Raw genomic sequence first — 72,089 nt, 5'->3', positions numbered from 1 at the left:
ACAAGTGACAGAGACAAAAAAAAAAAGCAGGAATAGTGAACAGAGAGCAGAGACAAAACAATAAAAAGCTCACATCCAACCCATCAGCCATTCACTCTTGCTTAACGATAAGTAGTATGCAAAGAGGCACCTAAAACTCACAAGCATGTACATTTTAAAGTTTTTTTCTTTGTGTGTATATATATATGTGTGTGTATGGTGTATGTGCACATTTGTTTGCCTGTGCATGTGGGTGTATGTGCATGTGTGTGCCTGAATATGGATGCTATGGGTGGGCACCAGGTATCTTCCAACATTGCTCTTGATGCAGGGTCTCTCACTGAACCCAGAACTGACCAGTTGGGTTTGGTAGCTATCTTTCTGCTTCCCAAAGTTACAGATCATAGTATTACTTTGGCATCAGGCCTTGCTTTAGTCTTGTTCCTAACTAATTCTTTTGTTGTTGTTGTTTTTGTGTTTTTTGAGACAGGGTTTCTCTGAAACATTGGAGCCTGTCCTGGAACTTGCTCTGTAGACCAGGCTGGCCTCGAACTCACAGAGATCCACTTCTCTGCCTCCCAAGTTCTGTGATTAAAGGAGTGTGTCACCCTGGCCTGGCATTAATTCTTGTAGCTTAAATTAAGCCATTTTTTTTATTAGTTTATTTTTTACACTCCAATCCTAGTTTCCCCTCCCTCTTTCCCTCCCACTCCCTCTACTCCCTTCTCCTCCAATCTGCTCCATGGAGAGGGTAAGGCCTCCCCTAGGAAGGCTACCAAGTCTGTCCCATCATCTGGCTGAGGCAGGACCAAGGCTCCTCTCCACCCCCACACCCCTGTGTCTAGGCTGGGCAAGGTATCTCTCCATATAGAATGGGCTCTATTAAGACAGTTTGTGTATTAGTGTTAGGTCTTGGTCCCACTGCCAGTGGCCGCATATATTGTCCCAGTCAAATCGTTGTCACCTATATTAAGGAAGTCTAGTCTGGTCTTAGGCAGATTTCCCACTTGTCAGACCTGAGTCAGTGATCTTTCACTAGCTTGGGTCAGCTGATTCTGTGGGTTTCCCCATCATGGTCTTGTCTCCTTTGTTCATATTATTGCTCCTCCCTCACTTCGATTGTACTCCAGGAGCTTGGCCCACTGGTTAGTTGTGGACTTCTCGCATCTGCTTCCATCTGTTTCTGGAAGAGGGTTCAAACTTCTCTGGGGTTATGGATTGTAGGCTGAGTATCTTTTGCTTTTTGTCTGATATCCACTTATGAGTGAGTACATACTATATTTGTCTTTCTGGTTTTGGGTTACCTAACTTAGGATGTTTTTTTCTAGTTCTGTCCATTTGCCTGCAAATTTTAGGATGTCATTGTTTCTTAGGAGTGAGTATAAATAAACCACATTTTCTTTATCCAGTCTTCAGTTAAGGGACATTTAGGTTGTTTCCAAGATCTGGATGTAACAAATAATGTTTCTATAAACACAGTTGAGCAAATGTCCTTGTGGTGTGAATGTGCCTCCTTTGGGTATATGCTCAACAGTGTTATTGTAGGGTCTTGAGGTAGGTTGATCCCTAATTTTCTGAGAACTCACCATACTGCTTTCCATAGCAGCTGTACAAGTTTACACTCCCAACAGCAATGGAGGAATGTTCTTTTTTCTCCACATCCTCTCCAGCATAAGCTATCATTGTTGTTTTTGATTTTAGCCATTTTGATTGAAATTAACTCATATTTTAAAATCTATGCTTGTCTACAAGGCTCATCATCTCATCTCCATAATGCTCATCCTCCTGTCTGGCTAGTAACTCCTTTCTTCTTCCCAGAGTTCTCACTCAGCCTGGAAGTCCTGTCTAGCTACTGGCCATTCAGCTCTTCATCAAACCAATCATAAGTCACCTTAGGCAGAGACATATCTGTACAGTGTACACAAATATTCCACAATAGCAACAACAGATCCATGCTGTCATGACCAGCTGTATGTGCTGTTCTTGTGTCCTTTAGGTCACTGTGATAAAACACTGACTATAAACAGTTTAGAGGAGAAAAGGACATCTGGCTTATACTTACAGGCCATAGTCCATCACTAAATGAAGTAAAGTGCTGGGGCTTGAAGCAAAATCTACCAGGGGCACTGATTGCTGGCTTGCTCTCTGGGTCATGCACTGTTTACTTTATTAAGCATCCCAGGGCATCTGATGGGCATGATACTACCAGTAGTGGTGCTTAATCAATTAGCAATCAAAACAATTCCCCCACAACACATGGCCACAGGTCAATCTCTCAATCTAGGATTTCCTCTTAGATGACTCTCGGCTATGCCAAGTTGACAATCAGAATTAACTATGACACAAACATTCTGGTACTCAATGCTTGCATAGTAGCCCCATTACAAACTGAGCATCTTTCTAGCAAATGGCTGTAAAAGCTAGGCAAAAATAAATGTAGTAAATTATCTTCCAAAAGAACAGAAAGACTGGGGCTGAGGAGATGACTCACGGGCAAAAGCATTTGTTGCATGAGAGTGAGGATCAGAGTTCAAATCCCCAATAAAAATCTGGTCATGTTCATGTGTACCTACAACTCTACTTTGAGACAGAAGTATCACTGTAGCTTGCCTTCTGCCAGACTACCTGGTTCCAGGTTCAGTGAGAGATCCTGTCTCAAGGGAATAAGGTGGATGATGATAGAGCAGGACACTCAATGTCTCCACATGCACGTGTTTGGACACCCATGTATACACACACACACACACACACACACACACGAATTTTTTAAAAATCTGTTTTCTGCAGTTTTAAAAACAAGATTAGCATTAATAATTTCTTGATAGCATTTGCCTAATTTGTTTAATTTTTTTCATGTTATAAAGGCTATATTAGCTTAAATTCTGAGAGAGATAAGTTGACCAGTACCAAAGGGCCTCATATTCAGGGCTGCTCATAGAAGCAATCATTGCACTTTATCAAGTAAATTACTGTTACAGGTGCTTAAGAACTGGACAGTGACTCAGCGTGCCAACTGAAGAAGTTAAGTGTGTGCCATCTTGATACAGGCCAAGATGATGTCTTGATTGATTGGGAAGTTACTGGAGGAAATGTCACTTCAGAAAGAGCTACTGAGCTATAAAGAGCTGCATTATTTCTCCTTGGATGCATTGTCTTAGTTCCTTTTCTGTTGCTGTGACAAAATTCTCTGACAAAACCAAAAACAAAACCAAACTTAAAGAGAAATGGTTTATTGAGACTCACAGTTCCAGGGTACAGTCCATCTTGTTGGGGAAGTTAAGGTGGAGGGAGTGTGGTGCTGCTGCTCACATTACATCCACAATCAGAAGCACGATGTGATGGATGGATGGGTACTATCACTTTTCTAAACATGTCCAAATTCTAGTCACAAACAAGTTTCAATGGCCTGAGAACCACATAGACAGGTGTATTGTAGTACTGGCTCTACTTCTAGTGCCTTTCATACAGAAAATTCCGGTGATGTTTGACGTTGATGTAGGTGAGAAACCCCACCCTCTGTGCTTGGCACCATTCCATGGCTGGAGTCTTGGAATGAGTAAGTAGAGAACTGGAGCCGAGGGGCCTTTTGTACTTCCTGATTGGGGAGGAAATTTGACCAGTGTCTTCAAGCTTGTGCCACTCTGATTTCCCTACCATTATGGTCCCTGGAACTATGAGTGGGAATAAACTCTTTCTCCCTTATCTAAAGCTGCTTTTTAAAGGTATTTTATGGCAGCAACAGAAAAAATAACTAAGACATACGTCTACTGAATGTCAGTAATTTTGTTTTGTTTTTGAGACAGGGTAGCACTATGAGGTCCAGGATGGCCACAGATTCTTGGTGCCCTGTCTCAGCGTGTCTGGTCCTGGAACTACAAGCATGCAAGTTGTCACATACGGCCTACTCACATCTTCACCGAAGAAACTATTATTTATCTTAGGAATTACAATGAATCTTTTGAAGTAACCAAATCTCTGCTGACAATAGTGCTCATAATTCTTTGTGTAATACAAGAGCATACAGACATACACTCCCTTCTGTCCATGTGTTCATGCAGTTGGTGACTTTCTTAATTTGCATCTGGCTTCACTTGGCAAACTGTTAGTGTTATTGTTCTAAGAAACAAACAAACAAAAGCATTAGCTATTCGGTCTTACTTTCATTTATTATTTATTCAATGATTTTCCTTCCCTTTTGTTATTCAGATTTCTGGTGTCCCATGCTTATTCTTCCCGAAGGACTCATTTTAACATCCTACATAGGGTACCTCTGCTGGCTATGGATTTCCTCAGGCTTTGTTTTATCTTTCTTTATTCCTTGTTTATACCTTGAGGACAATTTCTCTGAATATAGAATTCTAGACTGGCTTTTTTTTTTTTCTTTCAAAATGTTGATTATCTCACTTCCCATTTTTGGTTTTGTTTTGTTTTTTGTTTGTTTGTTTGTTTTGGTTTTCACTAGCTTCTGGTGCAAAGTCTGCTGATGGCCAGCTGTGTTCCTGGCTAGGGCAGCCGCCTTCCTTTTTTTTTCCTGTTTGTTTTTCTTCATTGTTTGGGATTAATGATTGAATGCAGTTGGTTAAGAAAGGAGAGACATAGCGAAGAGTGCAGTTCCTGTCTGTGGTGTTGTCTGGGCTGATAGGTCTTTGCACAGACTTTATCATTGATTTTAGAAAGTTCCCAGTCATCAGTGCTTCAGTGCTTACTTACCATTCTCCCTTTCGCTTCTTCCTGACACTTTCACCATATAGAATGCATCAGAAAACTTCGCAATATGTAATATTTCACTCTGTTAGTCTCATTCTTTTATCTCTGTGGATTTAAATTTAGTGATTTTTCTATTGAAAATGAGGAATGATTTTCTCTTCTGTGTGGTTGCTGGATGAGGCTGTATCAAAGGCATTTAAAAATCATTGTGTGTATATATGTGTGTGTGCGCTTTATTGTAACATTTTTATTCTTACTTAGAGTCCCAGCTCTCTGTTTTCATTGCTCATCTGTTATTATGTGCTGATCACTCTTCTAATATAGCCCAGAAGATACTTCACCTTGGTCTTGTGAATGCCCAGTCTGAGGTTATAGGCACCAGGAGCTTCCCTTTCTTCATGTGTCCTTAATTTTGTCTTTCTTCTTTACCTTGGTCTGTCCTAAACACTATTCCTTAGAGAGAGTATGGCTTTACTGTGATTTTAGCTATAGTTCACTGTGGTTACCCTGCAACCTATAAAGATAACTAGTAAGTACTTCTGTCATAAACTGATTATGACAATTACACAATCATAAAAGTCCCATTGTTTCAATGGGCCCTATGTCTCATTGCTACCATGGTGTAGACTTTAAACCCTCTCCAACCCCCTTTCATGCTTTCTCTTTTCCCAGGCATCAATGTTCTCAACATTACTCTATCATGCTCTCTCTGCCCTCAACACTACATAAGACGATGTAAATTACAGTTCGCTGTATGTTAAGATAATTGTATGAAATACCAGATTCCACTTACCTTTTCCTTAGCTATCTTCTGATAACAGCGTGTGATGACTGCATTGTAGAATCACTACTTGTGTGTTTACACTGATGGTCAAGACACTATCCATTCCCATCACTAGGACACCTCACCTTGTGTTTCTGACCTCACCATCTCAATCGCTGGTGATTGTTGACCTCCTCTGTTTTCATAAACCTGGTATTTAAAAAAAGCTTAGAAATAAAATTCTAGAGGCTATCAGTTGTATTCAGGTGGTAGAGATCACTTTCTTCACATGAGCAAAGTCATAGTTGATTCCTCAGCATTAATTTTTTTAAAGAAGTAATTCTATAGTATTTGAAAATATTAATAATTGGAGTTCTTGCGGGCAATATTCTAGACCCCTAAATCCGGGCCTCTGCTAAAGAAAGAGGCCTCAGCTAGAGAGTTCCAGTTTCCAGTGAGATCCGACTATCCTGAAAAACCTTCCCAAGTTTCAGCTCGGCCTTTGTCCTCTTCCGCCAGCTATTGGCCAGAGGTGAGTTTGGGCCAAATCAGGACTGCCTGTCCCCTACAACCTCTCCCACCCCCCCAGAACTCCCTGGGTTGGCCCCTGATCCTGCTGCTCCTGTCTCTGGTCCCCATAGAGAGCACCCTTGGAGCTCTGATACACCCCCACCCATCCCCACTGAAAGCCTGCCCCCCCCTACCCTGTGCCCTACCCTACCCATGATCCTGCCACTCTGGTTGAGCACTGGGACAGAGGATGGAGCCAACAGTCACCCTACTTCTGAGACTTATCAGAGCAACTCTGAACAAAGGAGACCTGCCTATCCACGAGGGACCACCTGTAATTTCCACCTGCTTGGTCTCTGACCACACCTCCAGTCCTCTGCTGAAGTCCCGGGCCCCTCCCAGACATCCGCCTATCTCTGCTGGACCACTGTGAGTACCTGCTGGCATCTTCTACTGGATCCTCATCCTTGACCCCATCTCTGGGTCCCTGTCTGTGGAGAGACCTCCTGGAGAGCTTGGACCACACAGAGCTACAGATATTGAATCACAGACCCACATAAGCTCATCAGGGAAGTACCATAGAGAGAGGGGGAGACCCCACCAACACCTACTGGAAGAAGCTATGGGAAGAAGGCAATACAAGAGAACACCTAACAACAGAAAGACAAGCATGACACCACCAGAATCTAGGAAATCTACACCAACTAGAATGGAACACAACAACAAAGCAGAGGAAGCAGAAGGGAACAACTTAAAAATTACCACCATAAAAATGATAGAGGCTCTCAAAGAAGATGTGAGAAAATCCCTTAAAGAAATGGAGGAAAAAACAAACAAAAAGTGGAAGAAATGGACAAATTCCTTAAGGAAAGTACAGAAAGCCAAGAAAAAACAATTAAGCAGGTGAAGGAAACAGTTCAAGACTTGAAAACTGAAATAGAGAAAATAAAGGCAACACAAACTGAAGGAATGCTGGAAATTGAAAAGCTGGGCAAAAAAACGGCAACTACAGACACAAGCATAACCAATAGAATTCAAGAGATGGAAGAGAGAATCTCAGGCACAGAAGAAAAAACTAGAAGAAATAGATTCATCGACCAAAGAAAATCATAAATCCAACAGATCCTTAACACAAAACATCCAGGAAATGTGGGACACCATGGAAAGGCCAAACCAAAGAATAAAAGGCATAGAGGAAGGTAAGGAAGCCCAGCTCAAAGGTGCCGAAAACATATTCAACAAAATCATCGAGGAAAACTTTCCAAATCTGAAGAAGGACATGCCCATGAAAGTACAAGAAGCATACCGAACCCCAAATAGGCTGGACCAAAGAAAAAAGACCCCTCGACATATAAATAATCAAAACACCTAGCATACAGAATAAATAAACAATATTAAGAGCAGCGAAGGAAAAAGGACAGGTAACATATAAAGGCAGACCTATCAAAATTACACCTGACTTCTCCATGGAAACCCTCAAGGCCAGAAGGTCCTGGATAGATGTTCTAAAAGGATTAAGAGAACACGGATGCCAGCCTAGGCTACTATATCCAGCAAAACTCTCAATCACTATAGATGGAGAAAACAAGATATTTAATGACAAAACCAGATTTTTCCAATATGTATCTACAAATCCAGCCCTACAGAAAGTATTGGAAGGAAAACTCCAACCCAGGGAAGGTAACTACACCCACAAAAAATGTAGGCAACAGATAATCCAACTACACCAGAAACCAAGGGTAAAACAGAACTAATATATTCACAATACCACTGCCAACAACAAACCTAAATCAAACAAGCATCAACAATCAATGGTCCTTACTCACCCTCAACATTAATGGTCTTAACTCACCTATAAAAAGACAAAGGTAACAGAATGGATATGAAGACAGAATCCATCCTTCTGCTGCATACAAGAAACATATCTAAGCTTCAAAGATAGACATTACCTCAGGGTAAAGGGTTGGGAAAAGATTTTCCAATCAAATGGAACTAAGAAGCAAGCAGGCATAGCTATCCTAATGTCTAACAAGTTAGACTTCAAACCAAAATTAATCAAAAGAGATGAAGATGGTCATTTCATATTCATCGCAGGAGAAATCCATCAACAAAAAGTCTCAGTTCTGAACATCTATGCCCCTAATACAAAGTCACCCACATTCGTAAAAGAAACACTACTAAAACTCAAAGCTCATATAAAACCTCACACACTTATAGTGGGAGACTTCAATACACCACTCTCAACACTAGACAGGACCACAAATCAGAAACTCAACAAAGAAACAAAAGAATTAACAGAGTTTATGTCTCAACTGGGGTTAACAGACATCTATAGAACATTCCATCCAAAGACAAAAGAATATACCTTCTTCTCTGTTCCACATGGAACCTTCTCTAAAATTGACCACATACTAGGTAACATAACAAACCTCAACAGATACAAGAGAATAGGAATAGTCCCCTGTATCATAGCGGACCACCATGCTTTAAAATTGGAATTCAACAACAACACAAAAAGCAGAAAACCTGCAAACTCATGGAAACTGAACAATGTGCAATTGCACCACTCCTGGGTCAAAGAAGAAATAAAGAAAGAAATTAAGGACTTTCTAATATCTACAATATTTTCTAACATTCAACGAGAATGAGGATACAACATACCCGAACTTATGGGACACCTTGAAAGCAGTGCTACGAGGGAAGTTCATTGCACTAAGTGCCCATATGAAGAAAACAGAGGATAGTCACATAAGAAAATTAACAGCCCAACTGAAAGCCTTAGAACAGAGAGAAGCAAACTCACCCCGCAGGAGTAGATGCCAGGAAATAATCAACTTGAGGGCTGAAATCAACAAAATAGAAACCAGGAAAACAATACAAAAAATCAATGCAACAAAGAGTTGGTTTTTTGAGAAAATCAACAAGATAGACAAACCTTTATCCAAATTAACGAAAAAGCAGAGACAGAACATGCAAATTAACAAAATCAGAAACGAAACTGGGAACATAACAACAGACACAGAGGAAATCCAGACAATTTTCAGGTCATACTTTGAAAATCTGTATTCCACAAAAATTGAAAATTCAAAGGAAATGGACAAGTTTCTGGATAACTATCACTTACCAAAATTAAATCAAGAACAGACAAACAACTTAAATAGACCTATAACCCACAATGAAATAGAAGCAGTCATCGAAAGCCTTCCAACCAAAAAAAGTCCAGGGCCAGATGGATTCAGTGCAGAATTCTACCAGACATTCAAGGAAGAACTAATACCACCACTCCTCAAACTGTTCCACAAGATAGAAACAGAAGGTTCATTGCCAAACTCTTTTTATGAGGCCACAATAACTTTGGTACCCAAACCTCACAAAGACACAACTAAGAAAGAAAACTACAGACCAATATCCCTGATGAACATCGATGCAAAAATACTCAATAAAATACTGGCAAACCGAATTCAAGAATACATCAGAGAAATCATCCACCATGACCAAGTAGGCTTTGTCCCTGGAATGCAGGGATGGTTTAACATACGAAAATCTATCAACGTGATCCACCATATAAACAAACAGAAAAAGAAAAACCAACCATATGATTATCTCCCTAGATTCAGAAAAAGCCTTTGACAAAATTAAACACTCTTTCATGATAAAGGTCTTGGAGAGGTCAGGGATAACAGGAACATACCTAAACATAATAAGAGCAATATACAGCAAACCAACTGCCAACATCAAACTGAATGGAGAGAAACTTAAGCCAATTCCTCTAAAATCAGGAACAAGGCAAGGCTGCCCTCTCTCTCCATATCTCTTCAATATCATACTAGAAGTTCTAGCTAATGCTATAAGACAACAAAATGATATCAAGGGGATCCAAATTGGAAAGGAAGAAGTCAAACTGTCTCTATTTGCAGGTGATATGATAGTTTGCATAAGTGACCCAATAAACTCTACCAGCGAACTCTGGTTGCTGATAAACACCTTCAGCAAACAAGCAGGATACAAGATAAACTCAAAAAAATCAGTAGCCCTACTTTTTTCAGACAACAAAGAGACAGAGAAAGAAATCAGAGAAATGTCACCCTTTACAATAGCCACAAGCAACATAAAGTATCTTGGTGTAACGCTTACCAAACAAGTAAAAGACCTATATAATAAAGGCTCTAAAGAAAGGAATTAAAGAAGATACCAGAAAATGGAAAGATCTCCCATGCTCTTGGTTAGGTAGGATTAACATAGTAAAAATGGCAATCTTACCAAAAGGAATCTACAGATTCAATGCAATCCCCATTAAATTCTCACCACAATTCTTCACCAACCTTGAAAGGACAATAATCAACTTCATATGGAAAAACAAAAGACTCAGGATAGCCAAAACAACCCTATACAATAAAAGAACTTCAGAAGGCATCACCATTCCTGACTTTAAGCTCTATTACAGAGCTATAGTTCTGAAAACAGCCTGGTATTGGCATAAAAATAGACAGGTAGACCAATGGAATAGAATTGAAAATCCTGATATTAACCCACATACCTATGAACACCTGATTTTCAACAAAACAGCTAAATGGGGCGAAGACAGCATCTTTAACAAATGGTGCTGGCACAATTGGATGACGGTGTGTAGAAAACTGCAGATAGACCCATGTCTGTCGCCATGCACAAAACTCAAGTCCAAATGGATCGAAGACCTCAACATCAATCCCGCCACATTGAACCTCTTAGAAGAGAAAGTAGGAGGTACCCTTGAACAAATTGGTATAGGAGACCGCTTCCTGAACATAACTCCAGGGGCACAGACACTGAAAGAAACAATTAATAAATGGGACCTCTTCAAACTTAGAAGCTTCTGTAAGGCAAAGGACACAGTGGACAAGACCAAATGGCAGTCCACAGATTGGAAAAGATTTTCACCAATCCTATATCTGACAAAGGGCCGATGTCCAAAATATACAAAGAACTCAAGAAACTACCAAATAACCCTATTAAAAAATGGGGTACAGAACTGTAGAAAGAATTCTCAGAGGAAATCAAAAAGGCTGAAAAGACACTTAAGAAAATGCTCCACATCCCTAGCTATCAGGGAAATGCAAATCAAAACATCTTTGAGATACTGTCTTACTCCTGCCAGAATGGCTAAAATTAGAAACACCTATGATGACTCATGTTGGAGAGGATGTGGAGAAAGGGGAACACTCTTCCACTGCTGGTGGGAGTGCAAACTCATACAGCCATTTTGGAGATCAGTATGGCGGTTCCTCAGGAAAATGGCAATTAGTTTACCACAGGACCCGGCAATCCCCCTCTTAGGCATATACCCAAAGGATTCACATCCATGCAACAAAGACATCTGTTCAACTATGTTCATAGCAGCACTATTTGTAATAGCAAGAACCTGGAAGCAACCTAGATGCCCCTCAATTGAAGAATGGTTGATGAAGATGTGGCACATCTACACAATGGAATACTACTCTGCAGAAAAAAAATAATGGTATCTTGAAATTCGCAGGCAAGTGGATGGCACTTGAAGAAACCATCCTGAATGAGGTAACCCAGTCACAAAAAGAGGAACACAGTATGTACTCATATATGGATTTTAAACCTAGATCAAAGGATCACCAGCCTATAATTCACACCACCAGAGGAACTAGGATACAAGATGTATTCTAAGAGATTCATATGAAGTCCCCTTACAGAATTGGACAAGTCCCCCAGAGCTCAGAGGAAGTGGGGGAAGACAGCGAATGGAGAGAGAAGTAGGAGAAAACGAGGGGGAGGAAAGGAAAACATGTGCGACCAGGAAGATTGAGCCTGGGTAGGAATAGAAGACAGGAAAGAGAGAGAGAGAGAGAGAGAGAGAGAGAGAGAGAGAGAGAGAGAGAGAGAGAGAGAGAGAGAACATAAAAGAGGGAGCCAATACTGGTTTGAAGATAAAATTGAACACAAAGAAAGGTCTAGAGAACTACAAGACTGCTGCCAACTAACAATTTGAGCTTCAGTGGAAAGGCTACCATAAATGCTCTTCACGGATAGTGAGATCAACAATTAGCTTATCCATGGAGCCCTCAACTAATGCCTGTTGGAAACAGGAGCAAACACCCATACATAAACACTGAGTTGAAGTAGAACTCAGATGCAGAGGGAGAAGACAAGACCAGGTGTCAGAAACATAGAGACAGCTTACCTGAACAAGGAGGAGCTAACGGGCCACCAGACTGATAGCTGGGAAGCCAACATGGGACTGACTCAGGCCCCCCTGAATATGGGTCTCAGCCAGAAGGACTGAGCAGTCTAAGGGACCTCAGACAGTGGAGCCAGGATGTATCCCTGGTGCACAAAAGGACTTTGCATCCCCCCATGGAGGGATAACTGCCTTAATCTAGAGACAGGAAAGAAGCCCTAGTCCCTACTTCACATGACCTGTCAGACCTACATGACCCCTCCTGGATGACATTCCCCTACATATTGAATTGGGGTGGGGGGATGGGAGGGTGGTTAGTTGCATGTGAGAGGGCAGAGAGGGTAAAAGGGAGAGAAGGAAGGAGGGAGGAAGGGAGGGAGTTTGGGAGAGAGGGAGGGAGGGAGAGGGAACTGGGATCGACATGTAAAATAATAAATTAAATTAAAAAAAATGCTTTGACTCCAAAATTTAAGTTCAAGGACAAGTTACTGTTTTGTTACTGTTTGTACTGTTTTGTTTCCACAGAAAATGAAAAGATGTGGATTCTTTCCAGACTAATGTGGATTGATCAAGCCAGACCACCTGAAACAGAGTACTAGGTGATCCTACATTCAAAACAGCTGGACAAAGCAGCCTTACAGACTACAGCCGGGATTTCTGAATCTTCTTCAAATCCACCATGACAGTGCCCCTTACCAGCAAGAAGTAGTTTGGAAAGAACAACGCCCAAATTCCCAAATATTTTCTATAAATGTTTGTTTTAATTTAAATGGACTTGGTTATATAAAATAAATAAATAAATAAGCAATAGGGTGTATATGAAAAATGCTAATAAGAAAAATACCACCACAGCTTGATAATAAAAGAAATATTCTGCATTCAAAAAAAAGAAAATATTAATAATTTGAGAATGCTTTTTTTTTGTCTTGTAAGAACTATTTTCCACCTGCTTTTACATGGGATTTAGCATTCTTCTGATTATTGGGTCAGTTTTTTTTGGAATTGAGGTACAGATCAATGCAAAGGCTAAGAAGGTCATCAGAATCTGATTTCCCAATTTACTGTAACCTGCTTCTAATGTTCTCACCAATGTATGTGGGCTCATTTTTTGTTTGTTTGTTTGTTTTGTTTTTTCTTTTTTCTTTTTTCCATTTTTCTTAGACAGGGTTTCTGCTATCCTGGAACTCATTCTGTAGGTCAGGCTTGCCTTCAACTCAAGAGGTCTGTCTGCCTCTGACTTCCAAGTGCTGGAATTAAAGGCATGCACCACCACCACCTGGCTCCCCACCAATGTGTTTTAAAAGGGCCTTTTTTTTTTTTTTTTTTAAAGCTTCTTTTGTTCTGCTACCATGCAATCTCCATGTCCCGATAAAACACTGACCAAACCACCTTGCGGAGAAAGGGTCCGTTATTTGACTGACACATCCACACTGCAGTTCATTACTGAGGGAAGTCAGATCCACACTGCAGTTCATTACTGAGGGAAGTCAGGGCAGCAACTCAAGGCAGAAACCTGGAGGCAGGCACTGAAACAGAATGCTATTTACAGGTTTACTGCTCAAAGTGGGCAGGACCTTCCCATGTCATTCACTAATCAAGAAAATGCTCTACACATGTGCCCAGAGGCCAACTGGATAGAGGCAGACCCTCCACTGAGGTTTCTCTTTTTAGGAGAATCTACCTTGTGTCATGTTGACAAAAGCTACACACTACATGAAACTGTCGCTTCATTGGAACCTGGTATATGGGGAGACCTAAATCATTCCTGAGATACAGACACTCATGTTTGACTCCAGAATAAGTTGGCTCTTGTTTTCTTTGAGGTAAGAGCTGTGCTTTTGTATCAGCACTGTTCATGTCTCTTTCCTAATGGGAGTATAGCAATCCCTCCACCTCTATTCCCCTCCAGCTCCTGCTCTCTCTGGTTTTGGGAAGCTTTCTGTTATACAGCTTGTCTGCTGGTACCTCAGGTTTTGTTCACTTCGTTTTAAAATTTTTAATGTATTATTTTCCCGAGAATTTCATGAAATGGATTCTAATCACATTCCCACTCCTCTAGTCTTTAAAACACTTTTTAGATCCATCTTTTTTAAATGCTCCAACTTACATTGGGCGTTCACTTGGAGTGTAGTTGACCTGCCACAGTCCCTATCGTTGAAGTGGCTGTTCTTCCTCAGGGTCCATTTCTTGTCAATAGATCCCTGGTTAGGGGTGGAGCCTACGATCCCCTCCTACCCTCTGCTGGAAAGTTGACCTGTTCTTTTGCAGGTTTTGTGCTGACAAGTACAGCTATGAGTTCATGAGTACAGAGGTCTTATCATGTCCAAAGGACACTGTTTTGCTGTGGTCCCACCATCCTCTGACTCTTATAGTCTCTCTGATCCGTTTTCAGGAATGGTCTCTAAGCCTGTGTGGAGAAGTACTGATATGGATGTTCGGCTAGTGGCTGAGCACTCCACAGACACTTATTCTCTGTGCTCAGACCTGTGGGGAGTTTCTGTAGCTTGGGTTATACCTTTATTCATTTTTTAAAAAGTCTCTACCTGACTTTTGTTTTCATGTTAGATATCTTAGAAAACCTTTCTTCTGGGTCTCCCTAGTTAATCCCCCCCATTCATCTACTGACTGGTCTTCCTGTGGCTGTCCACTGAACTCTCAGGTTAATCATGCCTCCTAGTTCTAGGATTTCTATTGGTATCTTTGTTTTATTTCCATAATGAAGTTTTCTACTTGTTTTTTTTTCTCTAATGTTGGAAATAGCCTACTACATTCTGAGGTTCTTGGATTATTGAGGTTTTGGTGTATTTCAGATTCCTAGTTCAAAAGAACTCTTTTCTGCCAGTGAAACCAGTTGTATCTGTCTTTCAGTGGGTATTTCTGGTGGGCGGGGGGCAGGATGATATGCGCTCAGACTTTTGACTGTCTTGTCTCATGGGCTTTCTAGAAGTCTCCTATTGCTTCTTCAACCCAGATCCCCAAGGTTGCCTCTCTCCTCCACCTTACAGAGGCAACAATAGCTGCATGCTTGCCTTCCAACACAGCCACCAAAAATGCAGACAACAAAGAAAAATGGAGATAAACAAAAGTGACAGCTCCATTGTACCCCGAAGGCAGAGATTTCTGAATAACTGTGATGTAAAAATAGATAAAGCCCAGGGGCCCACCAGACACATCCAGCATCTCCCTGTGGAACATTGGATGGGGAGGATGAAGAAGGGCTAGCTAGTTAGGGGCCATCAGAAGTCTAAGACCTCCCCTCAAACGATGAGACAACACAAATCAGTTGTGGGAGGCTAGCACAGTCCAGGGCAGGTATGCTCTCTGACGTTCACAGACTGCTTCTCATCTTTGGCAGGAAGTCTTCCCACATCTACAGTCTTGGTATAGGTGTGTCTTCACTGTCTCTGTTCATCTAGCCTTGTATCCATCCTTCCACATGGGTATGTTGAGCACCACACTACTTAAGTTTGGATATAATGCCTTGTGCTCAGAGGCCCTATGTCTCAGTCAAATCTCCATTAGCTAGCCTTTTCTGACCTCAGTCAGTGGTAGGAAGGAGGGGGCATCTCTTTATTACCCCACACTGTGATACTGGTAATGGGCTGGGTAAGAGTGAACGTGCATTCCCAGCATGGCCTCTAGGTAGAAGAAGCAGACATGTTAATCTGCAGGCCTCCTTTGTTGCCAATGCTTCTCAAGACTGAGAAGTGTTTTCTGCCACAGGGTGGGGTGAAGGCACAAGGTCTCTCTCCACACACAACACCAGAGGAAACCATCCCAAGCCCTAACATGGTCTTATTCAATACTGCCTGGTGAGGATGATGGTGTCTTCACTGTGGCCTCCTGGAGGAGGAAGGCTTGGCTGCCCACCAGGCTTCAGTTATGTGTTTAGAAGTTCTGGGTCTGGCAACACTGTCCTGCCCATTTTCTGGTCTCGTTTGTTGGAGAGTGACTTCAGGGCTTTCCTCATCATTTTCTGTTTGCACTCCCACACTACTCAGTTCTGTTACCTGTCAGTACTAGAGGAAGCAGAAGTTCAGCCCAAGAACTTACCATGCAGTGCTTCTTCATCTTCCAAGTCCCTCGGTGGAGCCACCCTCTTCTACCTCTCATAGTCAGTCTTGTGTGTTTTGTAGAAGTTGCTTATGTCTATGTGAAATAGTTCCTGTCAGTCTCACACAGTCTGAAACCAGGGACAATAAGGGGTGAAAGTTCAAGCCTGACTTCCAATATAACTACTCTCTTCAGCTCTTCCAGGAGAAATCCCTTCTCATTCATCAGGGACCTCTGCTGTATAGGCCCCTCAGGCATGCTGGGATTCTGGAACAGAGCTTTTCTTTAGCATTCCTTAAGGCTGCCTCCACCAAAGGGCAGATGCCACTCCAGCCTCTGTATACTCCCGTGTCCCTGGCCAATCAAACTGAGTCTCTTTCTCTCTTTGCCTTTACTTCCACTAGTGTATAACCTGCTGCTGTTTGTGTGTTTGTATTATAATGTCATTATTATTAAGAAAATCTGAGAGAAAGAAAGAACATGAGGTTGGATGGGTAGGGAGGTAGGGCGGATCTGGGCCAGGAGGAGAACATGATCAAAATATAATGTATAAACATCTTGATGGAAGAAGATGCTTTCCACCATCTAGTTTGGCAGTTTTAGACACAGTGTCCAGGTGCAGCTGGAGGAAATGGAAACCGTGCCTCCACTTTTCAGAAGTCCTGGCCTTTGTTTCTGTTTCTCTCTTGCCTGAGTCTTCTCTCCCTCCAAAGGCCTTCGCAAAAGTTTTTATTTCTCCCTCTCCTCCTGGTGACAGAGGTTATCAGACTTTCCTTCTGGAGCCTCATCTGCCAGAAGTGATATTGGGGTTCCCTTCCTTCATTTGCGTACTCATTACTATAGAGATAGCATGCACTTTTCTCATATGTATTTTGGATTTCCTTCCCTATGAGTCTGCCTGTTTATGCTGGACATCCATTCAGGTAACAGATTGTTTCCATTTTTTTTTTCCAGGAGTGTCCCACCTATCTACAACCTCGGTCCCTTTTGAGTACTTAGAGGGTTGATGGTTGTGGTCATTCCCTTGTTTTCAAAGGTCACCTGCACTCTGGTTTCTAGGTAGTCAGTATCTACCATACTCATGGAGCTAGCCACGCCCTCCTCTTTGTCAGTGTCTTTGCTTCTGGTTGTAATTTTTCATTTTCTGTGTGTATCTGTTTAACAAGATGTGTTCAGCTATTAATCATCAGTCCCAAGAACATTCTTGAACATCTGTGGAATACTTAATTAACACACCGAAGTGGATGGCTGAGATTGAGACACACACCTGGGTTTTCCATCAACTGTCAGGAACCTGCACACAAACCCCCGAGGTTCCATGTAGCTTTGATATTCTGTGAATTCTCAGAGCACGTGGCTTGACCCTTCCCCTAAGTGTTTTAATCGGATGCTGTAATCAGTATGCTTTTTTTAATGAACTTTGATCCTGACACCTGGTAATGCTGATTCTAGCATGCCCGGGTACTGACAAACGCTGTTCTGTTAATTATGAAGTGCATATGATATGTATGAAAATAAAATATGAAAGATCCTCACATTTGCTTTCCCTGGAGAAATATAGAATTCAAGGCCAGTTATCTATCCACAGGCAAATGGTTATTATTGAATCTACGAAGCCTCACCCTGCCCCAAAACATAGCCCTTAGGTTTTCCTCCTTTCTGTTTTCCTTCTTCGTCCTGTTGTTACTCCTCTCGTTCTTTGCTATCCTGAAAGTAAACTATATTGAAAAGAATATTACTTTACCAAACATAAACATTTTAAAGGACTAACCTATGCGAGGATGTCAAAATGTTAGGGAAAAAAAAACTTAAACTATTTTCCACACTCCACTAACCAAAGGGCTTTGATGCATTAATACTGGATATTTAAAGTACTTATAATAGTAAAGGAACTAAAAGTTCCAAGTTTGTATTTTTTAACTATGAGTTATCAAAAGGTATCTTTGTTCTTAAAAATGAACTGTTGAACTGTCATGGGGCTGGAGGGATGGCGCATTGTTAGGATCACTAGCTTACCTCCCTCTTGCAGAGGACTGGGGTTTGATCTCCAGTACCCACATGGTGGCTCATAATTAGCTATAAATCCAATCCCAATGGATCCCATGACCTTTTCTGGCCTTCACACATGCAGTCTAAACACTCATACAAATTTTTTTTCATTAAAAATGAAAAAAAGTCATAAGTAAATCTGTTTTGTTTTTCATTTTTTTTAAAAAAAAGATTTATTTATTATGTGTACAACATTCTGCCTTCATGTATTCCTGCATGCCAGAATAGGGCACTAAATGATGGTTGTGAGCCACTATGTGGTTGCTGGGAATTGAACTCAGGACCTCTGGAAGAACAGTCAATGCTCTTAACCTATGAGCCATCTCTCCATCCCGTGTTATTATTATTTTTAAATTAAATGTTTACCATGATGAAAACATAAAGCTCAGTACTGTCTCTAGGCTGTAACTTGGTTTGCTTTTTCAATGATTTTTAAAAATTTTCTACTTTTAGCCAAAACATTAATAGTATGGCCTAAAAAATGGAATTAGATAGGATATGATCCTTACCCTCTGGCTTCTTGTTTTTACAACCAACTCAAGACACATGGGGCGGGGGTGGAGGGTTGTTGAGGGAAAAATCTTCTTTTATACATTTAAAATCATCATGCGTTGAGGATTAAAACTGATTATTTGGATGAACTCCATTGTTTTTTATTCTTTTTTGGGGGGAATTACTGTGATAATAGCACATTTATTACCTTTGAATCATAATAAATAAGTAGATAGATAACTAAATCATGAACACATGCTATAGGGGAGCTTCAGGTATCTAGAGACTGGGAAGACTTGCCTTTCTACTACAATCATTTAAAAGTGGTACTAGCAGTAGGGGAATGAAAGCTCAATACACTTAACACATTTTTCTTTTTAAGAACAAGGGGATGGAGGAGGCTGAAGAGCTGCAGAGGCCAGCCCTGGAAGCCAGGGCAGGCAGACTTTCTTGGCAGCCTGCTGTCTGTGCAGCTGGATGTGGTCTTTCTTACCTAGCAAGCCATGTGGAAATCATCCTCTGCCTCCAAAACCCAGCAGCTCAAGCAGGCCCTGGCTTTTGAAGTATGGGGCTATGAGAAGACAAAAAGGTAGCCTCAGTTGCTTAAGGGACAGACACTTTAGAAATACTTGATACACTGAAGAAAACAGATGACTTATTCCAGACTAAAGGGAGACACAAGAGATGGTTTGCCATGTCTAACTGGGTAGAGGGAACAGAGTCTGGACTTTCCTTGTGAAAACGTGCATTTCCCCTCACTGTTTTCCACTCTCCAGGAGCTTATCCAGCTCCCACTGAAGAGTTTCTACATCCATGTAAAAGAATGGAGGAATTCAGCTCCCTCACTGTTCACAGATCAGTGGGCCATTAATGTTTAAAGTTATTACTGAAATGTGAGTTAATTTCCGTCATTGTGTTTTTGCCTTTTGGGTGTGTTGTGTTCTCAGTGTTAGGTGCTTTGTTTTAGTAATTATGGCATATTTTTTCCACAGTCTCTTGGCTGTGCTCATTCCTCTTTTCAGCCTAGAACATTACCTTTCATATTTTCTTTAGGTTTGAATTACTGAGTATATATTTTTAGGTGGTTTATATGTAGAAGGTTTTTCTTTTTCCTGCAATTATGGCTGATAGCATTGCTGGGTGTATTAGTCTAGGTTGGCTGCAGCAGTCTTTTAGGACTTAGAATGCATTGCTCTGGTATAGTTGGAAGTTTCTCTCCTGGTCTCCAGTTCCCAAATAATCACTATTAATTATAATAGCCTGGCCAATGGCTCAGGCATATTACTGATTAGCTCTCACAATTAAATTAAGCCATATTTACTAATCTGTATATTACCACATAGCTTTGGCTTACCAGTAATGTTCTGGCATCTTACCTCTTTGGTAACTACATGGTGTCTCCCCAACTTCACCTTCTTTCTCTCCATAACTCTGTTTGGATTTCCAGCTTAGCTATATTCTGCCTGGCTATTGGCCCAAACAGTTTTATTCATCAATCAATAAAAGCAACACTTATTTGCAGCATTCAGAAGGACATTCCATATTATTCTGGGTTCTTCTGGCTTTCATAGTTTACACTGAGAAATTACCTGTTATTCTGCTGAGTTCCCTTTATATGAGACTTGTATTTTTTTCTCTTGCAACTTTCTTTTTTTGGGTGGTGGTGGTGGTGGTGGTGGTTGGAGTCAGGTTTTTTCTGTGTAGCTCTGTAGACCAGGCTGGCCTTGAACTCACAGAGATCAGCCTGCCTCTGCCTCCTAAGTGCTAGGATTAAAGGCATGTGCCACCACTGCCGGCCTCTTGTAGCTTTCACTGTGCACTTTTTGTTCTGTATACTTAGTGTTTGAATTATGATATGGCCAGTTTCTTTTTTGGTCTTGTCTATTTGGTGTTCTGTGTGCTTTTCGTATCAATCTGGGTGTATCTTTCCTTAGCTGGGAGAAGTTTTCTTCTGTAATTTTTGAAGATCTGAGATTCTTCTCTTTCATCTGTGTCTGTAGCTTGGAGGTTTGGTCTTTTCATGTTGTCCCACATTTCCTGTGTTTTCCTTTCCTATGTTTAAAAAATAATTCCATATTCTGTTCTTATTTCATCTACATCCTACTTTATCTTCCAGTCCTGATATCCTATCTTCTGCTTGATTCATTTTACTTGTATTGCTTTCCTCCGTTTTCTAGTTGGGTTAATGGGTTCTATCTTCATTTTAGCTTGAGTCCTTTTCAATGTTTTAATTTAATGATTTTTTTCTTCAAATCCTGGATATTTTTTTTTTTTTTTTTGCCATTTCTATCAGTCTTATGGGCATGTTTTCTTGGGCATCACTAAGGAATTTATTCTGATAAAAGTATTTTTAATTTCATCGAGCTGCTTCTTTGTATCTTTTTTAAGCTCCTTGAATTCTTTGGTATTTGCTGTTTTAAATTATGTATCTAGGAGTTCGTCTAGGTAATTCGCCTTGACAAACATTTCAAAGGATTAGTGGATTGGGGTGAGGGATCATGGTCTTGATCTTTCATATTATTTTATTTTTGGTTGATGTGTAGGCATGTGAACTTTTAAAATTTTTATTTATTTAATTTAGAAACAGTCTTATATTACATATCAATCCCACTTCCCTCTCCCTCCCATCCTTCCATGCTCCCCACCAACCCCCTCCATTTCACCCCCATCCATTCCCCAGGGAGGGTGAGGCCTTCCATGGGGAATCATCAAAGTCTGTCACATCATTTGGGGGAGGGTCTAGACCATCCTCTGTGTATCTGGGCGGAGTGAGTATTTCTCCATGGGGAATGAACTCCTGAAGTCCATTTGTGCACTAGGGATAAATACTGGTTCCACTGTCAGAGGTCCCATAGACTGCTCAGGCCTCCTAACTGCCACCCACATTCAGAGGGCTTGGTTGGGTCCAATGCTGGTTCTCCAGTTTTATAGCTGGGGTCCATGTGCTCTCACTTGGTCAGGTCAGCTGTCTCTGTGGGTTTCTCCAGCATAGATATGACCTCTTTGCTCATCATCCTTCCTCCCTGCAACTGGATTCTAGGAGTTTGGGTCAGTGTTTAGCTATGGGTGTCTGCTTCTGCTTCCATGAGTTACCTAGATGAAGGCTCTAGTATAGCATATAAGGTAGTCATCAATCTCATTATTGGGGAAGAACATTTAAGGTAGCCTCTCCACTATTGCTTAGATTCTTAGTTGGGGTCATCCTTGCGGATCTCTGGACATTTCCCTAGTGCCAGTTTTCTCTTTAAAGCTATAACGGCTCCGTCTATTATGATATCTCTTTTCTTGCTCTCTTCTATTCTTCCCCTGACTCAATCTTCCTGCTCCCTCATGTTCTCCTCCCCTCTCCTTTTTTCCCCTTCTCCTTTTCCTCCTCCCTCTGCCCTCACCTCTTGCTCCCAATTTGCTCAGGAGCTCTTGACCCTTTCACCTTCTCCAGGGGAACATGTATGTCTCTCTTAGGGTCCTCCTTGTTTCCTAACTTCTCTGGAGGTGTAGGCTGGTAATCCTTTGCTCTGTGTCTAATATCCATATATGAGTGAGTACATACCATGCTTGTCTTTCTGTGACTGGGTTACCTCACTCAGGATGGTTTCTTCCAGTTCCTTCTATTTGCCTGCAAATTTCAAGATTTCAATTTTTTTTTGGTTTGTTTGTTTTCCACTGAGTAATACTCTATTGTGTAAATGTACCACATTTTCTATTCTTTGGTTGAGGGGCATCTAGATTGCTTCCAGGTCCTGGCTATTACAAAAAATGCTGCTATGAACATAGTTAACAGATGTCCTTGTTGTAAGAATGTGCATCCTTTGGGGTATATGCGAGAGAGTAGAATTGCTGGATCTTAAGGTAGACTGATTCCCATTTTCTTGAGAAACCACCATACAAATTTCTGAAGTGGTTGCATAAGTTTCCACTCCCACCAGCAATGGAGGAGTGTTCCCCTTTCTCTGCATCTTCTCCAGTATAAACTCATTGGTGTTTTTAATTTTAGCCATTCTGGCAGGTGTAAGATGGTATCTCAGAATAGTTTTGAATTGCATATTCCTGATGGCTAAGGATGTTGAACACTTTCTTAAGTGTCTTTCAGCCATTTTAGATTCGTCTATTGAGAGTTCTCTATTTAGTTCTGTACCCCACTTTTTAATTGGATTATTGAGTGTTTTGGTGACTAGCTTTTTGAATTTTTTTTTTGTATATTTTGGAAATCAGCCCTCTGTCAGATGTGGGGTTGGTGAAGATCTTTTCCCAGTCTGTGGGCTGCCATTTTGTTTTGTTGACTGTGTCCTTTGCCTTACAGAAGCTTCTCAGTTTCAGGAGGTCCCACTTATTAATCGTGCTACTGGTTCAGGAAACAGTCTCCTGCACCCATTCTTTCAAGGGTACCTCTTACTTTCTCTTCTAAGAGGTTCGGTGTGGCTGGATTTATGTTGAGGTTTTTGATCCATTTGGACTTAAGTTTTGTGCATGGTGATAGATAAGGATCTATCTACAGTCTTCTACACACATGTATCCAGTTATGCCAGCACCATTTGTTGAAGATGCTTTCTTTTTTCCATTGTATAAGTTTAGTTTCTTTGTCAAAAATCAGGTGTTCATAGGTGTGTGGGTTAATATCGGGGTTTTCAATTCCATTCCATTGGTCTACCTGTCTATTTGTGCGCCAATACCAAGCCGTTTTCAGGAGTATAGCTCAATAATAGAGCTTGAAGACAGGGATGGTGATGCCCCTGGAAGTTCCTTTGTTGTACAAGATTGTTTTGGTTATCCTGGTTTTTTGTTTTTCCATACAAAGTTGATTATTGTTCTTTCAAGGTCTGTGAAGAATTGTGCTGGGATTTTGATGAGCATTGCATTGAATTTGTAGATCGCTTTTGGCAAGATTGCCATTTTTACTATGTTGATGCTACCTATTCAAGATCATGGAAGATCTTTCTATATTAGTTTTGTGTCTGATAGAAACAGGAAAATTTGGTGCAGAAGCAATGACACGTGGATCATGTTGGGCCTATAGGTTGGAAATGGTAGAAAGAAGTCAGATGTACACAGGGGCCTGGGATGATGTAGAGGATGCACATCTTGGTCCAAACCTGCAGTGTGGGAGTAGTTCTATAGGTTGGGGAGAGCACATGAAGGGGAGGCCAGGCCTCACCTGGTTAAACCCTGGAGAAGCATGTGCAGGGTCTGGCTTGGTGGAGAAGCTGGATGTGGTATGGGAGGGGACTGTGAGTCCTTATGAATATTTTTAAGCATTGCAATTTTTTTCTATTCTCAAAGTGTATATGATGCTTTCACAGCATATAAAATGACAATAAAAGAATTACTTTTGTTATTTTTCTGGGTTATAGCATAGAAATTTGCCAATAACATCAAGAGGTAGATTTGTAGAAGTACAACATATACTTGAATGTATATTCTTAAGTGTAGTTTTTTTTTTTTTACTTGATGATGATAATATAAAGGAAACAAGGTTCATCTATGATCTATTTCTTAAGAGTTCTGGGAGTTGTAAATGATGGGAAAGCTATTTTTATTTTAATTTTTTTCAATCCTCTTTGCTAAAAATCAAATTTAAAAACAAATATTTCAGAAGCCACTGTTTCTGAATTCAGCATTTGTCATTGTTTTCTGGGTCTGAGACTAAAAGGGAGCATATTAAGAACATTCAAAACCTCCCATTTTTTTAACCAAATAGAAAAAAATTGTTTTCCTTTAAATGAAAGATGTCCTGTTAAACCATGTAAATCAATAGTCCATAAATTCATAGTATCACATGATTGTAATTTTTATTTATCACTGTCTTCTAGGATGAAGTATTTACATGCTGTATGCTCTATAAATGTGGACTTCAATGTAAGAATGTCATTCTATTTACTGTTTGTATTTGAAATACTGTGGAGACTCAAAACTCTATCACCTAAGAAATAATGTCAATGACATCATTGTTCAAAGGCAGGGCAATCAGGAGCTGCCTGCTCTGCTTGAATACAGAAATGGCATTTGTCCCATTGTTCCAACTGCAGAACCCCCCAGGCAAATACTTGTGCTTGCAACTCTGGCAAGGTACTGAACAAACCAGAGGCAAGGGGATTATAATGACAGGACCTACTGGGGCTGGGGAAAAGCTACCAACCATTCTCCCATACTTTGGGGGAAACCCCAGCAGAAGTTATCTTCTGTTCTGCTCCATTTCATAGGGAAAGGGAAGGATGCCTTCCCAGCTATTAGAAGAGATGGCAAAGGAATTGTCCCACTATTGTCCAGAAGGTTAAAATGGATAATACAGAGGTATTCACTAATAGCCCTTCTCTGTTCTACAGTTGTCTTGTTTAAAACACCAGCCACTTGGTGGGAAGTTTAGATTACCACTGCTTTTTAAAATTGTTTACTCTTTGAAATCACCCAACTATGACTTGGTGAATTTCAATAGAAAACCATTTTTCTGAAATCTGCAAGCAAACCTGCTAAAACGGGGGAACTTGCTTAACCCCATTAAGATAGCTGAGGGTTAAGGACAGGGGCTGGGTCATTCATCACTATGACAGCAAACTGCGACCTCCCAGTAGAACATAAACCTCCAAGCCCACTGATTGCATTCCTGGCTTCAGGTTAGAATTTATGTTCCCTCTCTCTAAACTGTTTGACTTGGATGATAGATGACAGGTACGGTGGCAGAGCGGCACAGTGTAAGCTATGTGTTAAGCCTCAGTTCTCTGAAGCTAGGTACATATGTCCCCTCATATACCATAAATGAAAACCTCCGGTGTTCCCTTGTTCTTTTAACTTAGGAATGATTTTTCAAGTCATCTAGTGAAAATATTGTTTAGTTTCTAACTTTGATATTCCTTTCAGTTTGACAAGATGACAGGTTTTATTTATGCATACCTAATTTTTACTATTACATATTATAACTAATTGATTTTATTTAAATTCAAATTTAGCTACTACTCTTGCAAAATGTCAGAAGAGATTACATTCTTAGAATGCTTTTAATTCTTGCAGTCTCCTTTTGTTCGGGTCATCACACAGTGTTTCCAATTTAGCTGATTCTCCCAAAATTTTCTAAATGACTTGTCATTTCAAAAGAACATTTTTATCTTGAAATAACATGTTTTCACATTCATTTTAATCAAACTGACAAATATTTTAAGTGTATGCTCACACATCATAACATAGGTTATTGAAAAATGGGAAAACAAGGCAAGATCCATAAAATTCAAAAGACATGAAAACACACAAATATTCATAAAATGTTCTCAGGAACAAGCTCGGTTGCCTTCCTGTTCCACATCTGCTCTGCCTTCGTGAAGAAAGTTGAATCCATGCTGCCCCTTCATGGGGTCTCCTCAATGTAGACTAAACCAATTTCTTATGTTTATGAATACCCAGTCTTAGGCATTTCATTACAGCCATAGAAAGAGAATAGAGGCTCATCCGTGATGGCAGCAGCATTCCCAGGAGTAAAGACTGTATGTGCCTGATGGAGATCAGAAGAGAAAGACATCGTGGACAGAGCGTCAAAGGCTTAGTGAAAGGGACAGGGTTTAGACCTCATGGAAGATGCCTTGTGCCTGGAAAGATGAGGGAAGAGTCTAGCAGCTTCTGTGAATATCCTTACAATTACCTTTTGGAGGTTAGTACTTCTAGGAGGACCAAGGAGAGAGGCTGGGAATTCTGAGCTCACATCTTGGCTTTCTTGGTCAGAGTAGCTCCTTAGTGCTAAGGCTTAATCACTCTCTGACATTAGGGCTAAGTCCTGCCTCTTCGTGGTGAGAATTCTTCAGAATCCTATAGAATAAAATAGGACTGCCCAACCTTTGACACCACCACATGACCATGGCAATACACACCAACACACACTCACACAGTTGTAAGAACAGTCTTTGTTGCCCTTTGTGATGGTTAATTTTTGTTGTTGTTGTCTTTTTTTTTTGTCAGCTTGACAAAGCTAGGGATATCTTGGAAAAGGGAACCTCAGTTGAGAAAATTGACCCATAGGAAAGCCTGTGTGACACTTTCTTGATTTATGTCTGGCCCATTCCACTGTGGGTAGTGTTGCCCCTAAGAAAGTGGTTCTGGGTGGCATAAGAAAGCAAACTGAGCAAGCCACGAGAAGCAAGCTAGTAAGAAATGTTCCTCCATGGTCTTTGCTTCAGTTCCTGACTCTAGGTTCCTGCTCTGCTTTAGTTCTTGCCTTGAGTTCCTGCCCTGACTTCCCTGTATTAGGAACTATAATTACGGGCCAAAATAAACCCTTTCATCTTAAGTTGTTTTTCGTCATGAAGTTTATCACAGCAAATCAAAACTAACTAAGACACCTGTTTATGCTGTAGGAAAAGTTCACCTTCCAGGTCAGCACAAATACTACAGTGCCATCATCTTTCAGGCTGAAACAGAGCAATGGGTCCTCTAGCTGGGACCATGAAAAGCTGTCACAAACACTTAGAGGACACACTCACAAACACACATGCGGACTGTGCTGGGCACTCAGCCCCAGTAGCACTAGTGAACAGGAAGGGTCTAATTAGCCCTCATTAGACCTTGTTAGGAACAGAGCAGGTTTGGCTGCAGCCAGCCTCCCTGATCTGGTTTTAATTCCTCAGAAACCACATATTGGGCAATCACAGATGCTCCACATCAGGGAGTAGGAAGGAGGTTCCTGTAGGCTGTAATTAAAAGGCTATTTGTTCCCCACAAGCAATTGTATGCTCTATTGCAAGCTCTGAGAGCCATTCAGGCTTGAGGCAGGATCTAAATCAGTTGCAGGTGTGAATGACTTTGCTAAGCCTGCTGTTGCCCCCAGAGGCGGAGAACAGTGAAGTTCATCATCCCATTAACCCCACAATTAACCCTCACCAGATGTCCAGTTCATCACAAGTACACTCCCCCTCGCCCTTACACTCTGATTGTTTGTGGCTAATCCCATTACTCAAGCACACACTACAGAGGCTGAAGGGGATGTGATGATCACCCACCCTTTTAGTTGAGACAAAGACTTTGCTCACTAGTGTCATCTAAACCATCTGATGACAGCCATGGATCTTGTGATGGATGTGATGAACCGGGTTTCTTGATACTACAAGTTCCTGACTTTCATGCTATAACTGTTTAAGGATCCTACCTATGGAGTACCAAACGAGGCTCCTACCCTCAAATGAGGATGTTGGAGGTAGGAAGAACACAGGGTGGTCTGGGTATCAGGTTTTATGCAACCTTTCACCTCTTTCAAATCCTATGACCTTGCCTCATATTGGTCCTTCCAAGCATACCTTGAGTATTTCCATGGGGAATATCCTGTTTGTTCTATAGGCTGCACTTGTGGTGTTATTACTATTTTATGTGTATGGGTGTTTTACTTTTTTTTTTTTAACTTGCATACATACCTATGTGCATGCATTCCTGGTGCCCCCAAAGGCCAGAAGATGGGGTTGGAACCCCTGTTATTAGAGTTACAGACTGTTTTTAAGCCATCATGTGGGGGCTGGGAATTGAAATCCAATCTTCTGAAAGAAGAGCTAGTGCTCTTAACCACTGAGCCATCACTCCTGTCTCCTGGGTGCCTTCTTGGTGGTGGAATTATAAGAGCTCAGTGTGTCTCAAGTTTTTGTTCTTTTTGCTTATTTTTAAGAAAGTAGACTTGTTTGACCCAATTATTATGACAACAATCCGAACCCTGAAATGAGTGTATTCACAGCTTAGTATCTCATAACCATTTCTCTTTCCTTCAGAGAGGATGTTCCTCTTGGCAGGAAGACAAAGAACATCCTTAGCTGCCACATCTATGGCCATCACCCAAGCAGGCCAGTATAGGCTGATTGGATGCCACATTGTATCTGTACTTACAGTGTAGGCTTCTAGTGTGTGACACAGGGTCTTTGACTTATTGAGTGAGCAGGAGTTGAGGCAGAGGCCCCACAGGGGAAGGGGAATGAGGTTGGTGGCTATGAGTCAAACTCTGGTACACCACACTCTGCTCCCTTCCACCCACTGCTAGAGCAGGGCATGAGTCAGCCCCTGGGCTCCTTCGTTATTTATTGAAGACTCACTGCTGGTTAATGAGAAACAGCCAGCCCTGCTTACTGGCTTCCACAGAGGTGGAATTCTGTATCTGTCATCATAGATACAGATACTGCATATCAGGGGTTCAAGTCATTGGTCAGAGTTTATGACTGCAGAGTCATCCTCTATGAGCAAGGAAATCTTAAATTACTGCATTTGCCCATGTGGCAAATATGCAATGCAAAGTGTAGTATACTGGGTCCTGGGGATGTGTGTCCATGAGGAAGGAGACGAGTTTGGATAAAGGTCATACAGGTATGGGTGCTCTGCATGGTAGAAGTCTGTCTTATCTAGCATGCAGGAAGCCCTGGGGGCTGTCCCCAGCAGTGCATAAGAGTGTTTGTAATCCCAGCACTTAGAAGGTGAAGGCAGCAGGATGAGAAATTTGAGATCATCTTCACTGCATAGAGGATTTGAAGTCAGCCTGTGTTACATGAGATCCCTTCCCCAGAAAGGAAGGTAAGAAGGAACGAAGGAAGGTAGAGAGGAAGTGGGGCTGAGATGAGGAAAATGCATATATCATTGAGTCTGGGTAGATGAAAGCTCAAATCCTGTGGCTTTCCCCAGTCAGCTCCACCCATCCGGACTCCACTCTTCTCACCTGTCAAATGCAGGAGTGGATTGGATCCACAGGTCAAAAACCAAAGGAAAATGCGGTTATATACTACAGTGAAGAATGAATAGAAATGCAGTGTTTCTATATGGTTCAGAAGTAGCAAACACACAGCAAGGGATACCATTGGCTGTATCTGAGACATAATGGCATGGGGAGGTCCATGCTGTACTGATTGATATGATGGTGGAGGAAAGCTATGGAGAGGACCAAAGGTAGGCCATGTAGAAAGGTGGGGAACGGAGGGTACAGATGCTGTCTAGCTCCATTTACAGAATGGAAACTGAGAGGGCAGAAGTATGATAAGTGTCAGGGAAACAATGAAGGTGTTGGTCCAAGTTCATCCTTGGAAACCAAAGGCCCCTGGCAGTCAGTGAAAGACCCTGAAGCAGGGAGGCATGGCAGTCCAAATGATTTCTTCTCAGTTCATTCTAAATAAGTCAAAGTCCATTGTACTGGAGGAGGAAAGGACTACAGAAATTCTGCTCAAAAAAAGTGAGCTAGCTTGAACAGTTAGGCAAGAAAACTCAATGGAGAAATACACAAATCAGAGGGAAGAGACTGGGCCCATGGGCCATTCTTCATTCCTTAAGTAACAAGAATAGGGGAAAGCCAGTGAAGTCAGGGGGTCAGAGCTTGATTGCAGAGCTATCAGTCTCTCTGACAGGGAGCCCCCACACTTTGACATGATTTTATAATAGCAAGGCAGGGGTATGATAAAGTAGTATAGCTAAGCTCATGAAGTAAAGCTTAGAGGTCAGAAGTACATATGGTGTTGCTTGCTGCACCCCCTCCCAAAGATGTGTGTCTCAAATAAAAGATGATATTGTGAAGGGAAGAACTGATATTTTGAATAAAAGGTTAAACTTAGTCTACTGACTCAAAAGCTTCTTGTGGTATTTTGTATCTGCTGTGTCTCATGTGAGCTTATTCTCAGCCAATGATCATAAACTGAGAGTTTCAAAGCCCTCCAGTAACCACCAACCCACACACCAGGAAACTTTAAATATATATTTAAAAGTCATTTGATGCAATGTTGGCGGTTATGGCCTGTGGATGAGAAATGGGGGTTTCAGGGTATCCAGAATAACCTCTGAGGTCCTCACAGCCTAGCAGCTTCTAAATGACAGGTTGGCCAGCTCCTAGCTCCCACTTTGAGTAGCAGGCCAGAGGGTGAAACTAGGAGTAGAAGGGAGTCAACTTGCTGGGAGGGTGGTTCAGAAGGAAATGACTAAGGGAAGGGCTGTGAGGACAAAGAAACACAGAGTGATGGTGCAGACTTGTGGTCCACTCAGCAGGATCAGTGGCGTGGATAGACAGGAACCAGATGGAGCACATGACCATGTGTCTGGTTACTGGAATGGGCCAAGTGAGATGACTCTGCAGTCCATGCTGGCTCCTGATTTCCAGACCACCAGGAGACTTGAGTACTTTCAGTGGATTCAGTCTTTCCCAGATCCAGTGTTAGGCCACCCTGGGAAGGAACAGTTGGGCAGTGATTTCTAGCCTGGCTTTGCAGTTGGGCTAACTTGAATTTTGGTGTTAGTGCTAGCCAAGTCAATAACCGCCCTCAGCCTCTTTTTCCTGCCTGTGTTATCCAACAAACTTGATCTCTGTGGGCAGGGACACTATGAGACCAAACAGAACAGAGGGAAGGACACTAAACCCACAGACCAGCACCCTGTCAATCATCTTTATTAAATAGCTTAATTATTTTTCTCTAAGATCACAAAATTCTAATGTATAATTCCTTTTTTTGAGAAACTTAAAGATGAATTAAAACATACAAAGCAGGGAGAAACGCCTATAAAATATTTATATGAAAATATCTGATTCTCCTGGTTTCCTTTTTTCAAAATCTCTTCATGTCTCCATTAAAGCTATGAGTTGAACTTATATATCTTTATCCCTAGTGGTTCACTACCATGTGTTAAGACAGAATCCGAGTAGCAGTGCAGACCAGGGAAATTTCTCCCCTGGGTGTCATAGTGGGGCATTCGACCTCAGTAAGCTCTGGTTCCCCTACCCGCCCCTCTTCCCTCTCCTACTTAGTCTGTAAGCAACTTATGTGAGATCTGTGTGTTTTCGTTGCCAGACTGGTCAGTGCTTCGGCTCTTAGGAAACTCTCATAAATGATTCTGAAAGAGAATCCAATGCACATGAGCCAGAATAGAGGTTTCTCTGTTGCTCTTCTTGGAAAGGAGACTATTCTCAGCTCTCTGGGTTAGTTTTATAGGTGATAAAAACACAACTCCAATGGATCAGAAGATACTTTTGCAGAAACCAATGAGCAATTTCAGGACCTCTGGTAGTTACAAGTGTTCAAAGCTACACACCCAAATAAGCATCTCCTCTAATACTCCTATGCCTTTAGCTCAGCAGGACACCCAGAACTATTTGTAAAAAGAGTTTTGCTTCTAAAACTTCTTGCTATTTATGATATCTCCATGGGTGTAGTCAGGAAATATTTGTATTGTCAAAGGTCATCTTCCTGGATGTTCTAAGGACCTGTCAGTCCTTCCATTACTGTAGGACACATGCAATAGTCATAGTTATGCTTGATATGATATGCAAATCAATAATTTAGAACTAATAAACATGGCTTCTAGTGGTGGCTTTAAGCCAAGCAATCAGAAAGCAGAGGCAGGCAGATCTCTGAGTTTGAGGCCAGCCTGGTCTATATAGTGAGATCCAGGATGGCTAGAGTGACATAGGGAGACCTTGCATGAAAAAATTAAAGGCAAAAACTGAATAACTAGTAAATGCTACGTACTGAGAAGTAAGACCAAAAATTTTTTTGATAGGTTGCCACATATTTTCCAGTCTGTGTTCGGTAACTGTAATAGTTGTGGTCTTCACATCCTTGGCGTGTAGCCCAGGACTTCAGAAAATGACTTCTGTGTGAAATGGCCATATGCACCGCAGGTCATATCCTGTGGGGACATCAAGACAACAAATAAACCAGTGAGCTTCTCTTGATGGCTAGGCTGAGGATGATGTTTGCTGACCCAAATCAATTATTATCAAATCAATTTTGTGCTCCATTTTTAAATCAATCAATCAATCAATCAATCAACCAATTGATTGATCCATTTTTTTAATCTAAAAAAATAGTGGTATAAATCATGGAGAAGTAACTGCACACATATGCACATGTTTCAGACTGTCTTCCTAATTTGGAGCATTTGATATTTTTTAGAGTATTTAGTTATCCAAAGGAAGTATATGGAAAATGGAAGGAAATGGACATTGATTGGTATTTTTCCCAATGTGTCCCATAAGCTTTTCTGAACTACATAGTTTAAGGATGTACTTTTTAAATTCCAGCTAAATTTAGAAAGAAAAGAGTGGCTAAGACTCATCCTGTTTTTTAAAATGTGAACATGGATGCCAATAAAATTGACTTGGATTTACTTTTAAGCAGATGAATTTGAAGTTTACTCTTTGTGAATCTGGACTGAGGAAGAGAGTGAAGCTTGTGCCTGGTCCATTATTAACACAGTCAGAATCCCATGGAGACCCACATCATTACAAAAGCTCCATCCATAGGCTGACACGCTTCCTTGCACTGAGACACTATAAAAAGCTGACCACATCCATGGCCTTGGAGAGTCCTGGTACTGCAGCCAGAATGCAGTAGAACATTTTGTTTCTTTTAAGATGGAAAAAGTGATCTGGGCTCCAGTTTTCCATCCTGGCTCCTCTGAACACACTTTTGCATTTATTCTTCCTGAAGTTGGAAAGTTAACAGAGTCAGTCAGAAAGCCAAGCCCTGCTCTGGAAAGGCTAGGCAGTCATGCACTCAGACTTGGGAAAGAAAGCCTGCACTATACCTGAGGTTTCCTTCCATTATCCATCATATGTATTTTATGAGTTCCCCCTTAGAAACAATGCCACTTTCTTTATAGACGAACTGGTGTAGTCTGCCACTTGAAACACGTGAAGACAGTCAACAAGGCTAAATGAATCTATCTAGTTTAAGTCTTTAAGTTAGTTGTATTAACAAAATTTTGAAAATTTAGAGACAAGAGAGTTAACTGTTTAGCTTCCTGTTACTATGAGTAAATTAAGTTACAAATATGAAAACACTTATTTTACTTCACTGGTCTGGAGGTTTCAATCCAGGACTCAATAGTCAGATTGTTTTAGGCCTTTGCGGGAGAGAGACATAGGCTGAGTGATGGTGGCGCATGCCTTTAATCCTAGCACTTGGAAAGTAGAGGCAGGTGGAGCTCTTTGAGTTCAAAGCCAGACCGGTCTACAAAGCCAGCTCCAGGACAGTCAAGACTTACACAGAGAAACCCTGTCTCAAACTGCACCCCCCCACATGCATAAAATAAGAGAGATATACCATGAGCCTGAAACCTGATAAGGAAGAGAGACTGGAGGACAGATGTCTGGGCCCACACTCTGGTAAGATGAGACCATGTGGAAATACTTAGATTAATAGAAATGGGTTAATACTTAAGACAGAGCTAGCCGATAAGAAACTACTACCTGGCCAACAGTATTATATCTAGTAGAGTCTCGGTATGTTAATTGGGTCGGGGGGGGGGACCTACTCGAAACAAATGTTCAGAATTGTCTAGATCATGGGGACAAGACAGATATTAGAAGGATGGTATCCAGCAGATAGGGAGAAGGACTCATGGCTAATGGCTGTAGAATTTAGTTCTATGAGATGAATGAACTCCAGAGATGAATGTGGAGTGTGGTTGCATAACAGCACCAACTCTGTCAGCAGCAATAAGCTATACCCTTAAGAGAATAGATAGTAAACTTTAAGCAAGGTTTATCTGAACACAATTGTACCAGGCTTTTTCTTTATGGCCATCAAATCATGACAGAGAATGCTCAGTCTAGCTTAGGCTTATTTTTGGCTAGCTCTTTTAAGTTAAATTAACTGTTTCTCTCTTTATCTACCTTTTGCCTTGGGGCTTTTACTCATCATCTATGTAACTGATTTTCAATGCTTCTTCTGTCTGTCTGTCTGTCTGTCTGTCTGTCTGTCTGTCTGTCTGTGGACTGCCTGGCTTCTTGCCCTGGGTGTGTCCCTCTTTTCTTCTTCTCTCATCCCTTTTCAAGCTTAGATTTTCATCCTATTTATTCGCTCTGCATGCCGGCCCTGCCTATCCTCTTCCTGTCTAGCTACTGGCCATAGCTTTCTATTAGGCCAATCAGGTGCCTTAGGCAGGCAGGATGAAACAGTAACACATCTTTTTATAATTAAACAAAGGCAGCAGAAACAAAGGTAATACACCTTTACACAGTTAAAGGAATACTCTACAGCAGGAACAAATATAACACCTCTTTACATAGTTAAAATGATTTTTCACAACACACAATAAAAATTATCAGATCACCTGATGTTAAATAGTGAAAAATTATGTTAAAAATTCATTGTTCATTACTATTTACCATCCAAATCCATGTGCAAGGAGTTACTTTTAACTACTTTCAAGAAATAAATGTTAAAAAATAGATGTAGATGAACAAGTGTTCTGTTTCTCAGTGGAATTGTCTTGAGAAGACTTTTATTTTAATCAGTTATTTTGATTTAGCATATATTCCTATCAACTTTACAAATAGTTTCAAAACTCATGTAAAATCATTTGAGGTTTAGGGGGGAGTCTCAGTGAATAAAAAACACTTGCTGCAGAAAAATGAGAGCACCTTTTACTCTGTGTAAAAGCTGGGTGTATGGTTCAAGCATGTGGAATCCCAGCATTCCTTAACACAGCAAGATTGGAGGAGATAGCTGAGTTCTTGGAGGTGAACAGGCCAGTTAGGCTTCAGTATGTAACAGTGAGAGAACAGCAAACAGGCCCTGCCTCAAACGATGTGGTAACTGGAGACCTCCACTTGAGGTGTTCCTCTGACCTCCACATTCACAAACATGAATAAGCCCCCAAGTGCTTGTATACACACACACACACATACACAGACACACACAGACACAGACACACACACACACAAAACATTAAGAAATTATCAAGCTACTTTTATCAGAACATTTCTGCCCACCTTACCTTTGAGATGGATTGTGGGCTCAGAGGAGCATAGAACCATTTAAAACTGAGTAATAATTGGGAACCAAATTGGAAACGCCATACTTTGATATAAAAAGCTGATTTAGACTTAACTTCCAAGTAGCCATAGATTATCACAATGATTTTTCAATTCCACAGTCTTTACCCTCATAGGGTAGTTCTCAAGAGATGTTTTGAATGCTGTTTTAGTTGGCTACTTTGTTATTTTTGTCCTGTTTTGTTTTGCTTTTGAGACAGAGTCTCGTGTAGCCCAGTCTGGCAAGGAGCTCATTTATAGCTAAGGATAACTTTGAGCCTCTTGTCCTTCTGCCTGTACTTTCTAAGTTCTGCAATTACAGTGTGCCATCACACATCCTTTAATGAGGATCAGAAGGGTCAAGCCTACTCACCAGCTGGGCTGTGTTCCCAGCCCCACCGTTGGGTTTTGATGCCCTATCTTTTTATTATTATTATTTTAGAGCTCTATTTTATACTATTAAGGCTTCTTATATACTATATATCATATTAATATACTTTATGATTATATTTATATTTATAAGTCATATAATTATAAATTTGTCTCTTTAAGTGAAATATCTCTTTGAATTGGCATGTCAGTAGAGTGAAAGTATTTTCTCCCTTCTCTGTCTCTGTCTCTCCTTCAGTCTCTATCATGCCTCACTATCACATGGATATGTAAACCCTTCAGTGCTTACTAACGCTCGCTTTCTCTTACCCCCACTCTCACCAGGTTCCTTTTTAGTAATAGAAGCTTCTGTAGTTAATCACATTGCCATTCTTGCCATCTATTTTTTAGAGTACATCATCCATGCACTGAAAACTGTACCAGATGACTTCTGATGTTCTGTTATATTAAGAAAACCTGTTTTAAAGCTTGTATAATGGTATCGTAAAATCTCTCTCTCCTATGCATGCCGCTCGTGCGTGCATGTGCGCGCGCGCACACACACACACACACACACACACACACACACACACCACTGAATTAGCATGTGCAGCCTTTGTGCTGACAATGATTATTAAGGATTCACATACTGAAAACACACTGTGAAACTGAACCTACTAAAACAAAACCCGGGGTTGAGATCCTTGGACTGTTCAAAGCACTGCTGAGTAAATCTGGTCTCTAACTATGAGGTGAAAGCTTCAGGGAACATCCAGAAGTGATGTCCAACCAAGAAAAGCAGAGTCTCCCCACCCAGTACTGCTGGCCCGAACACAAATGCACTGTGACCCTTTTGACCAGATGAAGTTGTCTAAAGAACTGGGACTCAAACTGTTGGGTTTTTCCCAGTGCTCATTCTTTTATCTGGAAATGAGGGTAAATAGTATCTATGAAAGTTTTACACACATTAAAAAAAAGTGAGACCTCATGTGGTTGAGCATGCCCTTAATCCGAGCACTTGGGAGACAAAGGCAGGTGGATCTCTGTGAGCTCGAGGCCACGCTGATTTACACAGTGAGTTCCAGGGCAGCCATGACTATGTAGAGAGATCCTATCTCAAAAGAAAAAGAAAAACCTTTGACACCATTAAGAGGATTTCCATGGGCCCCGCCCCTACTTCTCTCACATTATCATCCTATACACATGACTATGCATTAATACAAAGTGTCTGCACTCATTTATTACAAGTTACAGGCCCGTGCCCATTCAGATACAGGACTGGAGGACACTTTGCTTTCACTTCCTTACCCATGCCTAAGAGTCTTTGCAAAGGGTCCATATACTGTCTACTGTCTGCTTTGGCTTCGCTGTCTGACATACTCCTGATTCTTTTTTTTTTTTTTTTTTTTTTTTTTTTTTTTGTTTCCTAGCATAAGCTTTACAAAGTGCTGGTGAAGTATTCTGTAAACCATTCCTCAGTGGGGCTTGTTTTTTGTTTTTGTTTGTTTGTTTGTTTTTGTTTTCCTTGCTATTTCCCATGGTGTTCAGGGCTCCAAGTCTCTGCAGAGCAGGCAAGAGCTCTAATGCTGGCCTTGTGCCAACCTCTTTTAGTTGGGATTTGTATATTTGGGTTTTGAGACCTACACATCAGTAGGTGAAACCACCAGTTTCATTGCTGGTGTCCAGTTGTCTGTCCTTGTTAATAGGGAGAAGGTCAACTTTAAACACATGTTCTGTGCACACTCTCTGCTGTCGGCCTTTTATTTCCCATGTCAGTTCATTTTTATCTGTGCATATAACCATGCTTTAGCAGCCTGCCTTCACTGCAACACCTTTTTCATCATGGCTTTTATAGTATTGCCCCCATTCCATTTCTGTGTTTGTTTCTTCTCAGAGTGACCGCTAAGCCAGTTTTGTGCGGCAGCAACTGATAATGTGTTTACTCTTTGACAAATATCCTGTTGCCCACATTACACATGTCAGATCTGACTGTTGACAATAAGGACACTGATGGAGGCAGACAGGGTTCCAGGGTGACCCACATATGTCCCTCCAACTCCTCATCCAGGAGGAGTCATTGCACCTGGCCCTCACCCCAGGAGGGGCAGCAACACATAGCTCTTACTTCAGGCAGTGAGAGGCTTCCAGATTGAAAGCATTTCAATCTTAGGTCCCCTAGGATATACTCAAATGTCTCCTTCCTACCTCAACTGTTACATGGGATGGGGAAAATAAAAAAATCCCTCTAACACTTTAACAATAGGCTGCTTTTGTCTGGTGTTTTGTTTATAGAAAGAGGGTAAAGGAAGGAAGAAAACCCTGGAATCCCAGAAATCAAGGAGGAACACAACTAACGCTTGGTTTTGATTCTATCTCTTGCTAGTAAGTATTTTAATGCCATTCAAAATTTCCGTGACAAAACAGTATTAAATAGTATAGGAAACAGGAATGGAACCGTAGCTCAGTGGCAGAACACCTGCCTAGCTGGCATATGGCCAAATGCTTAGGAGAATCTCAGCCACACCTCTGCCCATCTCATCCTCCCCAGTGCCCTGTGGCCCCTCATGCTGACATGTGGCTGTGTGAGCAGTTACCTCCTCCCCAATATTCCTATGTCTATTATGTTTACATCTTACAGAAATAACCCAAATAAGCCCCGGTTCCCAAGAATCTTGCCTTAATTGCATATTTTTTGCCACACGATATAATGGTCACAGGCTCTGGGAATTAGGTAGCAAATAAATAGGGAGGAGACAACTTCTCCACCTCCCATAACTGTGGTCACACCTCCCTTGTCAGGCTGAATCTCACTCATGCCCTCTGTGTTCTCACTGCCAAAAGTACACAAGGTCAGATGAGCATTGGGAGAGGAGCAAAGGTCAAATGTGCATTGGAAGTCTAGTTAGGGTATGTGAAGAAGTGTCTGTCTTAATCTTTCAATCCATTAATTTTAACTAATTTAAGGAAAAGAGTCTTTGCAGATGTGGATAAATCACAGATCTAAAAGTGGAGGGCTTTCCTTGGATCATTTCACTGAGCCCAACTGTTGTGCTTGTATCTTTATGAAAGAGGTCCAGGTCACTGGATACAGAAGGAGGAAGAAGAAGCTGTGGGGCTCCTGAATGTGTACCACAGTGATGAGTGAGGCTGCAGCCTAAGGAATGCAGCAGCCTCCAGAAGTCAGGGGAAGCTGGATGATGCCCACCCCCACTTCCTCTGGGGGTGACCACCCTGGTTTTAGCCCAGTGACTCAGATCATGCCCTCCTAGATCTGTATCTGTATAAGCAATTGTTTTCATTATTTGATGCTATTCTATTACAGTAATTAGCTCTACCAGCCAGCAACATACACCTTCTGTCTTTATCAGGAAAAGGCCATTGATAGTGAATGACCTGCCCACAGCCCTGCATTTAGTCAGTAGGAAGAGGTAGGCTACATTGCCTGTGCGGCCCTGCTTGTAGCATCAAGTTAAAGAGGTGATCATAATATGACCTGTGGGTTTGAAGAACACTAGCAAGGATCTAAATGTCATCAAGGCATAGATGAAAACTAGATATAAAGATGAATGAGGGCTTACTGGAGGGATGCTGAAGGCATGAAAGAAGAATTCAGCTCTGTGGAGATGCACCCCTAGCTACAAGAGAAGCAGAAAAGGTAGTCCCTGAGAAGGGAGTCCATGGAGAGATGGTTAAGCAGGAGCTGCAAGCAAGGGCTGGGCATGCAGCGCACTCTATTGGTATCTGCAAGGCCCTGGGGCTGCTCCTCAGCACTGGGGAGGGGATGGCTAGAAATGAGGGAGGAGTGAACAAAAAGAAGGAAGGAAAAAGTTTTACTCCCAAAAGCCATCAAGCCATATATTTGTGATTTGTGTAATTGTCTGTATGTGTATTATATTTTCATATAAGCATGCTACAGGGAACTTATGATATGATACCTTCAAACACAGTGTAGAGTTCAGATGGTGGCAAACTTGAAATACTCTGTAACAAACAGAAACACAAAAACAAACAAACAAACAAGCAACAACAACAAAAAACAAAACACAACAACATACCGTGGAAGAACACGGTTGAGCTCCAGGAGAAAGGTTGTTTTGTAAATAACCAGCATATTCCTTCCTGTGGGTGCCTATCCTCTTGCCTGATGGCCTATGACTTATTTTTCCTTTCCTTTTAATCACCCACCTCAAAATGTTCACAAATATCTTGTGAATGTGTTCTACAGTTTCACAAAGTACTAATGTCTGATTTGTAAGGTAGTAATTTGCAAGTTCACAGTTTATTCCTATTTTAAAGCATAATAAAAGACTTTATTGTTTTCCTAGCTTCTTTTGCCCCCAGGAGATCAATTTGCATTTTAAAATCCTGGAAGGTGCAGACTGGAGTTGCATCTTGATATTGTTGTCGCAGCCTCTGGTTCCACTTTCCCCTTGCATTTTATATTTGATATTTTACAAATGATTTTCATGATAAGTACTTCTCATAAGAACTTTGGAACACTGTTTTATTACTATATTGCCCTCAAACACTACCACATGTGCTTAGTAAATGTTTTACTCTTGACTGTATTTTAAAAAATTGCCTTGTATCATATCTGACTTGATTTGGGTAAAATTGAGAGTCTTGGAGGACATGCAAATGTACAAATATCAGACTCAAAATTGGTTTTCTTCTTAACTTCTGTGGAAAATATGAAGAGAAAGAGTGTTGGAAATGTAGTCTATGTAGCTAGGAAACCCAAATGCTCAAATACCTCGAGCTCTCCGGCCTTTCCTCCCCTTCCTTCTTGTGCCTTCTTTCCTCCCCTCTTCCCTTTTTTTTCTCCCCCCCCTCAATTGTCTTCCGTTTCCTTTTATTGATATGATTTTTATTTAAACATATAATTGCTGAGATGACCCAGTTAGGATTCAGCAACTATAGCTCCACTGAAGAAAATAAAACAGCTGGAGATTATGTGAAGTAATATGGTCTCATAAAAGGGAGCTGATGAGATGGTTCAGTGGGTGTGAGAGCTTGCATCACAAACGTGAAGACGTGAGATCAAATCTCAGCACCCACATTAAAAAAGCTGAGTGTGGCTGACTGCAGTGTGTGTTGGGGACTGTGACAGAAGAGTAAGTGGTTCTGGTGGTCCCAAGTATAATTCTAGGTTTAGTGAGAGACACTAAACTCAAGGTAATAAGGTGAATAGTGATACAGTAGGACACTCAGTATTCCCCTGACACACATTTGCAGAGCCTGGACCATCATGTGCACAGGTACCATACCCACGTAAACAACACACATGCACAGAGGCACACATGCACATCGGGGCATGGGCGTACACACACACACACACACACACACACACACACACACCAGAGAGAGAGAGAGAGAGAGAGAGAGAGAGAGAGAGAGAGAGAGAAACAAATAAGTTACATTTGTAGGTTAAGTTTAGACACGGCTGCTCTCTGTGCTAGTCTGTGTGGCTGCTATAGCAAAGACAATGTAAGTTTGCCACTTCCAAACGCTCATCTGTTTCTAGTCTCTGAAAGCCACAAGTCTGGGATAGGAAGACACATACATGGTCAGGAAAGGGCTCTCCTCCAAGGGCCATGCTCTGCCACATCCTTGTATGGAAAAAGGATTCAACACCACTCTCTGGGACCTTTTGTATGTGGCTGAATGCATTAGTTAATTTTCCTGTTGTTGTGATAAAATGCCCTGATAAAGGCAACCTAGGGGAGAAAGGATTTATTTTGCCTCACAGTTTAGAGATAAAGTCCATAGCAATAGCAAAGTCATGACAGCAGGAGCTTGAGGCAGCTGGTCACTTGTCACTTGTCAGGAAGCAGAGAGGAATGAAGGCTGGTGCTCAGCTCTGTCTCCTTTTTGTTTAGTTCAGGACCACAGCTACAGGAATAGAGATGGGCACATTTATGTAACCTAGTTGGGGACATTCCCTCCAGGTAAATCCAGATGTTGCTTTAAAATAGAGAATCCCTCACAGATCTGCTCAGTGGCTCATCTCCTAGGAGATGCTTGATCTGCTGGGTTGACAATCAACACTAACCATCACATGGGCCGAGTCCATGCATGAAGAACCAGCCTTCCAGATCCAAGAAGCCCATCATCTAAAATGACCCAGTCTGTGATGAAAGAGGTAGGTAGTTTACCTCTGAGTTGGGATTCACTGGAGAATCAGATGGCCGATGAAGTGGGGATAAGAGGTTCCTTTAGAAGTTTAAATGAGTTGCAGAGGATCTTAATCGAGAGTTATTTTATGACTGAGGTAGAAAGTGATTTGTACAATTGCTTGGTCTAGCACCAGGCACCCCAGACAATACCAGCATGATAGGAAACAGCTTAGCTCCCACAATCTGCAGGATCTTGCTTTTCAGCAAAGGATTTCCCATGGACCTGTCATGGAGTCTATAGACAGCTCATTATCCAGGGTAGAACCTAGGTAGCCATGTGGAGACATTGCTGAGTATTTCCACATCTTTCAGGGGCCACACCACTTATGCCATCAATTCCATACTGACTCTTTTCCTTCCATAATGTTCAGGATAGATGCCATACATGCACACAGTATTTTCTCATGTGTGTGAGCTGATAAATAAAACCAGGAGTGATTTCATAGACTCAAAGCACAGAGCCAAGCAGGCTAGCAGAGTTGGGGAACTCTGGGCCAGTGAAGAGACTGCTTTTAAAACCAAGGTGAATGAATGATGCTTGAAGAACAACACCTGAGGTTGACCGCTAGCCTCTGCTTGCCTGCGTATGTCTGCACATGTACAGCTGCACACATCTGCATATGCTTGCTCCTACAGAGACACACACCTGACACAGTAAGTGAGGACACCATTGGAAAGGGCCTCGTGGTCGCAGAGACTCTGATAGTGCTACACAATTCCTTGAAGGGGCAGCTGGCAAAGACACAGGGGTAGGAACACACAAAAGAGCTGCTACAGAGCTGCTACTTTCTCTCCAGTTGATCTAGGTCTTAAAGAACATGGCAGGTTGATGGGGACAGAAATAGCCATTTGGGCAGGAAACCGCTCTTGCCTGGACTGTTAGACCATATGCCGTATAAACTGAACATGCAGGACCCACAGGAAAGTGACTGCCAAAACAAGATGGGACAGTCCTACAGGGTTCTTGCTTCTTGGAAGAGTCTGCCAGATATTCTGCAGAACACAGATAAAAATGACTGACAAATTGTGTTGACAGGTGGAATAGTTTCAAATTTTCTGCTTCACTGAGAAGTCTGCCAGACACACTATGGCCTATCGGCTGAAGATGGATACTCCAAAGTTACAGAAGAACTTTGGGTGACTGTTGAGGCAGATGTCTCTGTCAATACTAGAGTTTATGTACTATCCTTCTGAGGTCTTTGATGGAGTTGAAGACAGATAGTTATGTTTATGGTTTTTCTTAGTTATGATAAATTTAAGTTATATATAAGACTTTAGACTCAAAAAGATAAAATAGATGATAGAATATTTTCTATGCATCTTGCCAAATATTAATGGACTAAATATTGTTAACTTACTTGGCAATTGTTTTGTTATATATAATTTTACTATGTTAAAGTTAAAACCTTTCTTTTTACTCAGACAGAAAAGAGGAGATGATGGGGGATGCCCTTCTGTATAACTGTTTCTCTAACTGGTTGATGAAAAATACGCTGATTGGCTAGTAGCCAGGCAGGAAACATAGGTGGGGCTACCACACCAGGAGAAGGCTGGGGAGAGGAAGGCAAAGAGAGGCCACTAAGAGAGACCGAGCTGCCGAAGAAGTAACATGCCAGATTACAGATAAGCCATAGCCTCGTGGTAATACATAGATTAATAGGAATGTATTAGTAATTAAGACAGAGCCAACAAATAAGAAGCCTGAGCCATTGGCCAAACACTTTATACTTAATATAAGTCTTTGTGTGTTTATTTGGGGGCTAAGTGACTGTGGGACCAGGCGGGACAGAAACCTCTATCTACAGCAGCTTTATGGCTGTCAAACAGAAGGAAGCTTGTGGTTCCTGGAGGAGCAGGCCTTCATATTCAGAGAAGAGCAAGTTGCCAAGAAAAGACAAGAGGCCAGAGTGATGACCCACAAGAGAAACGAAGCTCAAGTGACAGATTAGTCCATGTGATCAGCCACGGGGCTTAATCTTATGATTCATATTGCTTCTTCCTGAAAACTGAACATAGGGGATACGTCAAAGAAAGTGTTTGGTTTATTTATTATGAAGAAAGTTCTCTGGATGTACCAATGACTTAGTCTAGTGTTTACTGTCCACTATTAGCTGTTTATATAACTGTGTATACTGTTATTTTATTTGAGATAGTGAAAGACCCACTATAAATTATGGAAAAAGGAAAAGGTGATATTTTAAAATGTGAGTCTTTTATCTAACTTTATCTAACCCAGTTAATAATAAATAACCAGTAATGAAAAGAAAATTTAGGTTTTATTTTCATTACGGGGGTCTCACTATGTAGCTCTAGCTGTTCTGGAATTCATTTCATAGAGGAGGTTATCCTTGAACACACAGCGATCCACCTGCCTCTGGCTTCCAAGTGCTGGGATTAAAGGTGTGTGCCACCATAAACAGCTAATTTTATTTTACTTTTATATATTCACTTCCTTTTACTGCTTTTGAAGTTTGAGAAAAACTTAGTTTATTTAATTTTAATTGTTATAGTTCTCTCTCTGTCTCTCACATGAATTCTTCTAACATTGAATGTTATGGTTGAGGTACATAGGAAAGTTGAGAGTGTTGACATATTGGAATTCTTGTGAGAGCAGTTACAGGAAGTAGTCACAATGGCCAGCACATTTTCACCTGGGTCAGAAGTACCCCAGTGTGTTTGTGAGCACTGGTATTGTTAATCCATTACTTAGTATTGAGCTGTTTAGAACTCCTCGGAGGGAGGCAGAGATAACCTTTTCAAACCGCTCCTGTCCCTTCTGTTCCCGGCACTGGTCCCATTTGCTCCACCTATCTGGATGAGTGAAAAGGATGAGAAGAAGGAGAGGTCATGAGCTGGGGAACTGCAGGAAAGGAAGAAAAATGACTTATCAAATACAAACTAATTACCAAGATAGATGGCCTTGTGTTAGCTGCAAGCCAATGGTTGCTTAGGAAACATGCAAAGCCTGTGACTTATTTATTTTGTGTCCTTGGCAATAAACAGATGGTAACTGCAGCTGGGGGTTGGGGGAGCTGCTCTGGGTTGATAATTAACAAAGGAGTTAGGGGTTAAGGGACAAGTCAAACGTCAAAAGCCTCCATAACTTTACCCTTCTCACCCAAAGCTGATCTTCAAACCCAGTCCCCTACTTTGCTTATTTGTTGAAACTTCTCTCATCTGTCCTGTTAAATGCTCCCCTTATGTGTTTGATCACATTAAGCTCATTTTCCCCATCAAGTTGAGTGGAAAGAAGTTCAAGGTCTTGTGGAAAGCAACATTTTGTCTGAAATGAGCTAACGAAGCTCTCTAAAATTAACCATGGGAGAAGGTGTCAGGGTGGGGAGAAGTGAAGAGTCATGGGTGGATGGAAAGCCAAAGCCTTTCAGAACACAAGGCTTTTAAAAGGGATGAGTCAGGAGCCCTGCAAGGCTGCCAGGGCTCAGAGCAGAAGTCCTGGCAGTTTGCATACCTCACCCCCACCCCAGGAGGAGCATAGTCACCTCCTGGATGGAAAGTCACCACATCAGGCTCATACCTCCATTCTGCCATGCTGTGAACTGCAGGCTGCTTGGAACTGAACACAGACTTAGATGAGGTGAGTGGAGAAAACAAAAAACCAAAGCACCATACTATTTTCTTCATATTTCCCAGACAACTGTTAGGAGCACAAGCAAAATTAACCTGAGAAGAGTCTGTTGTTGCTTGTATGAGGTCTATTTTATTTCTAGTTCTGTGCATGTGAGTGTCTATGTGCTGGTAACTGCAGGTGCATTTGGAGTCCAGAGGCACCAGATCTCCTAGATCTGGAGTTGCAAGCAGCTGTGGGTGCTAGGAAGTGCACTGATATTCTTTGAAAGAGCACTATGGGCTCTTAACCACGGTGCCATCTCTCCAACCCCTATTTATTTAATTTATTTTATAAAATTATTTATTTCATCTTTTTGTGGGTATGTGAGAATGCCTAAGCGTGGGCATGTACACTGTGTGGCCAAGGATATAACAAGAGGGCATTGGCTCCTCCTGAACGAGAGCTTCAGGTGATTGTGAGTGGTCACGTGGGTACTGGGAATTAAATCTAGGTTATCCACAAGAGTAGTAAGCTGCTGAGCCATGTCTCTAGACCCCTCTCTACTATTTTTTTTTTTTAAAAGTTAGCCAGCAAACTTTGCTTTGCTTAGTTTATTTCCATGGTAGCGGGGTAGGGAGAACTAAAACCCTGAATTTTTAAAAAGTATTTTAAAGAGGTGATATTTTATTTTGAGTTTGGTGGGTATGTGCACATGGGAACCAGAAGATATTGTTGGATCCCCTGAAATCGATTTATAGATGCTTGTGAGCTACCTTACATACAAGCTAGGAACCAGACTCAGGTCCTCAGCAAGAACAGGAGATCTTGATGCTATCAATCACTGAGCCATCTCTCCAGCCCCAAGAATCTGACTTTACTTCATATCCTGTTTCAAATACCCTTTATTCACTGAGTAGTAATTTTACCATCTCGTTAGCTATGGTTATGTCTGAAAAGATCAGCCAAGAAACTTCATGTTCTAAATACTTATTTGTGAACATAGACAGAGTCCATTTTATTCCTAAATATGATTTCAGAAGGTTTGCACCAGGTACGTTTGCTTTGATAATGACATACATAATACACAATGTTTTACTGTGTTCCTGTCAGACGTCACCCTGACTGAAAAGTCACAGCCCCTCATCTTGTCAATGCCTACTAAAAGGCTGGGTCCTTTTTAGCTGCTGTTGACTGCTGGAATGTAAGCCAGTTCAAAAGGCCATAGTATTGGCCTTCCCTGGACCCAAGGAAGAGGCTCCACACAAAAGAAGAGGGCTGGAAGCTCTTGAAGGGAAGAGGTCAGGGTCTTCTTTCTGTGTGAAGTGCTGACGACAGATGGCAAAGCCCAGAGTGACACCAGAGACTCACAGACAAGGCCCCCACTTAGGCTGAAGGGAAAAATGACCCCTTCTTTCTCTTCCACAGTCCTTCTCATATGAAAAGTTCAAGTGAGATTCCACAGAGGAGGGTATGGAGAAATGGCTCAACTTAAAAAGTGCTTGACCCACAAGTGTGAGGACCACAGAAAAATATGGGCATGATGGCACCTACTTGCAATCCCAGAAGTGGGGAGACAGATTGTGGATCCCTGGGGCTCAGGGGCCTGCTAGATTGGGCAATTTGGTGAGCTCCAAGGTTCTTGTGGAAAGATACCAGACAAGAGATGAGAAGGTAAACAAATGATCATGACTGAATCTAATAGCTTCCTGGGTAGGTTATATCCTGGAGAAAACTCAGTTTAATTTAGAACTTTGTAGAAATATGCCTTTTCCCCACACACACATGGTCCTGATCAATGTTATTCACAAGGTGGTTAGAACAATGCACACATCACCATAGAGACTAGTAAGCTAAGCATCCTCATTCACAGTTTGAGGCACATAATTGATACTGAAGTAAGGAAGTGCACTGTTCTCATCCTGTGACAGTCAGTTCTTAAACAGAATGTGAAAGAAATCTACCTAGCCAGGCAAATTTGATGAATCGGAATGTGCTCAGTGGAGAACTTCTTTGCATGGAAAGAGAGATGCTGCTAGGGAAAAAAAATGCAAGCTGGAGAACCTCAGAACTCAAGCCCCCTTCTGTGGCTCTTCTGTGATATTTAAATCAGTTTGATTTGACCTGAGTTTCTTAAACTGAATACCACCGAGGGAGAGTAAGCTCCAAGAAGCCTGTAGGAGGAGAGGAGTTACAAGGTTATGCACCCCATTCCAAATAATCCCAAACCTAGCCCCTGTACAGCATGTGCTCCTAAATTTTAGCATCATCAATCAGACAGTAGCAGCTTCTAGCTTGGAGAGCCAGCAACAGGCATCACAACACTCAGGCTAAGAGGCAGGGATGAACATTCTTTCTCGATGATTCCATTAAGAGAGTTTAATTGCTTTCTACCATGGTGAGTCTCTCTCACACATGAACTACTTAAAAATCAATAAACTACTTTTGTAAAATTAGAAATCTATATTCATAACCAACAGCTTGTAGTCCTGCCAGTATGTGGCTAAAGCAAAGAACAACAGGTGGACATTCCTTGAAAGTCCTATCAAAGAGTAACCTTTAGTGACAGCTTTAAATGACAAAGTGAAACACATTCTCCTTTTATTCCTTTTCAAAAACTCTTTAGTCTTGCAAACCCCAGTGAATGTGGAGTAAGTGGGAAATGGCCAGAGAGAATAATGGCATCTCTCTGAGCAGTACTGCAAATTACTTAGTGGATTCCCACATGTGCTTGATGTATGATTCAGTGGAGTACCACGATTTGCCACAGATGCAAACATGAGCATCGCCTGTCCTTCATGTTTTTTTTATTGTGATGTACATGTATCCTCTTCTTATGTAGTTCACACAATTTCTTCATGCCATATGTGCAGCCCAAGCTTGTGGCATAAACAGAACTGAAGTTCATTCCAGCTAACCCTAGGTCATCAGCCTTGGCTGTGGCTACCAAAAGCACCAAAAACTTCAATACACTTTTCCTGCTTTGCCTGACAGCTAGCTTTCTTAGAATATTTAAAAAGGTGGCTGCTGTCTTTAACCTTTGGTTCAGCATTCCACATAATGCCCTATCAGGATGGTTGAGGAGCCACCAAGCAGATAGCATTAAGTTCGAAGTACCTTGCAAAACGAATACTTTCTGGCTAAGAACCACTGTTGTTCTTGGCTGCATTAGCTGAATCTGCCCACACTGTAAGGATTAACTTTCTGGAGGCGCCCACGACATTCATGTCATCAGTCAAAACTGCTCAAGTGTGATGGAAGAGGTCCCTTAGAAAGACGCTGGAGGAAGCTGGGACAGCATCAAGGCTCCTTTCACTTCCCACATCCAGGTGAGGAATGGCAGGGTTCCAGGGCTGGGGAAGATATTTACTGCTGTCCCTTGGATTGACTGATAGCTCAGGAATTATTCTTGGCCTCTACATAGTGACAGGAAGCCTGTTCTGAGAGCTAAAGGAAGCAGTAAAATCAACAAGAATATTCGTAGAGGATGTTGGACCCTGGGCTCCAGGTAAGAACCTGTGGCTCATATGATGGCAGTACAGACATCATTCTACTCGATGTGTACAATAGTGTGAAGAAATACAGGGCACCAAATAAGAGGGGCGCAGAAGAGCAAAAATATGAGGAAATATGGGCCACATGCATGTGAGATGAAGGGATGTGGTAATGGCATTCAAGCTATTAAATTAAAAAATCACATGACTTTATGATCTCTGTGACTGGATCTCTGGAAGGCTTTGGCAGGCTTGCTGGCAGGGAGCAGCAGAAATCCCTCAATCTCCTTCTGCCCAGCACTGGGATTAGTTATGCACACCTTCACACCTGCATTTTTATGTGTGCATTCTGAGGCTCCATCTGGAGTCTTCATACTTGCCCGGCAATCATTTACTCACCATCCACCTCCTCTGTGCTTTACCCATTGCACCATCTCCAAAAACACAAACCATTGAGCCATCCCCTCAGCCCCTGGAATAGGGTTATGTTGATTTTTTAAAAATCCATAAGGATTATTTTGTTGTTAAAATCAAATTGCTTCTGTAGACCTTGCATTACACTCAAAATATTCTCTTCTACAGAAAGTTATATGCTCACTGTTTCTGCTTTATTCCATTTGAGAACAAAACAATATATTTTTTGTCAGATTGTACTGAAAAATGATATTAAAAGCAGTATTTCTACACCCAAAGACACAAACCACAAAGGGTTAGTAAAAGTGAATAAAGAACAATTACATTTAATTTAAAAAGAATCTTGTTTTGTGTATATGTCTGTTTTGCTTATGTGCATGCCTGTGTCGAGCTGTCTGGAAGAGGGTGTCAGATACCCTGGAACTGGAGTTAAAGACAGTTATGAGCTACTATGGGATTGCTCTGAATTGAACTTGATTCCTCTAGAATAGCAGTATGGAACCTGAAACATCTCTCCAGACCCTTGAACACACTTTAATATGGCAAGTTCAAATCAAGCAGAATATTCTCTTCTAGGTAGTCTAAAGTAGTTTTGCAAAAATATCCCATGTTTGTAGAATTTCTTAAGATATTTGAAAAGAGGTAACACAAATAGTACCAACTAAACAAAAATAAATGTCAAAGAAAAGCAGGGGAAATTTCCAAGAGCATAAAATGTGTGGAAGGAACCAATGCTTCTAAAGAGAATGTGCCTATCTCCAGGGACCATCTGTGTCCACTGGCTGGTGTCTTAATCTCACGGGTTTCTGTGCCACAGATCAAGGGACATACTAGCAACAGAGATTACTGCCTTCAGTCCTGAAGCTTGGGAGTTCAGGGGCAGAGGCAAATGAATTCTCAGATTAAGCTTTGACTCAGCATGCTTCCCCCAAACACCTGACTCCTGATTATACCACTTTCTTACCGGGGATAGGCTATTGACATAGGGACTCTGGGAACACAGACATTTAAACCTGAGCAAGCAGGTAAGTAAGTACATTTTTTGGGGAGCACTGCCATTTGACTTGGATGTATCAAGCATCTTTTATATTTTCATTCCTGGTTCTTTTACAGTGTCATGCTAAGCTTTCTTACTATCAGATTCGTACTCTTCACCCCAACGGAATAATCATGGCTCCTGAAGATGTGTGGGCTGCATCTTTCTAAGTGGAATAGCAGGAGGAATTTACATATAACCTCCAATTCTCCCCATACAAGAGCAGAAAAAAATTTGCCTTACAAAAGAGGGAGCTGTGCTTTGGTTGCCAAGGAAACCAAATGAAAGTGCAGGAGCTAAGAAAATAAAGCAGATGGAGACAGACCCCTGTACAGGTGCACTTTGCTCCTCCAGGCCAGTGCTCTGTGATACCATCCATGTCTCTTCATAACCAGGACAATACCTGCATCCTGCTTTATGATAGTCACTTTAACAGCATAGGTTTTGCTGTCTGCCTTTTGAAACTCAGCCTACACGGTTGGAGTTAAGAGATTTGAGAATCTCAGGCAAATGTCTTTTGATGCTCCCTTTCCCTGCTGTGCCTAGATGGGGTTCCTACTTCTCAAGACATCTGTGAGAGAGTTTTGTCTAGAGTGAGCATGGATGGACCTCACCAGTCACAATACCTAAGAGACATGCAGAATGAAAAGCTGCTCAGCAACTAACATGAAGTAATATTGTCTGAGGTGTTTTCTCCCGTGATTTTAAATAAATGCAGCTTCAGAACATGAGTTTTGAAACCAAACACATCTTTGGAATACAATTTGCAAAGGTAGATAGTTGTGGTTTTCTTTGGGGGAAGGGTGCACGAATGAAGAACGTGCATGAGGATAGAATAGGAACTCTTGCCTATCTTATTGGGTAGACTATCTCACACTGTCAGACCCAGTTTTCATCTCCACAAAGCTTCAATTAGGCAGAAAGAATGAAAGCTTGTCATCAACACAGAAAAATGTTGTTTGGGCTTGTAACACTTCTTCTGCATACTCTAGGTAAATTTTCATTCATTTTAAGTTAAAGCAAATTTTTAAGGCAGTCTAATCTGGAACTTACAGGCCTAAGTTAAAGGCTAGCTTCTAACTTGCCACCTGTCTACCTCAGCCTCCCAAACTTGTCACCCATCTACCGCTGCCTCCCAAGTACTAGGTTTACAGGTATGCACCAAAATCTCCAGCTTGATTTTCATTGATTATTGGTGACAGTGATAGATTTTTCAATGACAGACTGAAAAGTATATTGGGTGTTTTCAGCAACTTACTCTAGCCCGAACACATCACCTCACAGTTTGACATCTGACCAATGGGAATGTGAAATCTTCCTGCTTCCTGATTTACAATGAGAGGCAAGTTTGCACTGGTGTGCGTGGTTGGTGTTGCTGTGGGTCTAAGCTCTGGGAATTGAGTCTTTGGGACAGTCAGTCTGCATGGAAACTAGACTGATACTAACGTGTTTACTTTTCATCTGAAATTGCTGATTCCTATATTCCTTGGACAGCTAAAATGATAAAATGTGTCTTTCTCTATGTCCTTGTAATAAACACAACTGAGCAGTTAGAACAGGGTAGGAAGGAAGGAAGGAAGAAAGAATGATAGAAGAGAGCAGTAGGAAAGGGTGTAATGAAGGAAGGGGGAAAATAAGGAAAAGTTGGTAGCATAATTTAAGACAGAATTCTATTCAGGCCATCCATACATTTGTTTTTAAATGTTCAGCCTTTTGATTTTTTTTCCAGAAGCAAACTTCTCATCTGTGACATGTGGATGCCATGTCCTGAACACCACCAGCTTCTAACCATCACTTGCACAGTTCTGCAAACTGAAGCTTTGGAACTGATCTCACCCAGGTAGAGTTTTGTGGAGGTTGGGAGTAATTTTCACTTAAAAAGAAAAAGTCTTGTTTGTGTTCAAAGTCACTCAGTTGACTAAAGAGAATGTACATAGGTACAGGACATTTTGAACTGAATTATATTTTGACTCTCTTATTACTGTAGTGGGGACAACTATGCAACACTGGCTGGACACGTCTCATCCTCATCTTTAGTTTTCCTGCCTCATGACAGAACTGGACCACAAATATGTCTAATACTATTATTGCTGTTATTGTTGTCATTGTTTTAAGAGAAGGTTTCATGTATCCAAGGCTGATCTGAAACACAGTATATAATGAATGATTACTTTGAACTGGTCCTCCAAAATCTATATCCTCAGTAATGGGATGACAGGGATGCACCACCACTCGCAGCCTACATGGCAAAGGAGATGAAATCCAGGGCCTCATGAACTCTAGGCTACCATCTGAGCTATACCTTCAATACAGGGTTGGTTGGCTTTCTCTGGTCTTTATTCTTCACTCTGCTGAAAATACCCAATTCTGTGTACTTACCCAATACATAGATGATCTTGCTTGATAGAATCTCAATGTGGTTTAGTTATAAAAGGAAAGAGAAAACATAGGCAAATAGGTTAATACATAGATAAATAATAAAATGTCTCATGTATGACCTGAGCAGGTTCATGAGATAAGAACACAGGATTGAATAACCTGGTCCAGGTCTGTCAAGACTTTAGATTCTGCATTGACATAGCTGTGAATCTTCCAGGTGGGCCAGTTCCTCAAGGAAGATATAAGGTTTGAGGACATCTTATCTTACTTTGGTAGTTGATCATTAGATTTTATATTTTATGTATCATCTTGGGATCATGTGGCATTCTCCCCAGGTTTTCTGCAGGAGATTCAGGTTACAAGTTTCAATTTCTGTTGAATGTCTGAATGGAAATCCTTTAAGTGGAGAGTATGTGACCCTGCCCAACTGAAACGGAGACTAGGCCAAGTTTTCCATAACTGCTTCCCTGATTGCTTGAAGAAGAATGATAGTTTTTGTGGTTTTCCCTGAAAGCACTACTGTAAAGTTTGCTTTTATAGTGTCTGTAGCTTATCTTATTTGAGAGGATGGGGCTAAGAGGGCATGCTGGAACATCTCAGGCAGGAAACTTCCTCCTTGTTGGGTTTTTAGAATTCCATGGAGACCTTAGTCTCCCTTGTTTCACTCAGGACTCTAGGGGTTTCATCAAGAATCTAGAGGCTTCATCCTTTCTTGTACTTGTACTTGCCCTCACTTTTGCAGGGGAGTGGGTTGAGTTGCTGGTTTTGCTGTTGTTGTTGTTGTTTTTGTTTTTTCTTTAAGATAGTTCAGTGAGAGGTTAATAACAAGGAGAGTTTCATTGATTTACAAAAGCATTCAGAGACTTTCCCCATCTCTGTCCATTAATACACAGTCACAGAACTGCTGAAAATTGCAGTTTCCAACTCTCAACAAATGATCAAAACATATGAACCACCCTCTCAAGGGGCTGGATAAGGAGAGAGTAGAAGGATTGTGAAAACTGACGTTAAAAGCTCACATGTTCTGCCCGGGCCCAATTTGACACCTAGCTTTTCAGTTCTTCTAAAACACTGGTAGTTCTTGGCTGATGATCACTTGATGAGATCACAAAGATGAAATGGGTCTTCTCATTTCCTGGGCATAATTAAATCCAACAAAAGCAATATTCAAATCAGGAGATTTCTACACAATAGATAATTATATGCATCGAGTTTTGTCTCCCAGCACAGGAAACCTAATGAGACCTTCGGGGACATCATCTCTGAGAGTCTCCTCTCCATCCTAACCACCACTGTGACCTGATAGCTTCCAGTGTTCTGCAGTCTGAACACTATTCAGCACTGTTTTCCTCAAATACAAATGTCTACCACTTATCTTCCTGTTTGAACATGTTTCCATATTAATGAGATAGAAGCTGCATCTAATTGTTTTGTTAAATGCAAATGATTTTAATTCTTCTTCTAAAACATACACACATTCAGAGAGAGACCTCAATGCAAAATTCTAATTTGAATTGTTTGCTATTATACTGAAATAAAGGTTGTTCTAGGGTAATTTGGTGGTAGGTTTTATTAGTTCATTATGAGTATAAACTCAATTTATTAGAGTTAACTTAATATTTATTCAAATTAAAGGATTTATCCTGTCCATAACTCAAGAGTCATTGGCTCTATTTATTTGAGGTCATTTCAATTAATATAATGAAAAAATTGTTTGACGATGTCAAGCTACAAGTACCACATTTCACTGTTGAAATTAGGTTCACTTCGTTCTTAATTCATTTTCCCATTAAAATTTACAAAATACAGTTTTTGATATTTCAAGTGTGACTTTTTTCCCCAGGCAATTTATTTGGGTTGAGAAGATTTAAGTGAGAGTTAAAAACAGATTTGTCATAGTGAAACATATATTTAAAAATTGTATAAAGGTGATCAAAAGCCCAGAGGAGGTGGGTCTGGAACAAATAATTTCAGGAATTTCTTGTCTGAATGAAAACTGCTGTGTCTCCAGAGGACTGTGCCTTGGAAAGGGGGGACTCTTGGTAGATCTTACAGGAAGATGGACACACCCCAGCTAATTCATATTTATGCTAAGCTAAGATAAGCTAAGCTGTTGCTACATTTTCAGTTTGTGGAAATACACATGACTGAACCAGTTGTGTAGATTTAGGCTCAAAAGCATATGCAAGTTCTGGAAATCTGGGGAATAATAGTCTTCTGGGATCATTCAGACTCTACTGGAGTTGAAATGGAAGAAATAGATGTTTATACATGCACACACACACACACACACACACACACACACACACACACACACACACACACACACACACACCAAGCAAGCAAGGAAACAAAGAAACAAAAGCATAATAACTGACTACATACCTACCCCTTCTCGTTCAATCCCAGCATTGCAGACTTATTTCTTGCTGGGGTCTCTGGAGGCAAGCTTGTTGTTAATAGTAAATGTGTTGCTGTGTTACCACTCTCTTTGGAGCAAATGCCTTCAGAAGCATTCCCAAAATGAGTGAATTCAAAACCTAATTATATATTTTCCTTCCTTCCTTTTCCCCCATTCCTCCTTTACATTTTGAAACACAGTATTTTGCAGTATGAGCTGATTGTTTTATTTTGCTTTACCAGTCAACCTGAAACATTCTGGAGTTACCTGGAAGGGAGACTGAACTAGGGGATGGCCCAGATTTGATTGGACTGTGCACATGTCTGTGGGCAACTGTCTCGATTATTAATTGATGTGTGGGGCCCCAACCTACTGTAGAACACACCATTCCATGGCAGATGGATTTGGACTATGTAAGAAAGTTAGCTAACTATGGGGCTGAGCAAGCTTCTGGTTTCTGCTCAAGCCCCTGCTTGAGTTCCTGCCTTGACGTCCCTTAGTGGTAGACTGATAGAAGTTGCTGTGGCCATGGTATTTATCACAGTTACAGAGAGAAACTAGAACACTGGTCTTGAACTTGCTATGTAGCTGAGGATGACACTGAATTTCTGATACTACTGGCTCTGGCTCTGCCTTCTGATTGCTGAGATTAAAGGGAATATAGGAATGTACTCTACCACAACTAGCCAACCAGCTTCTCTCTCTCTCTCTCTTATGTGTGTGCGAGTGTGTGTGCGTGTTTAATAAGCTTTGCTAAACAGGACTATACAAACTGTCTAGCAAAGGAAACAGCAGAGGGAAGAAGCATTTTGAAGAACTGGAGAAAATGCTTTTCTGAGTAATCACTCAGCAAGATCCCAATGCAGAATATATGAAGAACTCAAAAAATACAAAATAATTAGAAACAGGCAATTGATAAGAAAAGACACTTCTTTAATGTAGCCACACAAACAACAAGTCTATGAAACAAACAAACAACCACAAAAACACCTAGTCATCAGGAAAATGCAAATCAGAACCACAAGGAATTGTCTCACCCCAGTCAGATCAGCAATTAACAAAAACCAAAATGCAACAAATGCAGGCAAGGACGGAAGAAAGAGGATCCTTACATGTTGTACTAAAAGGGAGTTAAAGGGACATAGGTAGGCAGGGAATGAGAAGAAAAGGAAAAGATTTTTTTGGTGTACATGTCTGGATCATAGTTCTCATCATGAAGGGAAGTCAAGTCAGAAACTCAAGCAGGAACTTGAAGCAGAAACCATGGGGGAATGTTGCTTGCTGCCTTACTCCTAGATCCACGCTTAGCTAGTTTTCTTAAACAGCTTATCACTGTCTGCCAAGGGGATGGCAATGTCCACGGTTGGTTGTGTCCTCCCCAAGATGGCCACTTCTCATTCCCATAAGACTCTGTGAGGGGAAAGGAGGAAAGATGCAGGGGCAGGTATCTAGATGGGTGGAGGGAAGTACTCAAGGGCTTGTAAAACACCCAAACCAGCATCTGCCTAAGGGTTCTCAGTCTTAGGCTTCTCCTATCTTTGTATAAAGCTGTTCCTTTCTTTTTCTCCACAACGTGGCCTTCTGTCTTTCCAGGTTGCTCAGTCCTTTGTTCATGCCAGGCAGTAAACTTAGCACTTCCCTAGACAATTTCCTGCACTTCTGTTACACATAATTTAAACGATTGTCAAATATAATTTATATGAATCTATCCTTTCTCTCAAGTATGAAAAAAAAATATATTACTTAGAAAAGTTTATTTTAAGTAAGCAATAGATTCAAGTGTTCCTCAAAGTTTTAAATGAAGAAGCTTTAAAAATTACATGCAGTCTATTTCACATAAAACTGTAGACCTTGAATTTTAAAGACCAATAAAGATTATAAATGATGAGACAACACAAAGACATTTTCAAACCCAAAGAGTTGTTGGATTTTAACCCTAAGTTTTTCATCCTGTGTGCAGTTTGCTTTGTATTGCTGTGATAACACCGTGTCCAAAAACAACATGGAGAGGAGAAGGTTTACTCGGCTGACACTTCCCTACCACCGTTCATTGAGGGAGGCAAAGGCAGGAACTGAAAGCAGGAACCTGGAGGGAGGAGCTAGTGTAGAGGTTATGAAGGGGTGCTGCTTACTGGCTTGCTCCCATGGACTTGGTCATCCTGCTTTCTTATACAACCCAGGACCACCAGCCCAGGAGTGGCACTGTCCAAAGTGTGCCAGGCCCTCTCCCATCCATCATTAAGCATGAAAATGCCTCTTCCCAGGTGACTCTAGTTTGTGTCAAGATGAGAAGAACTAACAAGAACATTAAATGAACTAAATATACATAATTATATATTATAATACGTATGCATCGATTATATATTTATATATTATATATAAATAAACAAATAATGTACTGGATATATGTATATTTTATACTTGGAGGAAAGAAATTATAAAACCCAGATGGAGGTGGCTGAGATTTGAAGAAGAAACATTTGGGCAGGTCTCACGAGTCATGTCACAATGATGGTAATCCAATAATTTAGGCTTCAAGTAAAATATATTGGGCTTGAAATCCTGGAAAAAACAATACATTAAAATACTTTATAAGTCATAAGTTTTAAGACTTCACTATTATTATTGAGGAAGAGAGATGTACTGACCAATTTTAGTATAGAAACATGACTGACAATATAGGCTAAACTCTATCTGTTTTTTAGATTGTATAAAGTTGAGTGTCCATTCCATTCCAGCATTAGTAAGCTAGCATTGCAAGCTTTGAAAGTACATCTTTACATGTTAGAAAGCTAAATGTGCACAAAGTTATAAATACCAGATGCTAGCAGGGAAGGAAGAGGCGCAGGGATGTTCTTGTCTCAGTATTGATGGAGGAAGAATGTATCATCACCATTCACATACAGAAATGAGCACAGCTTTTCAAGGTTTATTAATTACATGTTGACTTGTACAGGTCATCAACACCTTGACTAGCTCAAGCTGCATGTTAACACTCACCAGAAAAATGTCCCCCCAAGCCTTTACCAGTTCAACGTCACATGACACATGCATAGGAAAGACAGTATATCCAAGAATTATCCTCTGATACATACAAGTCTTTCTCAGTCATAAGACAGAGGCCCACAGAGAGTTGGGAGCAGAGCTGAAAGACTTACTTCCAGTCACTCTGGGCTTTGATAAATGTTCATGGTAGCACTGTGGAGTCTGGAATCAAGACAGCAGGCAAGAATGAGATCTACACATAAGATGGGGCAAGAAAAAAGAGGTAAGCCCTGATTTCTATAACACAGAACCAACCACACAGAAGAGCTGCCATGCTTTGTAATGATAGTCTGGTGGGCATAACATTTTCACTGGAGAGTCATAGGTGTGCTGGCCCCATCCTCTCTACAAAACTATATGCAATTAGTGAATTAAATATGAATAAAATTTCAGCAGAGCTTGAGGCTGGCTCAGTGGCCAAATGGATGACTCCAGCAAAGGGGAGGTTTATCCTTTTTCTTTTCCTTTTCTTCCTTCATCCCTCCCTCCCTCCCTCCTTCCTTCCTCCCTCCCTCCTTCCTTCCCTCCCTCCCTTCCTTTCTTTTACAAAGTTTTGTATTAAGAGAGAACAAAGCAAGTCGTCCATAAAGGAAACAAATTATGGCTTACATTCAAGATAGTAAACATTTAATAGAAGTAGACCCATAGATTGCTCAGCTATTGGCATAGTGACGGGAAATTTAAAATAAATATGATGTGTGTGTTAATGAATAAATTGACATTATCTAATGTACACTTATAGCAGAGAAATAGATGAACTGTTAACTTCTTGAAAAATGTAGCTAGTCAAAATATAGACAAATGTGATACAAATGGAGAAATTTTGTACATTGCTTATTGAGCAAACTTTAATGACATACTAGTATACCTGGAAACTCACTTCTATGGGGGCATACCCTGGTCTCTCTTTTCCAATTATACTGAACAAATGACTAACTGGACAAAGCTAAATGTCCGCATTTTAGGTAGGATTCAAATACCTGTCATGTTTTCTACTACAATAAAGTAGAGGGATTCACCTTTGATAGCAGGAAACATTTGAGGATATCAGGGTACAGGGTACAGTTATCATTCAGTTGTCTATATTTCAGTCTCTATCAAATTCATAATGGGAAGTCATCTTGTGTCATGGGTAAGTTAAATTACCAAGGAATAGGGAAAAGTCAAATAGTTCAAGAAAGGGTTTACCTACGTGGAGAGAGGAAAAGATAGTATCATTTTCTTGATGTGGAAGTGAGAATGAGGACAAGTCTACGAAAAACACAGATCTTCTTAGAACGTGGAGGTTAATGTTATACTTAATCTCCACGTACATTAATTTCCACATGAAAATAAACTTAGATTACATGGCTATAATAAAATGATGCCCACTTGAGCCCTAAATTCTAGACCAAAAAGTTTTAAATATAGAACAATGAAGACCCTGAAAAACTATACAGAGACAGAGTATAGCAGAAATTACAATATTTCTAAAAAATGCTTCTAGTAATCACTTGGGGAAAAAAAAGACATGAGAGGCTAGGGAGTTCATTCAGTAACATACTTGGTTTCACAAGAATGAAGACGTGAGTTTGGACCCTGCAGCACCTGTGTAAGAATCAGGGTACAGAGACGCAGGACACATATCTGTAAGCCCAGCACTGGGTAGGTGGAAACAGGTTGGCTCCCTGAAGCTCCCATTTGAGTGAGAGACTCTGCCTCAGAAAATAAGATGGAGAAAAACAGAGCAAGACACCTGAGGCTCATTTCTAGCTTATACACACACATACACTCATATACACACACACCCTACATGAAGACATATATCTATTGCCACATGCACATAAAACAAAGATAACATGTTGAAACTATCATGATATTGATGCAATGTATAAAGTAAAAACATCTAAATCCTCTGGAATAATTTATTTATATAGGAAATGACATGAAAGTGAGTTTCATAGGTAGATGAGGTGAAGCCTTTACATTCAGAATGACTTCCAGGTCACATTCAGCACACATCCTTAGGAAATGTTCACACACACACACACACACACACAACTTTGATAGTTTCATAAACATCAATAATGATGTTTTTTGTCATTTCACTATGACCTTTGTCATCCTACCCCTCTTCCCAGGCAAACCCTTTTCCTCCCCCAACAAGTCCCCAGTTTGTGTATTTTGTGTGTCTGTGCCTGGCACACTGATTTTAGTTAGGGCTGCTTTTATGAATGTGGATAGGAGGTTATTTCTTGGAGGCATGGATAACTGATTAGTGGCTACACCTCTGAAGAAAGTGGCTTTGCTTTCCCTAGCTTCTGTTAACAGTCAACAGTTCCTCAAGGATAGGTAGGATCTCATTGGACCTTCCCTGTTCTATGATAAATGTTGCTGTGCCCAGTCTTCTGTGAGTACCCATAGCTGCAATGAATTTGTGTGTGTCATGTCCAAAAGACATCTTGTTTTGCAACACACCTTCCCAACCTCTGGCTCCATTTCAAAAACTAGGTTGGAGTGTAACATCTACACATACCACACATGCTCACCCACATACCTCCACCCCCTCCCCACACAATGCACATTTTAAATTTTTGATTTGACTTTAACTAAGAGAGCCAAGTACATTTTCCATATCTGTTACATCACCTGAGCTATACCTACTGGAATTATATTTGTAGTAAACACATTTGAAACTCTTACTCTCTAAGGCTTTACATTTTTTTTACAGCATGTGTTCATAGGTTGAACTTCAACTTTTTGCTTCTTCAACTTTTGTTTTCCTTGCAAGTCCTTCAGTCAGTAGAAAGAATTTTCCACATTTTGTTATCTCCTGTCCTCTCCTCTCCTCTTCGTCACCAATCCATCTGTGAATGCCTCCCTTTCTATAATACTTTGGCACACATCTCCCTAATATCTGTTTTCTTTTTCTCCCACAGCTAAATTCATTTCAAGAAACAACAAAACGAATGGCATGCATTCATTTACATTACAACATTGGAGGGGGAGTGTCTCATACAGCTAATTTTTCTAGGTTAAAAAATGAATTATTTGACTACATATGACAGCTTTTGGCTCAGCTCTTTCATCTAATAAATAAAAGAAACTGTCTTGGTATGGGCCTGGAAAACACACAGTAATGAATAGAACTCTGACAGCATGCATCTAACCAAACAGACAAAAATATAATTGCCAAAATGGAGGAAAAAGAGAGGTCTGAAAATTAGTGTCTAAACACCTAACAATGTCAGTCCAACATTCTGGGTAGATATTACATGGTGAAACACATCCCTAAATATGATGCACCCAGTTCTTGCTTTTAATTATTGTATATTGGTGGAATTAATAAGCCTTGACTTAGCATACTTTCACATTTAAAATATCAGAACATAGTTTTCTTGTGGATCATATCATTAATTGTTGAAAAGAATGCAAAGGTCACTGACTCCACTATTAATACAGACCTCTGCTCCAAGTCCCAAAGTAAATAGATAAATTTACAAACTGAATGGTTTTTTTTTTGTTTGTTTGTTTTGTTTTTATTTGTTTTCTTGATAAGGGAAGATAAGGGAACTATAACTCAAAGTCTGATAGAGCTTTAAAACTATTTTGTTTGATATTATTCTCTATTAGTCCCTTGTCCGAATTTGATAATTTCCTGTTTGAGAATTTCTGATTAGAAATAGACTATTTTAAAAGTAAGGAGGCAGGCAGGCATGGAACAAGACTCTAATCCTAGCACTCGAGAGGCAAAGCAAGAGAATCCCTGTGAGTTTAAGGACAGCCTGGTCTACCTAGTGAGTTCAGGGTCGCCCAGAGCTACATGGTACCACCTTGCCCCTACCCCTCAAAAGAGAGTGAAGCAATCAAAATGCATGTGAAGTCCCAGAAAGAGAAAATACATGAAATAGGGTAAACAGCATGTCAGCAATGGAGCTGGTTCTGTTCCATTCCGCTTAGAACTCTGGGATGTAGTTGTCTGAAAAGTTTTCTGCTCCTCCTCCAGGAGCCATTGACAAAGACTAAAGTTGACCATGCACAATATATCAGCAGGAGGAAGTGTGCCTTGGGTTGTCAAGTCATAGCCAGATCCATGATGGTGTCAGTGGGTTATAGGAGTTTGGCCTTGAATCCTTGGCATAAGTGTATACTAGTGAATGTGGACTTGATCCTGATTATATTTTTTTTAGGCTGAGGGGCAAGTAGAAGTTATGAAAAACTAATCTCCAAGAGGACTGGTTCATGAACAGAGTCTGAGCTGGGAGACTAGAAGAGCCTGGGGGTCACTTGTTCCTGAGGAAAGTGGAAAGGAAGTTACAGACTTGATTGAGAGGTACCTACATCCTGGACTAAAAGTTCAGCAGCCCCAGATCCACAGTCAGCATCTAGCCTAGGAACAGGAATCACCCAGAGACAAACCTTCTCTGGAGTTCATGATTGCTTTGCATAGTTCATCTCCTAAAAAGGAAGAAGCAGAGGGGCAGGGGGGAGAGGGGGGAGTACCTTAGAGCCAACCTAACATATGTTATACTCAGGTCATCAGATGAAATTTGTAATTTAATAACTTATTCCCTTCTGTAGACTATCCAGGATAGTGAAGGTTCATGGGGAGCTTCCCCTGAATTTAAGCCAAAGAGGAGACCATTGGTGACTGTTAGTGGCTACAAGGGAGAGTCAATATTACTTAAGAGTATTACCACTTGTAGGTCAGCCACACTCCAGTGAGAGGCCACACATCCATGAATATATGGACAACACAAAATGGCCTTGATGGGTAAAAAAACAAACAAACAAAGGAAGAAAGAAAAAGGAAGAAAAGAGGAAAGAAGAAAGAAAAGGATATGAAGTTGGGTGGATGGGGAAAGGGATGGATCTGGGAGGGGCTGGGAGAGGGGTGAATATGATCAAAACTCACTGAATGAAATTCTTACAGAACAAATAAAAGGGAAGAGGGGGAAGGGAGGAGGGGAAATTGAAACATATAAATTAATAAAATAAGATTTAGTTATAGTTCTAATTTATGATCTAGAGATAAACAATTTTCAGTCCCAAGATATTAATATAGCCTGTAGTATTCTGATTTTTTTTTTTACTTCTTTCCCAATTAAATCACTTCTTGCTGTGGTTTAGATTTAGTCTGTTCTCTGTGGTGGGTGCTGGAGACTTGATCTCCAATGCGGCAGTGTAAAAGTAAAACAATCCTTAAGACACGGGCCAAGCAGAAGGTGTTTAGATTATCGGAGGCATTACCCACACGGGGATGAACGCTGGGTTAGTTCACTGAGTCAGTACTCAGGAGCTACGGTTGTGAAAGCCTGGTTCCTCAATCCCTCCCTGGCTCCCTGACTCAGAATCTGCTCACCATCCACCTTTAGCTGCACTGTGATACAGCCAGCACAAGCACCATACAACATAGACCCTTGGTTCCCCAGGACGCAGATCCAGTGCCCTTTTAGGAAAAAGATCCAGAACTCTTTGAAGACAAGGATCCACACCCTCTGAGGATTCAGATGTAGAAGAGTTTATAGGCCCCTTAGGATGCAAATTAAAAATAAATTTCTACATTTATATAAAAAAAAATTGTGACTGACTCCTTTAAGTAAAACAGTTTTGCATTTTGTGCATTAGAGAGAAGGCACAGGTATTAAATCTATTCCCACTTAGTTCTTTCTAGATGTTTTTGCCAAGATGCTGAGGAACTTTCAGGACAATTGGACCATCTGCTGTGACTCTTGGACAACCCTGCTTCACCCATCACTTGATCTAGCTTTAAAAGTTTTTGTCTTTTTGATTTGTTTTCTATGGGTTTATTTTGTTTTGTTTTTCCTACTGGGCTCTGCCAAATTTTATTAGGTCAGGAAAAATAATACTAAGAAGCTCAAAGCTAGCTGTCAGTTTTCACATCAATGGCAAATATTTTTAGTGTTTTTCAATTAAAAAGAAAAATGAGATTTCCAATCTGTATTGTAAAATGCAAGCATTTCAGAAATGGCTATTGCAGCATAAGAGAAAATAAAAAACGAAAAACCAATCAAGCAAGCCAAAAACTTAACCAGTCTGTGAGGGATATGATGTCACAGCACAGTGCTCTCCCAGAAAGACAGGGACAGACACAGCTCTCTGATAGAAACCCCAAGGTACCTGGCTCTGGAAAGGAAGCCTGAGCCATCACTCATACCTTCAATGTAAACACTGAGATCATTACCAAGTGGCACTGGACCTGCGAGAAGGGCCAGCCCTTTAGAGTTGTCCAGCCTTCAAAAGGGGCAAAGGGAAATGAGTCTCCAGTTTCTGATGCTCTTCATCAGGGAATGGAGATGCCCCATTACAGCCACAGAGCTTTCACTGACCTCAGAAGAGAGATAAGTACTAACTGCAGGTACCCAGGATGAGGCCATTGCTGAAGTTTCTCCACAGTTCACCGGCATACCCATGCAATCAGTACACTGTAGTTTCAAGGAACATTGCTGGGAACACTGTAGTAGACACATAGGTGGAAGGAACAGGGTAAACTTCACAGTCAAGTCTTGTGTAGCTGGAATGTTGGAATTATTAGATCTAACAAGTTCTGGTTAATATCCTAAAGTCACTTAGGGGATCAAGGAGCCAATGTCTAAGCATAAATGGACATTTTTAGTAGAGGGAGTGAAATTCTAATAAACAAACAAAACAAAAAAGACTGTTGATCTCTACATTGTGTCCAGTTGTGGTTTTCTGTGATGGTTCCCTTTTGCTGTAAAGAGAGATAAATCTCTTTGGTCAGGGGTGTGGCTATCAAATTCACAGTTGGGAGGTATGGGAGGGGTTGGGAGGATGGGAGGAAGGGAGAGCTGGAGGAAGGAAAGGGAAAGAAAGTGATACAACTGTATTCCAATTAAAAATATTTTTAAATAATATAGAAATACATTTAAAAAATTAAAAAGAAATGCTGGAAATAAAACTACAGTAATAGAAATGAGTAATGCCTGTGATGGGCTCACATGGCTGAGGGAAGAATTAGTTAACTAGATACAGTTTAGAAATGTCACATACTGAAAGCAGCCCCTACCACCAAAGAGACTAAAAACAGCTATAAAACATCCTAAAATTGTGAGATATATATATATATATGTATACACACACACACACACACACACACACACACACACACACCTATAGACACCCCAGAGCCCACATAAATGTGTGAGAAGAGAACCCACTTTATAAAGTTATCCTTTGACTATGTGGGCACACATGCATTACAACCCCACCCATCCACACATCTCTCTCTCTCTCTCTCTCACACACACACACACACACAACACCAAATAAATGTAATAAAGAATTTAAGACAGGATATAAACATTGCCTATTAGAATTTGTGGATGTAGAGGAAGGAAATTTGTAGCATGAATCTTATTTTTGAAGAGAAGAGAAATTGGTATTCAGACTTCCATCTTTGATAATTAGAAAAACAACAGATTTAAGAAAAGTAGAAGAAAGGAGTTAGGATTTCTTTTAAAAATACAATACAATACAAAGTATATAGGAGATAAAAATAAAGCTTAGATTTAAAAAAAAAAAAAAAAAAAAAGAGGAATTCAGTCAGTAAATGTGTAAATAGCCTTACGAGAGAGGGGGAAAAGACATGGCTTACTAATATTATAAAATGGAAGACACATCATTACCACTAGTCACATGGACATTAGGAGAATTATAAAGGATGTTTGTGAGCAAGTATATGTTCACAAGCTTAGTAACCTAGATGAAACTGCCCAGTTTCCAAAATGACAAAAAAACAAAAAAACAAAAAACAAACAAACAAACAAAAAACAAAAACAAAACCCACAACTTATTTATTGTGTGGGGTAGCATAGATAAGCATACATCTAGTACAAGACAAATACATCCCTGTCTGTCTCTTTATATATGTTGACAAGCTTAGTAACCTAGATGAAACTGCCCAGTTTCCAAAATGACAAAAACAAAACCCACAACCTATTTATTATGTGGGGTAACATAGATAAGCATACATCTAGTACAAGGCAAAAACATCCCTGTCCATCTCTTTATATATATCTATCACCTGTTATCTACTTAAGTTTTATTTTAAGGAATTATACAGAGATGCTGGCTTTGTAGTCATAGGTAAAATTCCTTTGCCCTAGAGGATCTCACCCTTTTCTTTAAAAATATTTTTCCTTACTATTTTGAATTTTATGTGTATGGGTGGGTTGCCTACATCTATGTTTTGGCACAATGTACATACCTGGTGCCAGCAGTGCCCAAAAGAAGGCATCAGATTCCTTGGAACTGGAGTTGCAGAAGGCTGTGGGCTACCACATAGGTGCTGGGAATTGAACCTGGGTCTTCTGAAAGAGCAGCCAGTGCTCTTAACCACTGGGCCATCTCTCTAGTTCCTTAGTCAGGCCCTTTCACACTACTGAGAGAAATCCACTTCATTCAAAATTTACCAATGGAAATGTTAATCACATTTCAGAATGACATCTAGGTTAATATGACCAACATGGGTATGGAGCTTAGATTGTGGAAGGAGCCATGACAATCACTCCTAGTTAACTTGCCAATCAGGTGTACCTTATAAAGCATACATATTCTCCAAATACTGAAGATATTTGGAGACCGAGGATGCCAAGATGTTTTCACTTAGCATGAAGCAACTCTCCTAAATGAACTAAATGCATAATGGCCATATCCAAGAGGAGATACAATATCTTGAGTGGAGTTTATTTTTCTTCCTGGCGTGTTATACCTTACACTCTATGCTGTATAATTAACATAGTTAAGGTATAAAGTCAGTACCACTGGCATTATATGACAAAGGATAAGGTAATTAATAAAATATATTTGACCAATTCATATGTGTAAATATAAACATTCACATATGTATTCACATATATAAACACATTACTAACAAAGTAAATTAGATGCATTTGCGAAATCACAGCCGTTTCTTCTGTAGTGTTTGTAACTGATATTATTAATTTCCTTTTTCTCTCTACCTATTCTGTATTTCCTTTGCCCATAACAGTATCTCAATTAATTGTGTTTCTTCACTTAGTAGAAAAGCTGAAGCCATCATTCCTTAAGTCAAGTCCAGTTGAATCACTATGATTTTGAATTCAGACACAAGCCATGATGCATTAAGGGATTCCCAAAGTGATTGCTTTAAGTTTAGATGTAATCTTTTGAAACTCCTTTGTGGAGTAGTAGTACCGTGATCCCTATTTTAATCAGCATAAATTCTCCAGGCAGAGGAAATACTTCCTTCTTTGCCTGTTAGTTTAGTTAGCTGTGTGACTCAACCCCTTAACTTCATCTCATTGCTCTCTCCTGGTGGAAGCATCACTTTCCATGAAGCAAAGACATCAAGACAAGCAGAGCTTGCCTTTCAGAGATGGGAAACAAACATTTTCTTGGTCGAACAATGGACCTGATAATAAGCGATGCCATTCCTGACTGTTGGTCATGGGAGAAAGTGTCCCATGTTGGATACTGACTGATAGCATATACAGTCTCCTGGAGAACCTTGCCAGGCACAGCATGGTGTTCCACTTAGTCACATGGTGGATAACTCAGTCTCAAAAGGCCACCTCCCTGTTCACTGAAGCTAACTGCTTCAGGATGAGGTAAGAATGAGAAATCCCCAAATGTGCAGGCCTACACAGACCTATGGGAATACTATACCTGCTGTGTTGTTTCTGTACAATCTGAGGAGCAACTCTGGTGAAACACTACACTGGTGGCTAGAGAATTCTTTAAAACCATGGTAGTAGTTTCAACATTATGACATGCAAAGAAGGCAACCTCAAACCCAGAGGTAGTGGCTATTCCAATAAGAGCAAAACTCTGCTTTTCCCATGATGCAAAACAATCAAACTTCCACCATCAGGACCTGAGAACAGTACCCTATTGAATTCCACTTTGATCTTTGCTCTGGAAGAAAGGCCACTTGGCAGTTGCTAAAGCCAAACTAGCCCTGGGATTTGATTATAGAGCCCATTCCTAAACCCCATATACACTATCATAGACTCTTTGATCATGTGTATAGTGGGCAAGAACAAATGTGATTGGGGAAAGAAGTTCATTGGTAGCTATGGAAAAGAAGGACTCCGTCAATCCACTTGACTAAAAATTCTATGCCATTGTGCATTCATAAGCACACAAATACCTCCAAGGCTTTTGTCCATCTGGACAAATTTAGTTATATTCCTATTTCCCAAACCTCCTTGTCACTAATGTTTTATGCATGAGCCTTAAAACTCTGGTACCATTTAGCTAAACCACTGGCTGTAGCCTGTGAATCAGCATATAGTTATATGCCTATATGCTAGTCTATAAACCAGATAATATATATGTATATAAGGTAGCCAATAGCAATCTATACAATTCAGTTTATCCTGATTGTTGCTTTGACAATTTGGTCCACTACAGGGACCACACCCATCTTGCCTTTGCCTATAAAGTGTCAATGCTTGGTCTCTGACATCTTGCAATTCAATTATCCTTTTAAATTATGTGTCCCAATTCAGCCCTAAGCTTTCTATTGTAAGGTCTGCCATAGAGTTCTAGGAAAGGGGGAATTATGGTGCCAGATCTCCCACTGTGGAGAGTGATTTCTCCAGGACTTGCATCACTGTGGGCTGATTTAAGTAGACCTCGATGACAGACCCACACCAGCTTCTCACTGTCCCTAGCCTTCCTTGTGTAGAAGCAGTTCTGGGGTGTGCATTTCAGTTTTAGCCAATTAAAGACATGGTGCCATTTCTAACCCCTGTGAGCCAATTATAAAACCATAATCTTTGCTTCACTGGTCTCTTTCAATAAATTTGTCCTTATCCAACCTTGTCACATACTCCTAACACATGTTTGTACTTATCCTTCACATTATGATTGTGCACATGGTAAGAGTCATGTGCCTCCTATAGCATGCTTTTCAGCTCTCCATAGTCAAGATGGGTGCCTGGGTTTCAAGGTCTTGCTGGTAGTTCACTGCAGTCATAGGTTTAGAAGAAAGGAGGCCTAGGTAGTCTCAAGGAAGAATCAGCACGGCTTGTAAGGTTATTACTTCAGTGTTTTCACATTGTGTGTGTTTGCTCATGTGCATATGGTCACACACACACATATGTGTGTGTGTGTGTGTGTGTGTGTGTGTGTGTGTGTGTGTGTGTGTGTACAGGTAGAGACTAGTGGTCCATTCCTAGTGGTTTTTCTCAATTGCTTTCTACCTTAGTTTTTGAGACAGGGTCTCTCAGTGAAAATGAAGCTCAACAATTCAGCTAAACTGGGTGGCCAGAGAATTACAGGGACCCTCCTGTCCTTGACTCTCCTGTTTTGGGATTACAGATGAATGTTGCCACACCTGGCTTTTTATGTAGGTGCTAAACTCAGTTAGCCAAGCTCCCTTGTCAAGAGGTCCCTTGACTGACTAAACTATCTCCCTGGATAGGCTTGGCCTTTTTCTCCGGCAAAGTGTCGTTACCTTTCTCAGATGGGAAACGGACTACCTACTTGTAGTGCAAAGACATAGTCACAGGCATGTACAGAACCTTCATTGGGCCCTTTTCTTGTGTCCCACTCCAGTTCCAGACTCTCATAACTTTTCACCTCTTGTCTTCATTCTATAGCCCATGATGGTTTATTCAGTCTGTGGTAGTTCAGCTACTTGCATCATTTAGTATGGTTTTCGTCATTCTCACCCCTATAGCTGTAGAAATGAACACTTCTTTCAAGACTTACAGAAGTTTCCACATCTTGTATGTGATGTTGGAGCCAGGGGTTCAAATCCCTGAGCTCATTCTCTTTCAGCTTTGTCCAACACTACCAGGAAAAACTGACCAATCTTTTACTTATCAGTTTGACAAAATGTTCTAAGGTGTCATATACAGGGTTGTCCAAGCCTTGTCTCAGAGGCATTTGCTGGGAACTCTCCACTGGTGCTATCCTGCATATCTCTGTGCCCGTGTCATGCTGAGGTCATCACTGTTGTCTTTACCACTGGGAACAGAGTCATGAAGCCTGAACTAGTCATATTAGGGAGCTGACTCAGAAACAGGGAACCAATCCAGAGAGCTCTAGACCTGCTGTCGGAATAAAATCTACAGTTTATTCAGGGACTTCCAAAGCAACAGAAACTTGTGAATGCGTATGTGTGTATGTATGTATGTCCATGTATTTAGAAAGTGAGGGGAGGGTTAAGCAATTGGCTCGTGTGATTATGTTCTGTGGAATCTGAAATCTTTCAGTCAGACCAACTGAAGAGAGATCTTTGTAGGGAGAGGAGAACACCCTGAGTAAATGTGTGCATTGTCATGAGCCAGTCATGTCAAACACCCCAGAGCCTCAGGCCTATGCAGGAATTGCAAGCCCTTCCCTGTTGGTTGAGGTCCAGAAGCATGGCAAAAGCCTTTCTTGGAGGACCCAGTGTGTGTGTTGATAATATAGAATATGTCCACCATAGCTTTCTTCATGCCCACCCCCATGTGTATAACCTAAAAACTGCTACCCAACAGAGACTTCCTATGTAGATTAGTTAAATTCAGTTGACTTCATGATTCAACTATATTTCACAAACACTGCCTTCTTTTTTTGTTTGTATCTGTATGTAATAACCCCACCTTTCTGTTCAGCTGAATGCAATAGCCCCAGCTCTCTGTTCAACTTCATATAATTTGTAAATACACCAAACTTCCTGGGTGCTTGGTTTGTCTAGCTGAGAGCCCACATCAGCACTCATAGCTTCTTGTCTTTGTTTGTCTTTTATTCATTCCCTTCTAGGCCCAGTCAGGTCTCTCCCTGGAGTCACACAGGACCTGGCAGAGCTTAGCCTATAGTCAGAGACAGTTTAAAAATAGAATGCATGATTTTTCATAGCCTGCTTTATCTCTTAAGATCAGCAACTGCCTGGGTAAAACCCATTCATGCTGTGAAGGCTCATCTCCTTTACTCATAGTTTGTTGACTTCAATGTAACTTGTTTAGAAAAATAATATCTTCATAGCAACATTTAGAAGAATATTTAAACAAAAACTGCCAACCACAGTCTACCTAAGTTGACACATAAATCATCTGTCACAAATACCTAAAGTATGATTAAAAATGACAAAGAAACCCATCATTTGAACTTCATATTTCATGGAAATAACAAATGACTGCATTGAAAACACCACTGTTAGCCAAAGGAGAAAAGAAGCGACAGAGTAGGAGAAATGACTTGTAAAACATATAGGATATAATTAACTTGTGCCCAACATGGAAAAAAGATCTTAATATTCTCTAAGGAAATAAAAAAATGAAAAAAATGAATTAAAGTTGGACAGAAAGATCTGAATAGAAATTTCACTAAAAATGTTACACAGATGACACATAGATAGTGTAGTATTCAACATGACTCTTGAACAACAGACAGCTGTGCCCACCAGGAAGGCCAAAACAACATTCACCACTGACAATTGGACAGGGCCTCATGTCTTCCATGCTTGACTGCAACTCACTACACAGCCATGGAAAGTCTTGAACTTCAGATACTCCTTTCTCTACTACACCAAGAACTGGGATGACAGGTACCTGCCACCACACCTGGTTTATGTGGTTCTCGGGATCCAACCCAAGACCTCTTGAATGCTAAGCAAACCCTCTACCTTGGGAGCTACATTCCCAGCACAGTATGAAACTCTACATAGGAACTGTGCATTAGAAGCTGACAGGAGTATGACTTAAACATATTATTATCACGTGATCTAGCAAAAGTGAGCTAG

This window comes from Phodopus roborovskii, unplaced genomic scaffold, assembly GCF_943737965.1.
Source record: "Phodopus roborovskii unplaced genomic scaffold, PHOROB, whole genome shotgun sequence".
Classification (NCBI taxonomy): domain Eukaryota; kingdom Metazoa; phylum Chordata; class Mammalia; order Rodentia; family Cricetidae; genus Phodopus; species Phodopus roborovskii.
Note: the sequence above shows the minus strand (reverse complement) of the source record.